General features: G+C 47.9%; 2 protein-coding genes and 1 pseudogene across 3 annotated transcripts; all 3 read left to right on the top strand.

Moving 5' to 3' along the window:
* Positions 1-34980: 34980 nt before the first annotated feature.
* LOC123070046 (protein MLN51 homolog) lies at positions 34981-42312 on the top strand. 2 transcript variants are annotated; one of them, XM_044493061.1, is made up of 12 exons: positions 34981-35672; positions 36962-37061; positions 37141-37376; positions 37480-38306; positions 39869-39983; positions 40505-40624; positions 40875-40918; positions 41018-41063; positions 41389-41429; positions 41538-41614; positions 41822-41908; positions 41994-42312. In XM_044493061.1, exons 1-9 carry the CDS (start codon positions 35104-35106, stop codon positions 41414-41416), a joined length of 2085 nt encoding a protein of 694 aa, XP_044348996.1. In that variant the 5' UTR covers positions 34981-35103; the 3' UTR covers positions 41417-41429; positions 41538-41614; positions 41822-41908; positions 41994-42312. The 2 variants fall into 2 exon arrangements, with proteins under 2 accessions (XP_044348996.1, XP_044348995.1); XM_044493060.1 differs by having other exon boundaries at positions 41389-41458.
* On the top strand, positions 38314-39860 carry LOC123070048 (uncharacterized; annotated as a pseudogene).
* Positions 42313-42422: 110 nt separating the features above from the next.
* Positions 42423-43600, top strand: LOC123070049 (protein SODIUM POTASSIUM ROOT DEFECTIVE 3). The gene is made up of 3 exons (XM_044493062.1): positions 42423-42987; positions 43094-43169; positions 43238-43600. The coding sequence occupies exons 1-3, from the start codon at positions 42790-42792 to the stop codon at positions 43363-43365; spliced, it is 402 nt and encodes a 133-aa protein (XP_044348997.1). The 5' UTR covers positions 42423-42789; the 3' UTR covers positions 43366-43600.
* The last annotated feature ends 27924 nt before the right edge of the window (positions 43601-71524 follow it).

The following is a 71524-nucleotide window of genomic DNA, read 5'->3' as shown; positions in this document are numbered from 1 at the left end:
AAAATCACACAATTTGGTATTATCTTGCGTCATCGCAACAAGTAATCCAACACACAAGCAAACAAAAGGCAAGCGAAAGAGAGAGGAGATTGGGAAAGAGAGGGCGAATAAAACGGCAAGGGTGAAGTGGGGGAGAGGAAAATGAGAGGCAAATGGCAAATAATGTAATGCAAGGGGGATGAGTTTGTGATGGGTCCTTGGTATGTCTTGACTTGAGCGAAAACCTCCCCAGCAACGGCGCCAGAAATCCTTCTTGCTACGTCTTGAGATTGCGTTGGTTTTCCTTGAAGAGGAAAGGGTGATGCAGCAAAGTAGCGCAAGTATTTCCCTCGGTTTTTGAGAACCAAGGTATCAATCCAGTAGGAGGCTCCTCAGAAGTCCCACGCACCTACACAAACAAACAAGAACCTCGCAACCAACGCAATGAAGGGGTTATCAATCCCTTCACGGCCACTTGCGAAAGTGAAATCTGATAGAGATAATATGATAAGATAAATATTTTTGGTATTTTTATGATATAGATAAGAAAAGTAAAGATGCAAATAAAACTAGATTGAAAGCTTATATGATAAAAGATAGACCCGGGGGCCATAGGTTTCACTAGTGGCTTCTCTCAACATAGCATAAGTATTACGGTGGGTGAACAAATTACTATCGAGCAATTGATAGAAAAGAGAATGATTATGAGATTATCTAGGCATGATCATGTATATAGGCATCACGTCCGTGACAAGTAGATCGACTCCTACCTGCATCTACTACTATTACTCCACACATCGACCGCTATCCAGCATGCATCTAGAGTATTAAGTTCATAAAGAACAGAGTAACGCATTAAGAAAGATGACATGATGTAGAGGGATAAACTCATGCAATATGATATAAACCCCATCTTTTTATCCTCGATGGCAACAATACAAATACGTGCCTTGCTGCCCCTGCTGTCACTGGGAAAGGACACCGCAAGATTGAACCCAAAGCAAAGCACTTCTCCCATTGCAAGAAAGATCAATCTAGTAGGCCAAGCCAAGCTGATAATTCGAAGAGACTTGCAAAGATAACTTAATCACACATAAAAGAATTTAGAGGAGATTCAAATATTTCTCATAGATAAACTTGATCATAAACCCACAATTCATCGGATCTGGACAAACACACCACAAAAAGAGTTACATGGAATAGACCTCCAAGAAGATCGAGGAGAACTTTGTATTGAGATTCAAAGAGAGAGAAGAAGCCATCTAGCTAATAACTATGGACCCGAAGGTCTGTGGTAAACTACTCACAACTCATCGGAAGGGCCTTTGAGATGATGTAGAGGCCCTCCATGGTCGATTCCCCCTCTAGCGGAGCACCGGCGAAGGCTCCAAGATGGGATTTCGCGGATACGGAAGGTTGCGGCAGTGGAATTAGGTTTTCGTGGTTTGTTCTGATGTTCTCGAGGTACGTGGGTATATATAGGAGGAAGAAGTAGGTCGGTGGACGCTCGAGGGGCCCATGAGGGTGGGGGGGCGGACACCTATAGGGGGCACGCCGGGCACCCTCGTGGTCGCCTCGCTTGTTGCTTGACTTCCACTCCAAGTCTCCAGGCTTGCATTTGTTCCAAAAAGATCGCTCCCGAAGGTTTCATCGCATTTGGACTCCGTTTGATATTCCTTTTCTTCGAAACACTGAAATAGGCAAAAAAAAGCAATTCGGGCTGGGCCTCCGGTTAGTAGGTTAGTCCCAAAAATGATATAAAAGTGTAAAGTAAAGCCCATAAACATCCAAAACGGGTAATATAATAGCATGGAACAATCAAAAATTATATATAGATACGTTGGAGGCATATCAAGGCACGTGTGCACGGGGTCCCGATGGCCCGTGTGCGCAGGGTCCTCGGCGAGCAGATGAACTTCTTTGGATCCGTGGGGATTTTCAAACTTGAGGCCGAATTCGATGTTTTGGAGGGTGGGGAAGATGGGAGGGGGTAGATCCCCTTGCCAAACACCAAATTCGTGGATCAAATCAACCAAATCTCACAAGATCAACAAATTGCAAGAAAACATTTTGGGGCTATTTTTGGTGGGGATTTTCGAATTAGGACTAAAAACAACAAAATCAAGCTAGAAAGTGGAGGGTGGGGACTCCAAGATGTGAATCAACCTTGCTCATGATACCAAGATGTTGTAGGGTGAAACCCTAATATGGATCTTTTCACACTTGGAGGGGAAAAGAGGAAGAACACCAAGAACACAAAGAGGAAATCACTCCCACAGTACCAAATGACACACCCACTAGAATAGAAACACAAGATCAACAAGTCACAAAAACAATCAAAGGAAAGATACAATGGTAGAGTTCTTCCCACTCCTAGGAGATGAGGTCTTGGTGATGGTAGTCTTCTCCAAGTTGGAGGTCTTGAAATCCACAAGTGGATCCTCTCCAAAGAGGCCTTGATCTCCAATGGAGGTGGTAGAAGGAGCAAAGCTCATGAATATCTCATCTAATACTTTGCTAACCCTAAACATGACCCTAGGTACGAATTATATTGGCTTGGGTAGGTAGGAGGTGAAGTGGATGCGAAGGGGAGGCCCAACAGCCCGCATCAGTCGGCCATCCTGTAGGGCCCATGTGCACGAGGTAAGTTCGGCCCATGCGCAAGGTACACGCCCGTGCGCATGGGGTGCTACAACCGTGGCTCCCTGTGTAGTCTGTGGGCACGGGGTCTTGGGGGCCCGTGTGCACGGGGTCGCCTGGGACTTCCTGTCCAGCTGCTGTAGTGCTCCGTCTTGCTCCATGTGGCCTTGGGGTGGTCCTCCTTCTCCTTGGTGGTGTTCCTCTTTGTACCTAATGAGGCATAGAGTATTTTGGTGAGGTAGCAACCAAGTTCCACTTGTATCCATATGCATGTCAACTAGGAAGGAGTTCACCTCGGTTTCCATTGCACTTGCTCTAGCTCTTGTCATGGGTCCACATGGTGCTTGATGTGTTGGTGTAGAGTCCATGGGGATGATGGAAGAATGCTCCGCATCAACATCTCTCGGCTTGTTTCAGGGTGATATGCCTATGGCATGCACAAGTCAGCTGAAGGCTGTGAGACAAACCCAACATATATTGCAGCAAAGAAGGCAAAACATCTTGAAGATAGCGAGATAACCCCAAAGTCTTGTCTTGATGCAGTGTTCAAGTTACTTGAGACTAGTAGTCAGACAAGCTCACGGAATTCACTGTCTGGATTAGTTCAACTTCTTCAGTCCCAAGTTCTAGCAAAAAGGCATTATGCAACTCAACTTCGACTTGAAGTCCTATCTCTAAGAAAGATTGCGGAGAACACCAATGAGAACCTCATTGCTAAACAGCTACACCTGGAAGCTATGACTGACATGCTAGGGTGGTCTCACAGCTTTGCTCAGCAGCTTGTGCAATAGTTCCCATGCAAGGCTAACCTTTATTGAATTGTTTGGAAGTGGTCTTGGTTCAGTATTATAATGTTACGCTGCAATGGCACCCAGTTTTTGTAATCTGCTTCTTCGTTGCGCTTTATGATCACTGGTGGCGAACTTCGATGCCCAGTGGATGTAATATACTATTGTATAGTGTAGGTTTATTCTAAGTTACTATGTAATTTCTTTATTGTATAGAGTAGGTTTGTTATTAATTCCTACTAGTTACTGCATATGCCATCATTCGCTATCTGAAAAAAACGGCAAAAATCTGATGTAGTTGACTGGGCCAAAACATTCGCCTCTAACGGGCCTGCATTTTAGCGGTCCACAATTGGGTCGGCCTGCAACTTTCTTGGGCCTGAAAGGCCATTGAGGCCTTCACACTTTGCCCCAGGCCCATAACTTACACGGGTCTATATTCGGCCTAAAGTTTAGTTGGGCCTGTAGTGGACACAACGGGGCCCATGTAGCTTTGGGCCATTAATAGGATGAATATTCTGCTGGCCTGTTATGGCCCAAAAGAAACCATGGCCTTTAGCAGACTGAAATGCATGTTGGGCCTCAATTTTCACTAGTCGTCGACGGGCCTTCAACATGCTAAAATGTAGACCGGGCCGTTACCAGGCCGAAACATATCTCGGGCCTGAGTTGGCGCGCTGATATCATGGGCCTTTAAGAGGCCGAAAGCTTAGTAGAGGCATCAACGAGCCGAATTATACGATAGGCCTTTAACAGGCACAAAGTCATGTTGGGCTAAACTATTGCCACCTTGATCACGGGCCGTTAGAGGGCGAATGTAGCGTCGGACCATATATGGCCCATGGGCAGCATGGGCCATTCCCAGGCTGAAAGACACACCAGGCTGAAATGGGCTCATGTCTACATTGGGCTTCTAATAGGCCAAAATGTCATTGGGCCGTAATTGGGCCCAAATATTTGGCGAACAATTAACGGGCCAGATCTGGCTTCAGCCGTAAATGGGCCATGTTTAAACAGGCCGTTAGTGGGTTGGCCCACTAGTACCTGAGTAAATACTACATGCCTTTGACTGGGCCGACCTTTTTAACCTATATGGGCCTCTATTGGGCCCTGCCACGTGTCAACGTATCATAGGCACATCTCCTCCATTGGACAGACGACACCTGGCCCACTGAGGAGCCGACACGTGTTTCCTGCAGCCAATGATTTTACACGTGGAGAATCCACAATTGTCCGGGCTGTTAACAGGTTACCGGATCCAAACCGGAACTTGATAGCTTAAGACGACCCGTTATGGTGGATGCCACGTGCCGGTTACCCTTGATGAAAGCGCTTCCATGACGCGCCATTTATCGTCATGGAAGTGGACACTTCCATGATGATAATTTTGTTATTGTCATGGAACACTTCTACGACAGCACAACTATGACTATCTTGATTCTGTCATAAAATCGTCATGGATGTACATGCATGACAAAAAATGTGACCTACTGTGACAAACACGTATCATCACGGAAGTGGTTTTTTTGTAGTGTAATAAGGTTCGGTAGGGTAACATGGATCATATCCTTGGGGATAAATGAGGTGTAGTCATTAAACACCCAAAGCTCTTGTCCGATTTCATTATCTTAATTATCAAGGCAACCCAGCGTGACGGATAGGACCTGCAGTAGGACAACTGCTTCTTGATGTAGGACTCGTGTCGTTCAATATGTTATTTGGACACATCCCCCACTTTGACCCATAACAAGCACATCTCGATGGGTGACTTGCAGCGCATGAATTAATATCCTATTTGATCCCCGCACAAATACAAGGTTGTAAGCATAAGACCTCATACCCGTACCTCTTTTTTATTATAGGTGTTTGAATCACTATTTGCTTGCTGGTCTGGTCAAAAGCTAGATTTGACACTTTGACAAAAGCTTGCTAGAGACCATCGCTTCAAGGGAATCTTCCTCTCGTGGGTTCGATAACCCAGGGGCGCCTATGGGGAAATAGGTGCGTGATACTCTTTTCTGTTCGAATACCAGATCAATAAAAGGAGTTATCAAGGGACAAGGAGGCTCCTCCGAAGAAAGGCTCCCTTGTTAACTTGTAGGACGATGAAGATAGTGATGACATACCAAAGGGAGGAAGGAGAAAGAGAAGGTGAAGAGCTCGACTGAGGCTATTTCTTCGAGCGAGTAAATTGGCGATATGGTCAAGTTCAAAGAAACTTTGTTGGCCAAGCATTTGGCTACCAAAGTTGAGTTGTTCGAGAATAAAGACAAACACAAAGAGGAAAAATGGGCGAGAAGGGATGCCTTCAAGGAGCGCAAGATCGCTCTAGAGGAGCAAAGGAGGAGGGATGAGAAGACCGACGAGGAGGACCGGTTCATGATGATGAATCTGGAGGGCATGGATGTGATGACACAAGAATTTTAGGAGATGAAACGAATGGAGATCATGCACCGAAGGAAGATGAAGCTTCAAAACCTTATGGCTGGTGGTGGCTTTGCTTTCGGCAATGTTGGTTTTGGAGGTGATGATAGTGGTGGCTTTGCTTTCGGCAATGTTGGTTTTGGAGGTGGTGATGGTGGTGGTTTTGGAGAAGGTTTTGCATTTGACAATGCTAGTGGAGGGCTTTGTAGGTGATGTTTGTTTTGGAGGTGATAGTGGCATTTTTTTGGAGGTGGTGGCGATGCTTTGACCAACAGTGGTGATCATGCTTCGGCCGCTGGTGTTAATGCTTCGGCCGGTGTTGATGCTTCAGCCAACGATGATGATGGTGTTGATGCTTCGACCATCCCATATGATGATGAAGATGGTCCGCGTGCTATGGGCGGTCGTGGGAAGCGACCTTGACAACAATGTTCATGCTTGATTTGACCATTTCCAGATTTGTTTTGATCATATTTTATTTTTTTTATTGTGTATTCGTATAGATAAACTTGCTACCTCTTGATAGTGCACATGATTTTGGACGTGAACCGTTGTGGCATGCTTATCTTTTTTATGAATTTGGGGTATCAATTTGATTTATAGATCATGTTAATATTTATGGTAAAAAGATTTGTGATACCGCGAGGGCTCTAGCGCGGAACATACTCGTACCACAAACCGCAAGGGCACTCGTGCGGAACAGATACTGTAAACCTATATCGCAGGCATTTTTTGGTCTAGATTATAGCAGCTCTGCTAAGCTTTTAAGCCTCGAGGTTTAAATCATATACCATTTAGGCCATGTACAATGCTAATGCTAAGTGCTTAAAGAGATGCTTAGAAAAATAAACCTGATTCTTTTTAGTGGCAATGCCTACTTTTACCAAAGAAATGCATAATTAATCATCGTCGCTTTACAAATAAGCACCTATACTTAAAGAAAAAATAATTTATGTTTTTCTAAACACCTTCCCTAAGAGCATCTCTAGCAGACCCCGTATAATGCCGACCCGCAAAATGCGTATACAGTTTGTGGAAAAACGGCTTTGCGGGGCCTGCTCCGCCGCCGCCCGCGCTGACCCATAAATCAGCAATTTGCATTTCGATTCCGGACATGAAAACACATTTCTTTACTTTGTTATTTTCTTCAAGGGCATTGGATACATAATAATTCACCAAATCTTTGCTTGAATAGCAAGACCAAAGAAAACAAGAACCACAATTAGGCATTTTAAAAGATATCCAACTTCCATAACTGCTCCCACTAGTTAGACCAACATCTTCTCCATGCATTCGTTGTTGATCTGCGGATTCTTGTTCTTGCATTCTTCATTCTTCTTCTTTGATTTTAAAGAAGTAGATGTCAGATTACGGGTTAAGCAAACCCTTGAGAGGTTCGAACTCTGGGGCGCGTGCGGAGATCTCAACCCACCCAACCTGCCTACTCACAATCCTCCTAAGCCTAGCGCGTCGGGATCAAAGAGACAAAGAGACACAACAGTTTATCCTGGTTCGGGCCACCTTGCGGTGTAATACCCTACTCCAGCATTTTGGTGGATTGCCTCGAAGGGCTGATGATGAACTAATACAGTGGACGAACTGGCCTCGGGAGGTGAGGTGTTCTTGAACTCCAGAGAGCTGGTGAGGTGGTCAGGTGAGAATGGATCCCTTTGGACCAGATGCCCCTCTACGATGGTGGCTAAGTCCTATTTATAGTGGCCTTGGTCCTCTTCCCAAATGTTGGCGGGGAGGGATCCCACAACAGCCAGATTTGAAAGGGGACAAGTAGTACATCATATCCTAACTAAAGTGGTCTTCGCCTGCGAAAAGCCTCTGGTCGTGACGCTGCGGTGGGCTCGGTGATGACCTCCGTCCTGACGTCCTGGCGGTCTTGGTCTTGTTGCACCGGAATGGAAACCTTTGGCTGATTCCTCGGGACTCCGTGCCTGCGGCCTGCCTCCCTTGCACCGAAGAAGAAACTGGCGCTCTGCGCCCGCTGGCGCCCGCCTGGCCTTGGTCATCATGGCTCACATCAGCTGAGCCTCGCGAGGTGCACCTTGCATAGGACTCTCCGCCCCTCGGGAGCCCGCCTGAGTAGGCTGATTCCCTCAGGGGTCTTGGTGTCATCCGCCTCATGAGGCTTGGCCTCTCGTGAGGGTCTTGAGTCGTTGATGCTGAAGCTGGGCCGTACCAAGCCATCGATGGAGCCACACAGTGGGCTACAGGCAGGCAAGTCTGGATACCCCCATATCCAGAACACCGACAGTAGCCCCCGGGCCCAAGGTGCGCTCAGACTTGGCTTCCAGGCGAAGCCAAAGGGCAAGTGCGGAGCGCCGCAGGCCCTAACCTCCTGCGGCCTTGATGACGTGTGGCGATTGATGGGACATGGGCGTCTCCGCTTCCCCATGCTGCCTCGGCAACTGTTTCCATCTAACAAAAGGGTTGCCATTTGTTGTTGTGCTTTCATTGCCTTCCCTTCGTATTGCTGCAGATCCCCTTCTCCCAACACCGAAAGAACTCACCGGATCTGCCGATTCTCTCCTCCAATGTTCCACCCAATGGCTGCGGAGAAGAGCATGGCTCCAGCCCCGGCTGCCGGCCCCGCCTGGTATGAGCCGGTGCTGACCGCGCCCTCTGTCACCGAGGAGAAGCTCCAGACCGCGTTTCTCCTGATGGCGAGCGAGGACAACAAGTGGGGGAAGACTGCGCTCCGGGTCGCTGCCGCCACGCCGGAACCCACGAACAGTACCTTCTATCCTTTCTTCATGCACAGCGTCTGCTTAGGGCTGGTGCCCCCATTCTCTCGCTTCTTCTACGCCATTCTCCACCATTACAGCCTCCATGCGCACCACATCCATCCCAATTCCATCCTCATCCTGTCCATCTTCGCCTTCTACTGCGAGGCATTCGTGGGGGTGATGCCCTCCGTCCCATGCTCCACCACTTCTTCCTCCGCATGACTAGTGGCCGGCCCGCAGGGTGCGTCGGCTTTGTTGTGGCTCAGGGCGGCAACGCGATCTCCTGCACCGGGAATAAGGTGGAAGACGCCCTGAAGAAGTGGTTCCTAATGGACGCCAAGTGCTCCCGTGACCTGCTGGAGCTTCCAACTGAGCTCCCCTCCTCCGAGAAGGGGTGGTTTTATGAGAAGATCACCGACCCTTCCCTGAAGCCGTTGATGAAGAAGATGGAGGATGACCTGAAGAATGAGAAGCTGACGTGGGCCATGATCGTTAAGGAGTTCCTGATGTAGCGCCTGGCGCCGAGGACGCTCCCGCCCCTTGTGGAAGCTTGGGGGCGCCGACGACAAGATCCGCCTACGCCAGGACACCCTTCCTGAGGAGGAGCTGAGCAAGGTGTCACTTTCCTTGACTAGAAAGGATCCAAGTGGTCCTCTAGAGGAATGGCTCCCGCTATACCACCGAGTCGATGGAGAGGAGATTGCCGCCACCATGCCAGTCTTCGACGAGTTCAGGCCCGTGCTGACGTGACCTCCCCTGCCGCCCGCCTCCTTGGTGAACCTATCCTCCGACAACCATTTCTCCAAGGCCACCAAGGATGAGGGCGAGGGGGAATACTCTGCCCAAGGCAGAGGGAGCTCCTCCATAACTTCCCTGATGATGACGATGAGGACGTGCCTCCGGGGTCACCACGAGATCCGGGGTGGCCTCCTCGAAGCAGCCCAAGCGGTCGGTCATGAAGAAGGCAGGATTGCGTTGATCCCTCTGGGCAGTACTCCGCCTTCACCAGTGGCATCCCGAGCAGCGCCGACCGCGTGCTCTCCTGCTCCCAAGAGCGCGGCTCCGACTGCCTCGGCGAAGCCCCCGCTGTTGGGCCTGAAGAGGAACTACATCTTCTTTGACCAGTGAGTGTTTACCCTTGGCCTTGTTCTTGATTCCTGATGCGATGCTCAGTGTCTTCATCCATCATTAGGCAACAGTTGTCGAAGAATAAGAGGGAGGGTGTTGGGGTCGCCGTGGTCGAGCGTGTCGAGGTGGCTGCCACAGCCCTAGCAAAGAAGAGCATTGTGGCCCCTCCTGCTCCAACGGTGACATCGTATTCTCAGGGCGTGGAAGCCCAACCTCAGGAGGTTGCCGGCATCCTCAGCAGGGCTGACCCTGTCGGCACCCATCCTTACTGCGGCTGCTGAGGTCACCAGGCCTCCGGAGCCCCCAGTCCTTCCTGCTGCTGCAGCTCCTCCTGCCAGTGCCGGGAACGTCTCCTCTCCCGCTCGACGCGCAGCTGGGCCAGGGCGCTCCTGCCACCTCTGGAGCCCTGGAGGAGGCTCGAGCGGTGCTGAACCTTCTCCAAGGTGAACTTTAGGGCCCGGACCGGTGCGCAGCGTTGGGGCACCTGGGGCTAATCTCTGGATGGCTCCAGGCCAGCGCGTCTATCCGAGCGGCCTGGAGCTCTATGGAGGAAGCACAAAAGGTGTTTGGGGTGGCTGCTGCCGAGCGTGACCTGGCGTGAAATGAGGCCAAGGAAGCCGAGGATCGGTGCCGCGTGGTGGAGGCTGAGCTAAAGGCTTTTCATGATCAGCAGGCCGCCCAGGCCAGCCAACTCTAGGAGCGGGAGGAGAAGCTGAAGGCCCAGGAGGCTGCCGTTGCCGATCGCAATGCTGAACTGGAGAAGGCAGCCCTAGAACAGGCTATGGAACGTGGCCGCCTGACGAAGCGTAAGGAGGAGGCGGAGGCGGCCCAGGCCTCCCTTGTCGAGGCCAAAGAAGTAGCCACCATGGAGCGCAGCACCCTCGTCTCCCTCGAGGCGAGGTTCCACAAAGCTCAGCGTCGCTCTTTGGGGGCGATCCCTCGGAGAAAGTGGTGGCCCCAAGGGAGAGCCCTGCTGCCCTGCTCCCTGAGGTCGTGGAAGTGCTCGAGGATGCCATCGACGGGTTTGGCTCTTTGGTGGAAGGTGAGGCTCGCTGCTTTCTTCCTCGGCCCTTATGTGCGTCTTTAGCCATATCTATCTCCGGGACGCCAGCTTTGACTTTGCTGCCTTCCTCGAGCTCGTGGATTCCAACTCCTGCAGTGTTGCTTCTGCCGCCGTGAAGAGCGCCGTGGACGCCCTGCTGAGCAAGTTCCTTGTCATCGGCCCTGCGGCTGGGGCCGAGGGGACGGGCGACGCGGCTGGTGACGAGGCTCCGCTGGCGGGCGATGGCGGCACCCAGGGCTAAAGAGGTGGCTTGGTGGCGATGCTCCTTCCCGTTCGTCCTGTATCATGTAGCATGCCTCGTGGAGGCATTTAAAACTGAATGATTGGAACAATATGTTTTGCAATAATTAGATTGTGGTTCCCCGACTTTTCCGTTTGCTTTGTTGTTCTGCGTCGGCAGAGCCCGACCCTACGCATACGTCAGCCGCCGTTGGGTCGTCCGGATCGCCAAGACGAGCCCAATGGGTGAGGGGCTACGTGGCCAATTAGGCTCCTGAGACATGATGCTCAGGAGTCCCCCTTGACGTGCGAACAACTTAGGAAAAAATGCAAAGGCAAGCCTTGGCGTTCTGCGTCGGCACGGCCCGGCCCCGCGCATACCTCAGCCACCGTTGGGTCGTCTAGATCACCAGGACAAGACCAAGGGGTGAGGGGCTACGTGACCAGTTAGGCTCCTGAGACGCGCTGCTCAGGAGTCCCCCTTGACGTACGAATGCTTGAAAAGGACAAGAGTCAGGCCTTGGCGTTCTACGTCGGCAGGGCCCGGCCCCGCGCATACCTCAGTCGTTATTGGGTCGTCCGGATCACCAGGACGAGACCAAGGGGTGGGGGGCTATGTGACCAGTTAGGCTCCTGAGACACGCTGCTCAGGAGTCCCCCTTGACGTACAAACCGACCATCATACCTTTCCTCGCTGGGCTCTCGCTAAGGAGGCGCACGTGAAGACCAGGTCCGTGGGACCTGGCGAGGTGGGGTACACCAGGCGTGACCTAAGCGTATCCCCCGTGCCCAGCCCCCTCGTGCTACCCTCCCAAGGGAGAGCAGTGCGGTGAGGCTGGACACTGAGCCTGGAAGCTCCCTAAGGTTAATGCAGCCATGAGGCCACCCCCAGTTGTTTATCACCAGCGGAGCATAGCACTTTCACTCTTGCACGGGCATAGCCGCTGCTTGGCAGTGTCGACGGCCAGCGTAGAGCATGGTGCTTTCACTGGTGCGTGGGAGGGGGCTCCCTCTGAGGAGAGCCCCGGGGGCGTGTACAACCCTGACCTGACACGTGGCTTGCACGGCAGGGCTGGAGGATGTGTGTATGGGCACCCGTGAGCCAGCGCGGGACTCACGAGGCCCTACTTCAAGGCGGGTTGCGCCTGAACTTGATTAGGAGCACTTGTGTCAGTCCTGCAAGATGGTTAGGCAGTCTGCGCCAAATGAGCCTCCTGAGGTTATTGCATGAGAAGGCCAAACACCAACGACCCCAGGAGGTGACGTGAATGGGGCCGGCCCGCCAGACAGAGCTCAGCCGTTGGGTTTATCGACGCTGCAGGGATGAACCCGAGCACAGACGCCATGCCAGTCTTCTCATGCAAAGATCCTGAGGAAAAACAGCCGGCGCGCGGTTCTCGTGGCCACGGGGGCACCAGGTCGCGTGCCCTCACTCACCCTCTCGTGATTAGCTCATGCGAGAACAAGGCACCAAGGGCCATGGAAGGTGACGTACACGGGGACTGGCCCGTGCGCCAGAGCTCAGCCTCTTGGATTTAGCGACGCTGCAGGGACGGACCCGAGCACATATGTCGTGCCAGTCCTTAATCATGAGGCGGTCGCGGGAGGGCTCGCAAGGGCGCGAGACGTTCTTGGCGATGAAACGCCAGTTAGGCAGTTGATAATCTCAAGGTAGCTTGGGAAGGAAGGTAAACTAGTTCTGACAGGCGCAAAAAAGATACATGCCGCAGGGACGGACCCACACGACTTGGGGATGATGCAGCCCGAGGGGCGCCCCCAACTGAACGAACTTAGAGAGATGTCACCTGGTACCGTTGCTGAAGAGATGTCGGGGTAGTAGAAGACGCGCGCTGCTGTAGTCGTTCCTCACGAGCCGCCTTGGCCCCGAGCCTCGGGAGGCCCAGGGGGTCCAGGAGGCTCCAGAAGATGCGCCTCCATCTCTGCCAGGGTCGCATGGTGCCTGTCCTCGCGAGCTGCTAGAGCGTCCCGCATGCAGCACTGGAACGCTGCAGCTGCGCTCGGCAGGCCGAAGGGCAAGCGAATGTAGCTGTGAGGCAGACCCTCGCATCAGCCGACACGAGATGGCCAGAAGAGTTGCCGAGATGTGGCCCGGTTGAGCCCTGAGATGTCGATGCAGACGCGGAACTCCTTACCCTCTCCAGGGCAATGAGCCGCGCCTCGCGGTAGGCGGCGACCGCCTTGCAGAACCCTTGCCTCCTGAATCTCCTCAGTTGCCTCGATGATGAACTCTTGGACGCCTGGCGCCTTCCGCTCGACGCCTTCTCCTGAGAAACGTGCACTGAAGCACACCTCCACATGGTGCCCGAGCGCCTCCCTCATGATGCTGGCTAGGTCCGAGGCCTTCTAGAGGAAAGACCCCGAGCCCAACCTGAGAGGGGCGCCGGGCGCGCCTTCCTATGCGATAGGTGAAGGCGCCCCATCCGGGGATGCAAGGCTCAGTGTAGAGTTGTCGAGTGATGCTTCCTCGCGAGATCCCTGGCACATCTGCAGCTTCTTCGTCTTGGGGGCGACCTTGGGAGGGGGGCACCGCCCTCATCTTCAGGGTCTCGACTACCGCAGCCTGGTAGGCGCGCTCGAGGGAGCACACCGCGTCCTTTTCCTGGCAAGCGACCGTGATGACGCCGCAGCTCCCTAGCATCTTGAGGACGTTGTAGCCGTGGTGCGTCGCTGCCATGAACTTGTCCAGTGCTGGGTACCCTAGGATGGTGTTGTACGGTAGGCGAATGTCGGTGATGTCGAAGTCGATGAGCTCGGTGTGGTATTTATTGCGTTTGTTGAAGGTGACAGGGAGGCGGACCTGCCCTGCCGGGTGTGTGGAACCGTCGGTCACTCCTGAGAATGGCTTGGTAGGCTGAAGCTGGCAGTACGACACTTGGAGCCTATCGAACGTTTGAACAGAGAGAACGTTGAGCCCTGCTCCACCATCGATGAGAGTCTTGGTGACAACCACATTGCTGATGACGGGCGAGTAGAGCATGGGGAGCGCACTGGTAGTGGCCGCCCACTTGAGCTGATTTGAGGAGCTGAAGGTGATGGCGCATTTTGACCACCTGAGCGTGCGAGTTGCTTCGGGCTTGGGGAGCACCGCGTTCACCTCGCGCGCGAACTGCTTGAAGGTGTGGTGAGAAGCTGGGGCCTGTGAGCCGCCCAGGATGCAGGCAATGGCTCGGGGCTCCTGGAAGCCTCCAACCTCCTTGTCTTGGTGATGATCTTCGTTCCTTCTTGGTGGTGGAGGCAGTGAAGGAAGACCGGCATTGCCCTGAGGCCGATCCTCATGAGGCTGCTCCCTCCAGGCGCCCTCACGAGGTTGGCCCTGCCAATGGTCCTCACGAGGATGGTCGCGCTACTCCTGGTGATGGTCGCGTCCGTCCCAGCGTCCTCCACCTCGTCCACCTCCGTGGCTGTAGCCTCGATCGTTGTGCTCGGGGCGGTGACCGAGGCGCCCATCACGGAGGGCCCTGAGCTCCTGGCAGTCGTTGGTGTTGTGGCTGTGGACATTGTGGAAGACGCAGAACGATCGGTTGCTCTTGGATGACATAGGGTGATCGCAGCCATGCTACATCTCTGGCTCGGCCGTGAGCACAGTCGGCCCCTTGCGCTTCACGTCCTTGGCCTTGGCCTTCTTGTCTTTTGGGTCAGCACCAGGGAGCTCGAGGAGGGAGAGGCGCCCCTCCTTAGCCCTTGCACACTTGTTCACCATATTTAACATCTCCAAGGCTGTGTAGAGGTCCTCGTGGATGGCGAGGTCCTCCTTCATCTTGACGTTGCGGACGCCATCAGTGAACACTGAAATGATGGCCTGGTTCGACACCTTGGGGATCTTGAGGCGAACGTTGTTGAAGCGCTGCATGTACTTCTACAGGGTCTCTCCTGGCTGCTGCTTGATGCGTCGCAGGTCACCCTGAAGGAAATATGCCCTAGAGGCAATAATAAAGTTATTATTTATTTCCTCATATCATGATAAATGTTTATTATTCATGCTAGAATTGTATTAACCGGAAACATGATACATGTGTGAATACATAGACAAACATATAGTCACTAGTATGCCTCTACTTGACTAGCTCATTAATCAAAGATGATTATGTTTCCTAACCATAGACATGTGTTGTCATTTGATTAATGGGATCACATCATTAGAAGAATGATGTGATTGACATGACCCATTCCGTTAGCCTAGCACTTGATCGTTTAGTATATTGCTATTGCTTTCTTCATGACTTATACATGTTCTTATAACTATGAGAAATATGCAACTCCCGTTTACCGGAGGAACACTTTGGGTACTACCAAACGTCACAACGTAACTGGGTGATTATAAAGGAGTACTACAGGTGTCTCCGAAGGTACATGTTGAGTTGGCGTATTTCGAGATTAGGTTTTGTCACTCCGATTGTCAGAGAGGTATCTCTGGGCCCTCTCGGTAATGCACATCTTTATAAGCCTTGCAAGCAATGTGACCAAATGAGTTGGTTACGGAATGATGCATTATGGAACGAGTAAAGAGACTTGCCGGTAACGAGATTTAACTAGGTATTGGATATCGACGATCAAATCTCGGGCAAGTAACATACCGATGACAAAGGGAACAACGTATGTTGTTATGCGGTTTAACCGATAAAGATCTTTGTAGAATATGTAGGAACCAATATGGGCATCCAGGTTCTGCTATTGGTTATTGACCGAGAATAGTTCTAGGTCATGTCTACATAGTTCTCGAACCCGTAGGGTCCGCACGCTTAACGTTACGATGACAGTTTTATTATGAGTTTATAAGTTTTGATGTACCGAAGTTTGTTCGGAGTCCCGGATGTGATCACAGATGTAACGAGGAGTCTCAAAATGGTCGAGACATAAAGATCGATATATTGGAAGCCTATATTTGGACATCGGAATCATTCCGGGTGAAATCGGCATTTTACCGGAGTACCGGGAGGTTACCGGAACCCCCCGGGGGGTTATTGGGCCTACATGGGCCTCGGGGGAGAAGAGGGAAGGAGGCAGGAGGGGGCCGCGTGCCCCTCCCCTTCCTAGTCCGAATAGGAGAAGGGAAGGGGGGCGGCGCCCCCCCTTTCCTTCCCCTCTTCCTCCTCTTTCCCCCCTTCTCCTATTCCAACTAGGAAAGAAGGGAGTCCTACTCCCGGTGGGAGTAGGACTCCCCCCTTGGCGCGCCCTCCTTGGCCGGCCGCCTCCTCCCCCTGGCTCCTTTATATACGGGGGCGGGGGGCACCCCATAGACACACAAGTTGATCTACGGATCGTTCCTTAGCCGTGTGCGGTGCCCCCCTCCACCATATTCCACCTCGGTCATACCGTCGCGGAGTTTAGGCGAAGCCCTGCGCCGATAGAGCATCATCATTGTCACCATGCCGTCATCGAGCTTTGCTGGATCGAAGCCTTGAAGCTTTGCTGGATCGAAGCCCGGGGATCGTCATCGAGCTGAACGTGTGCTAAACTCGGAGGTGCCGTACGTTCGGTACTTGGATCGGTCGGATCGTGAAGACGTACGACTACATCAACCGTGTTGTCATACCGCTTCCGCTTACGGTCTACGACGGTACGTGGACAACACTCTCTCCTCTTGTTGCTATGCCATCACCATGATCTTGCGTGTACATAGGAATTTTTTTGAAATTACTACGTTCCCCAACAGTGGTATCAGAGCCTAGGTTTTATGCGTTGATGTTATATGCACGGGTAGAACACAAGTGAGTTGTGGGCGATACAAGTCATACTGCTTACCAGCATGTCATACTTTGGTTCGACGGTATTGTGAGATGAAGCGGCCCGGACCGACATTACGCGTACGCTTACGTGAGACTGGTTTCACCGTTGCGAGCACTCGTGCTTAAAGGTGGCTGGCGGGTGTCTGTCTCTCTCACTTTAGCTGAATTGAGTGTGGCTACGCCCGGTCCTTGCGAAGGTTAAAATAGCACCAACTTGACGAACTATCGTTGTGGTTTTTATGCGTAGGTAAGAACGGTTCTTGCTAAAGCCCGTAGCAGCCACGTAAAATTTGCAACAACAAAGTAGAGGACGTCTAACTTGTTTTTGCAGGGCATGTTGTGATGTGATATGGTCAAGACGTGATGCTATATTTTATTGTATGAGATGATCATGTTTTGTAACCGAAGTTATCGGCAACTGGCAGGAGCCATATGTTTGTCGCTTTATTGTATGAAATGCAAACGCCCTGTAATTGCTTTACTTTATCTCTAAGCGGTAGCGATAGTCGTAGAAGCAATAGATGGCGTAACGACAACGATGCTACGATGGAGATCAAGGTGTCGCACCAGTGACGATGGTGATCACGACGGTGCTTCAAAGATGGAGATCACAAGCACAAGATGATGATGGCCATATCATATCACTTATATTGATTGCATGTGATGTTTATCCTTTATGCATCTTATCTTGCTTTGATTGACAGTAGCATTTTAAGATGATCTCTCACTAATAATCAAGAAGTGTTCTCCCTGAGTATGCACCACTGCGAAAGTTCTTCGTGCTGAGACACCACGTGATGATCGGGTGTGATAGGCTCTACGTTCAAATACAACGAGTGCAAAACAGTTGCACACGCGGAATACTCAGGTCATACTTGACGAGCCTAGCATATACAGATATGGCCTCGGAACACGGAGACCGAAAGGTCGAACGTGAATCATATAGTAGATATGATCAACATAGTCATGTTCACCATTGAAACTACTCCATCTCACGTGATGATCGGACATGGTTTAGTTGATTTGGATCACGTGATCACTTAGATGACTAGAGAGATGTCTGTCTAAGTGGGAGTTCTTAAGTAATATGATTAATTGAACTTAAATTTATCATGAACTTAGTACCTGATAGTATTTTGCTTGTCTGTGTTTGTTTGTAGATAGATGGCTCGTGCTGTTGTTCCGTTGAATTTTAATGCGTTCCTTGAGAAAGCAAAGTTGAAAGATGATGGTAGCAATTACAGGGACTGGGTCCGTAACCTGAGGATTATCCTCATTGCAGCACAGAAAAGTTACGTCCTGGAAGCACCGCTGGGTGCCAGGCCTGCTGCTGATGCAACTGACGACGTTAAGAACGTCTGGCAGAGCAAAGCTGATGACTACTTGATAGTTCAATTTGCCATGCTTTATGGCTTAGAACCGGGTCTTCAACGATGTTTTGAACGCCATGGAGCATATGAGATGTTCCAGGAGTTGAAGTTAATATTTCAAGCAAATGCCCGGATTGAGAGATATGAAGTCTCCAATAAGTTCTATAGCTGCAAGATGGAGGAGAATAGTTCTGTCAGTGAACATATACTCAAAATGTCTGGGTATAATAATCACTTGATTCAACTGGGAGTTAATCTTCCTGATGATAGTGTCATTGACAGAATTCTTCAATCACTACCACCAAGCTACAAGAGCTTCGTGATGAACTATAATATGCAAGGGATGAACAAGACTATTCCCGAGCTCTTCACGATGCTAAAAGCCGCGGAGGTAGAAATCAAGAAGGAGCATCAAGTGTTGATGGTTAACAAGACCACCAGTTTCAAGAAAAAGGGCAAAGGGAAGAAGAAGGGGAACTTCAAAAAGAACAGCAAGCAAGTTGCTGCTCAAGAGAAGAAACCCAAGTCTGGACCTAAGCCTAAAACTGAGTGCTTCTACTGCAAGCAGACTGGACACTGGAAGCGGAACTGCCCCAAGTATTTGGCGGATAAGAAGGATGGCAAAGTGAACAAAGGTATATGTGATATACATGTTATTGGTGTGTACCTTACTAATGCTCGCAGTAGCACCTGGGTATTTGATACTGGTTCTGTTGCTAATATTTGCAACTCGAATCAGGGACTATGCATTAAGCGAAGATTGGCTAAGGACGAGGTGACGATGCGCGTGGGAAATGGTTCCAAAGTCGATGTGATCGCGGTCGGCACGCTACCTCTACATCTACCATCGGGATTAGTTTTAGACCTAAATAATTGTTATTTGGTGCCAGCGTTGAGCATGAACATTATATCTGGATCTTGTTTGATGCGAGACGGTTATTCATTTAAATCAGAGAATAATGGTTGTTCTATTTATATGAGTAATATCTTTTATGGTCATGCACCCTTGAAAAGTGGTCTATTTTTATTGAGTCTCGATAGTAGTGATACACATATTCATAGTGTTGAAACCAAAAGATGCAGAGTTGATAACGATAGTGCAACTTATTTGTGGCACTGCCGTTTAGGTCATATCGGTGTAAAGCGCATGAAGAAACTCCATACTGATGGGCTTTTGGAATCACTTGATTATGAATCACTTGGTACTTGCGAACCGTGCCTCATGGGCAAGATGACTAAAATGCCGTTCTCCGGAACTATGGAGCGAGTAACTGATTTGTTGGAAATCATACATACTGATGTTTGTGGTCCAATGAATGTTGAGGCTCGCGGCGGTATCGTTATTTCCTCACCTTCACAGATGATTTGAGCAGATATGGGTATATCTACTTGATGAAACACAAGTCTGAAACATTTGAAAAGTTCAAAGAATTTCAGAGTGAAGTGGAAAATCATCGTAACAAGAAAATAAAATTTCTACGATCTGATCGTGGAGGAGAATATTTGAGTTACGAGTTTGGTCTACACTTGAAACAATGCAGAATAGTTTTGCAACTCACGCCACCCGGAACACCACAACGAAATGGTGTGTCCGAACGTCGTAATCGTACTTTACTAGATATGGTGCGATCTATGATGTCTCTTACTGATTTACCGCTATCGTTTTGGGGTTATGCTTTAGAGACGGCCGCATTCACGTTAAATAGGGCACCATCAAAATCCGTTGAGACGACGCCTTATGAACTGTGGTTTGGCAAGAAACCAAAGTTGTCGTTTCTTAAAGTTTGGGGCTGCAATGCTTATGTGAAGAAACTTCAACCAGATAAGCTCGAACCCAAATCGGATACATGTGTCTTCATAGGATACCCAAAAGAGACTATTGGGTACACCTTCTATCACAGATCTGAGGGCAAGATTTTCGTTGCTAAAATCGGATCCTTTCTAGAGAAGGAGTTTCTCTCGAAAGAAGTGAGTGGGAGGAAAGTAGAACTTGATGAGATAACTGTATCTACTCCCTTATTGGAAAGTAGTTCATCACAAGAACCGGTTCCTGTGACAACTACACCAATTAGTGAGGAAGCTAATGATATTGATCATGAAACTTCAGATCAAGTTTCTACTGAACCTCGTAGGTCTACCAGAGCAAGATCCGCACCAGAGTGGTACGGTAATCCAATTCTGGAAGTCATGTTGCTTGACCATGATGAACCTACGAACTATGAGGAAGCGATGATGAGCCCAGATTCCGCAAAATGGCTAGAGGCCATGAAATCTGAGATGGGATCCATGTATGAAAACAAAGTATGGACTTTGGTTGACTTGCCCGATGATCGGCAAGCAATTGAGAATAAATGGATCTTTAAGAAGAAGACTGACGCTGATGGTAATGTAACTGTCTATAAAGCTCGACTTGTTGCGAAAGGTTTTTGACAAGTTCAAGGAGTTGACTATGATGAGACTTTCTCACCCGTAGCGATGCTTAAGTCTGTACGAATCATGTTAGCTATTGCTGCATTTCATAATTATGAAATTTGGCAAATGGATGTAAAAACTGCATTCTTGAATGGATTTCTGGAAGAAGAGTTGTATATGATGCAGCCAGAAGGTTTTGTAGATCCAAAAGGTGCTAACAAAGTGTGCAAGCTCCAGCGTTCCATTTATGGACTGGTGCAAGCATCTCGGAGTTGGAATAAACGCTTTGATAGTGTGATCAAAGCATATGGTTTTATACAGACTTTTGGAGAAGCCTGTATTTACAAGAAAGTGAGTGGGAGCTCTGTAGCATTTCTGATATTATATGTAGATGACATATTATTAATTGGAAATGATATAGAATTTCTGGATAGCATAAAGGAATACTTGAATAAAAGTTTTTCAATAAAAGACCTCGGTGAAGTTGCTTACATATTGGGCATCAAGATCTATAGAGATAGATCAAGACGCTTAATAGGACTTTCACAAAGCACATACCTTGATAAAATTTTGAAAAAGTTCAAAATGGATCAGGCAAAGAAAGGGTTCTTGCCCGTACTACAAGGTGTGAAGTTGAGTCAAACTCAATGCCCGACCATAGCAGAAGATAGAAAGAAAATGAAAGATGTTCCCTATGCTTCAGCCATAGGCTCTATCATGTATGCAATGCTGTGTACCAGACCTGACGTATGCTTAGCAATAAGCTTGGCAGGAAGGTACCAAAGTAATCTAGGAGTGGATCACTGGACAGCGGTCAAGAACATCCTGAAATACCTGAAAAGGACTAAGGATATGTTTCTCGTATATGGAGGTGACAAAGAGCTAGTCGTATATGGTTACGTCGATGCAAGCTTTGACACTGATCCGGACGATTCTAAATCGCAAACCGGATACGTGTTTTTATTAAACGGTGGAGCTGTAAGTTGGTGCAGTTCTAAACAAAGCGTCGTGGCGGGATCTACATGTGAAGCGGAGTACAGAGCTGCTTCGGAAGCAGCAAATGAAGGAGTCTGGATGAAGGAGTTCATTTCCGATCTAGGTGTCATACCTAGTGCATCGAGACCAATGAAAATCTTCTGTGACAATACTGGTGCAATTGCCTTGGCAAAGGAATCCAAATTTCACAAGAGGACCAAGCACATCAAGAGGCGCTTAAATTCCATTCGGGACCAAGTCCAAGTGGGAGACATAGAGATTTGCAAGATACATACGGATCTAAATGTTGCAGACCCGTTGACTAAGCCACTCTCACGAGCAAAACATGATCAGCACCAAGACTCCATGGGTGTTAGAATCATTACTATGTAATCTAGATTATTGACTGTAGTGCAAGTGGGAGACTGAAGGAAATATGCCCTAGAGGCAATAATAAAGTTATTATTTATTTCCTCATATCATGATAAATGTTTATTATTCATGCTAGAATTGTATTAACCGGAAACATGATACATGTGTGAATACATAGACAAACATATAGTCACTAGTATGCCTCTACTTGACTAGCTCATTAATCAAAGATGGTTATGTTTCCTAACCATAGACATGTGTTGTCATTTGATTAATGGGATCACATCATTAGAAGAATGATGTGATTGACATGACCCATTCCGTTAGGCTAGCACTTGATCGTTTAGTATATTGCTATTGCTTTCTTCATGACTTATACATGTTCTTATAACTATGAGAAATATGCAACTCCCGTTTACCGGAGGAACACTTTGGGTACTACCAAACGTCACAACGTAACTGGGTGATTATAAAGGAGTACTACAGGTGTCTCCGAAGGTACATGTTGAGTTGGCGTATTTCGAGATTAGGTTTTGTCACTCCGATTGTCGGAGAGGTATCTCTGGGCCCTCTCGGTAATGCACATCTTTATAAGCCTTGCAAGCAATGTGACCAAATGAGTTGGTTACGGAATGATGCATTACGAAACGAGTAAAGAGACTTGCCGGTAACGATATTGAACTAGGTATTGGATACCGACGATCAAATCTCGGGCAAGTAACATACCAATGACAAAGGGAACAACGTATGTTGTTATGCGGTTTGACCGATAAAGATCTTCGTAGAATATGTAGGAACCAATATGGGCATCCAGGTTCCGCTATTGGTTATTGACCGAGAATAGTTCTAGGTCATGTCTACATAGTTCTCGAACCCGTAGGGTCCGCACGTTTAGCGTTACGATGACAGTTTTATTATGAGTTTATAAGTTTTGATGTACCGAAGTTTGTTCGGAGTCCCGGATGTGATCACGGACGTAACGAGGAGTCTCGAAATGGTCGAGACATAAAGATCGATATATTGGAAGCCTATATTTGGACATCGGAATCGTTCCGGGTGAAATCGGCATTTTACCGGAGTACCGGGAGGTTACCGAAACCTCCCGGGGGGTTATTGGGCCTACATGGGCCTCGAGGGAGAAGAGGGAAGGAGGCAGGAGGGGGCCACGCGCCCCTCCCCTTCCTAGTCCGAATAGGACAAGGGAAGGGGGGCGGCGCCCCCCCTTTCCTTCCCCTCTTCCTCCTCTTTCCCCCTTCTCCTATTCCAACTAGGAAAGAAGGGAGTCCTACTCCCGGTGGGAGTAGGACTCCCCCCTTGGCGGGCCCTCCTTGGCCGGCCGCCTCCACCCCCTGGCTCCTTTATATACGGGGGCGGGGGGCACCCCATAGACACACAAGTTGATCTACGGATCGTTCCTTAGCCGTGTGCGGTGCCCCCCTCCACCATATTCCACCTCGGTCATATCGCCGCGGAGTTTAGGTGAAGCCCTGCGCCGATAGAGCATCATCATCGTCACCACACCGTCGTGCTGACGAAACTCATCCCCGAAGCTTTGCTGGATTGGAGCCCGGGGATCGTCATCGAGCTGAACGTGTGCTGAACTCGGAGGTGCCGTACGTTCGGTACTTGGATCGGTCGGATCGTGAAGACGTACGACTACATCAACCACGTTGTCATAACGCTTCCGCTTACGGTCTACGAGGGTACGTGGACAACACTCTCTCCTCTCGTTGCTATGCCATCACCATGATCTTGCGTGTACGTAGGAATTTTTTGAAATTACTACGTTCCCCAACACACCCGCAGCCGGCGGGCGGTCGCGAGTGCCCTGGAAGTTGGCAATGAAGCGGCTGCGCATCTCCTCCCAGGAAGAGACCGACCCTACGGGGAGATTCAGAAGCCAGGAGCGCATGCCATCCTTGAGGGCCATGGGGAACCAGTTCGCCATGATCTTCTCGTCGCCGCTGGCCGCCTTGATGCTCAGCTCATAGAGCCGCAGGAACTCAGCGGGGTCGGCGGTGTTGTCGTAGCGCGGAGGCAGGTCAGGTTTGAACTTGCTTGGCCAGATGACGTTGCAAAGCTCCGAGGTGAGCGCGCGACATCCTGCTGTGACCACGGGGGCCCGTCGAGGAGGTGGAGCTTGGTCCTGGTGCTCGCCCGCCGCCACCTCCCGTGGCGGCACGCGGGCTTGACGTGGGGGCGCTGGAAGCACATGTGCTTCTCCTTGAGGCTGTTGCACCACCTCACAGCTCACCTCTTCCCGCGCAGGTGCCTGGCACGACGGGTGGCGCCGTGGTGCCACACACCTCGACTCAATGATGACGCCCTGGGCTGGAGGTGGTGGAGGCGCCCCATGAGCCACGTCGCCCGCGGCAGGCGGTTGCTGAGGCAGGGAGCGGGCTGGTGTAGCAGATCCCCCAGCCGCGCAGACGAGCTCAGCAATCCACTCGAGCCACTCCTCGTAGAAGTCATGGACTGGGCAGTAGCGGAGGAGCTCCCGCGCCATGAGCAGAGCAGCCTACGCGTTCGCCGGGCCGTGACATGCATGGGAGGATGAAGCTGCCGGGGTCAGTGACAGAGTGGCGGTGCGCCCGTCATGGTGCACCGATGGGTGCAGCGAAGAAGCTCGCTGCTCGTGGCTGGCAAGGCCCATGGTGGCATTGTCCACCGGAGACGGAGCACGACGAGCACAATCATCGCCCGCCGGAGCCGTCTGAGCAACGCGAGCGGCAACCGCGGCCCGGCGCTCGGCGCGAGCCCGGCGTGCATCAGCCATGAGGGTGTCGGAGTGGCGGTGGATTGATCGACGGAAGAGAGGATCCGACGCGCCCCTACCTGGCACGCCAAATGTCGGAATACGGGTTCCGCAAACCCTTGAGAGGTTCGAACTCTGGGGTGCGTGCGGAGATCTCAACCTACCCAGCCTAGCGCGTCGGGCTCAAAGAGACAAACAGACACAACAGTTTATCCTGGTTCGGGCCACCTTGCGGTGTAATACCCTACTCTAGAATTTTGGTGGATTGCCTCGAAGGGCCGAGGATGAACTAATACAGTGGACGGACTGGCCTCAGGAGGTGAGGTGTTCTTGAGCTCCAGAGAGCTGGTGAGGTGGTCGGGTGAGAATGGATCCCTTTGGACCAGATGCCCCTCTATGGTGGTGGCTAAGTCCTATTTATAGTGGCCTTGGTCCTCTTCCCAAATGTTGGCGGGAAGGGATCCCACAACGGTCATATTTGAAAGGGGACAAGTAGTACATCATATCCTGACTAAAGTGGTCTTCGCCTGCGAAAAGCCTCTGGTCGTGATGCTGCGGTGGGCTCGGTGATGACCTCCGTCCTGCCGTCCTGGCGGTCTTGGTCTTGTTGCACCGGAATGGAAACCTTTGGCTGATTCCTCGGGACTCCGCACCCGCGGCCTGCCTCCTTGCACCAAAGAGGAAACTGGCGCTCTGCACCCGCTGGCGCCCGCCTGGCCTTGGTCGTCATGGCTCACGTCAGCTGAGCCTCATGAGGTGCACCTTGCATAGAACTCTCCGCCCCTCGAGAGCCAGGCTGAGAAGGCCGATTCCCTCTGGGGTCTTGGTGTCGTCCGCTTCGCGAGGCTTGGCCCCTCACGAGGGTCTTGAGTCGTTGATGCTGAAGCTGGGTCGTACCAGGCCATCAATGGAGCCACGTAGTGGGCCGCAGGCAGACAAGTCTGGATACCCCATATCCAGAACGCCGATAGTAGACGTTGCTTCCCCTCTAGTTTCTTCTTTAATTGCACATGCAGCCGCATCATCAGCCTCAATTCTACCAAGGAGTGCACAAACATCTATTAAGTTTATTTCTATCAATAAATCAATGTATTCTCCTTCCCAAAACCAAAATGAGCATCCATCTTCCTACACACATGACCATCTCAATGAACTATCGAAATTGAACCGAATAGGTTAACAAAGCAGAATGAAAACAACAACATACCCCGTCATTTTCACATTTGACGAATACCCATCCGGGATGGTTCGGCGTGCTCCCCGACCAATCCATGGCTTGGCGCAACCACCGGTGGCCAGAAACGCTAAATTCGGCGGCCGCGACAAACAACCGCCGATCTGCAACTTTCTGACCGACCGAGATAGGAGGAAGTGACGGAGGACAATCTCGGGCGCGTGGCGGCCCGACGGCGTGATCACGACGGCTGGTATGGCCGGAATCGTAGGAGCCGGCCCGGCGACGATGGGTGGGGAAAAGCGCGGGCTGAAATGTCCCCCTGCCAATCGCTACCGCTATATACAGGGCACCGATGGGATGAGAGGGAGAACCAGTGTTTTCACGGGTTGGGGTGGGAATTTTATCGCGTGTCATGGAATTATCACATCAGATGTCCTGGTGTGAGGACTTAGTCGTGGAGCCATCGCAACGAGATTAGCTTAAAGGGGTTAAACCGGACAAAGGACACAGGGAGTTTATACTGGTTCGGCCCCTTGCGGTGAAGGTAAAAGCCTACGATCCAGTTGTGGTTGAATTGATGGGGTCTCGATGATCAGGGAGCGAACCCGCTTTACCTGGCTCTCGAGTTGTTGTTTCTTGTCCTTGAACCACCGTCGGGTCGTCCCTTTATATACACAGGTTGATGCCCGGCGGTTTACATAATCCCGACGCCGGCTCATACACGTGTCTGGCTCGGTTTCTACCCTTTCCTATCTTACAACACAAGTTACATAGTACATGGCGGTTTATGTCTACGTGCCCTAATCCGCCTTTGGGCCCGGGGCCTTTAAATCTATTGTAGTAAAGCGTCATACTCCTTGTCTTCATGGGCTTCAATACAAATGACTCCTTCTGAGTATAACCCGGCCCTTCCTGGGCGGTTTATACTCAATAGTTATATCTCCAACATTAGGCCCCAGATTGATTTGAACCTGTTCATGTCAATCTTCCAGACTTAAGAAAATTTCTTCTTGAATATCCTCATGTGAACCCTGTAAACCACCATGGCGTCATCTTCCAGATTGTAATAAACCGCCATGACGTCACCTGCTTATTAAAACCGCATATACGTCCCTTTTATTAATGAACCTCTGAAAGTTGAGGCAACAACTCTGTCACATACCCATTTTTTGGGCTCCTCGATTCCCGTGCCTGTCTCTTATCCCTTCGTATTATAAATAGGGCCAAGGGTCCCTTTCCTTTGCTCCCCTTGCCTCTTCGTCTTTCTTCCACCTCGTGCCGCCTTAGTGCCCGAGCACAGCCGCCGCCGTCGACCTTCGTCTCTGCCCCAACAACGGCCACTGCATCAACCTGATTCGATCAGAAAAACGCGGCGCCTCTCCGCTGCTCCCTCAACCTCAGTAAGTCTTCTTTCTTTTCACCTCAGATCTAGCACTAGGGTTGTGGTGTTCTTCGGTGTTCTTCGGCGTTCGTCAGTGTTCATTGCTGCACTTTGCTGCCACATGAGCACTTGATAAAATCTTGACATTTTCCCTGTGCGGCCGTAGCCATAATCCATTTTTCCTCATCACAACATCTCTTTTTCAATGAAAAGATCCCCTCTGGTTCTTAATTGTTCCGCTGTCACCATTTAGGGTTTTGGAATGTTCCCCTTTTTTAGAACTGCAGTAGATCCAAAATTATAATACCAACCTGTAAAACCTGTTTGTACAATACTTAGCAATTTTTCAGATCTGTAACTTCCATACCATTGTAGGCGGTTTAACCTTTAAAGAAATTATAACCCGCCAGGTACCATTAGCCCTCTCTTAAACCGTCGAATCGCCTTTAACGTCAGAATCCGGTTTAACATGTACATACATTTCAATGTCTTCTCCCTCCGTCCTTGCGCCAGTTTATACGTGTCAGTCATGAATCTTAAACCGACATTGATCTTCTTTTCCAGCTTTTCATTGAAATGGCCAAACAGTTCTATGCTTGCAATTGGGTCCCTTCCCGAGTTACTGAAGAGCAATTAAATGGGTTCGTTGCCACTGGCGTTTTGGCAAAGAAGGAAGTCATACACTAGAGAGTTCCCGGTCCAGAAAATCCTCCTGAGCCCAAGGATGGAGAGGTGATTGTGTTTGCTGATCATCTGAGCCGAGGGTTTAGCCCTCCCGGATCAAAATTCTTCCGTGATGTTCTTGCTAGCTTCCAGATCCGCCCTCAAGATATTGGACCGAACTCCGTGTCCAATATTTGCAATTTCCAAGTGTTTTGTGAGGCTTATCTGCAAGAAGAACCTATTGTTGAGTTTTTTCGGGACTTCTTTTACTTAAACTGCCGTACTGAATTTACGGACGGGCCCAACATTGAACTTGGCGGCGTTTCGATTCAGAAGAGAAAGGACGTAAACTTCCCTCACGCCAAACATCACAGCCACCCCAAAGACTGGAATCAGACTTGATTTTACTGCCGAAATACAACTCCGGACGGTGAAAATCCTCTGTCGGGTTATCGTGCTCACCGGCTTACCAATAAGCATCCAGTTCATCGATGACTAACTGCCAAGGAACGATCACAATACACCCCTCAGCTATCAAAACTCAGAGCTTTTGTTGCAAATGGATTAACAGGCGTTGACTTTGTTCGATGCTGGGTTTCTTGGAGCATTATGCCTTTAAGCCGGTGCCCCGGTTTAATGTGTGAGTACACAGGGGATCTAAAAGACCCTCAGCGTCATATTGACATCCGGCTCACTAATGATGAAGTCACCGAATCTGTCAAGAAAATGCTTGATGAACCGGTGGCTGTATGCAACAAAGTAGGGCTTAGTCCCTTCTGTACTTCCAACAAACCGCCAGCTGTAAGAATTGACTCATTTTAGTCTTAATCCATCCCCTCTTAAACATTCCTTTATAACTTGTTGTCCATTTGTGCAGGGTGATGATCCGTTCTGGAAGAGGAAATCGCAGGATAAATCGACGAAGCCGCAGGATAAACCAGTGAGAGCGCCTCGCATCAAGACCAAAGTTACAAATAAACCCGTGAAGAAGAGAACCGTCGAGTCCCCTAACCTGCCAAGTGAGGAAGAACTTGATAATCTGGAATCATAGGTAGACCTTGACTCTCTTGGTTCCTTTTTCATACACCTCATTGACAATGATCATTATCAGGATGACGCGGAAGCTAGCCGCGCTGGTGATGTAGAGGTAATTATTCTTTCTTCCGACTCAGAGCCTGTGCCAACACAAAAAATCCGTCGAGCAGTCCAGAAAGTAAAATTTTCACGCCCTCTTGCTTATTCGGATCCGCACTTTCGTTTGAAGACACAGCAGCATGAAGCTCGCCGCACAACTCGGCATAGCGGCCAAGGAGTGACCTCCTTTGGTTTACCGAACTCTCCAGTTCGTAAACGCCGCCAAGAGGTTTCTTATAATCCTGACACACTTTGTCCTAAAGCAGGTTACTTCTGATATCCTCTTAATCCGTCTGACTCAAATTATCAGGGAACCTCCCATTCATCATCCGGCGAGTCATCGGCCACACAACTCCCTCCCCTCAAAACTGTTCCTGGGTAAACATATTACACTTAACCGTTTACGCCTTGAATTTGTTGATTATACTAACTTTTGTGTCTGTTCTTTTCAGTGCCAAAGCCAGACTTAGCAAGAAGGCCAAGTTGAATAAACCGACCGATGATAATCCGGCTATTGAACCGGAGAGGACCCCAGAGACCTTTGATCCGAATGCTGATACCATCCTGGATGATCTGGTACCTCAGGTTCAAGACACTTTTGTTGAACCGGTAGAGATAAATCCGACGAGCCAGTCTGCTGATCCGCCAAGCCCAGTAAAAACAACTGATAAACCGCCAAGCCCAACCAAGACTACTGATGGCACCTCAGATGATATTATGATTACCGGTGTTAGTCATATTGCTCCTGGCAACCCTGTCGCTTTATCAAAGCATAGTGCCAAAGAAGAGTTTTCTACTATGGACAAGGGCAAGTGGAAAACAGACTTATCAAGCTATGCTCACCTCAATGCTCAGGACATTCATTCTGGATATTTAAACCGCCTATACACAAGCCGCGACTATGAAGCCGGTTTAGTAGGTCTGATGAAGGAGCGATATGAGGTAAATATCAATTACTTTGCACAAGTTCTTTGTCATTAGAACCATCTTAAATTATCAACTCCAGTAGCCCCCAAGTGTCGGTTCATAATATTGATGTGAACCGGGACTTGTAGTAGAATCAATATTTAATTTTGCTGGCATAGCCCCCATGGACCGGTTTATACCTTTAGGATGAACCGGTACATCTTCTGTCATGCAACTTCCAAAATTTATGATAATTATCAATGTAATCCATTTGAATAGAAAAAATCCATATCCTGAACTGGAGCAAATATGCATTAGCCCCCAAGTGCCAAGTGGATAACTTGTTATGTGCGTGGGACTTCGAAAACGACAGTTGATAAAAAGCAATATGCATTAGCCCCTAAGTGCCAAGTGTATAACTTGTTATGTGCTTGGGACTTCAATTATGTACTATCAGCTCAGTAAATGTCTCTTGTAGGATGATCTGAATAAGAAGGAATCTCAAATCGCCGACCTTCAAGAAAATATCAAGTCCTAGCAAACAGAAACTTCCAAGGCTAAAGAAGAGCTGACCGGCGCTTTAACAACCATGGAACAACTGAAGGACATCTTTAAAAGCGAACGGGCAGGATGGAATGCTGAAAAGACAACTCCGATAAAGCGGGCGGCGGATGCTGAAGCAGCCCTTAATCCGGTGACAGAAGAGCTGACTAGCCTGAAGCGACAAATCAACGCTATGACCTCTGCTGTCTTCGGTAAATACCCTCTTCATAAGCTGTAAATAATCAACATCCTTGAAACTGCCGGTTTAATAATAATTCTTTCACCATTGTAGGTAGCCGTGCTACTCATCTTGGCTCGGATATGCGCAAGAAATTGAAGGCTGCCTACACCTTGATAGAGCAATTATATACCGGTGTTCAACGGGTCATCTGCACAGCTTCCCATAATAAACCGCCCCCAACATTGATCAAGGACACATTGGAAAAGTTATCCATGATGCCTGCCCAACTTGAAGATTTGAAGAAATCAGCTGCAAGGGTTGGTGCTCTGGCTGCATTGACTCGGGCCAAGACCTGGATATCTGATCTTAATCCGGAGGATATTGGAAACGGCTATCCCAGCCAAAAAGAGGACGGGTCGGATTTTGACAATGACGATCTCAGGGCTTTGACAAAGGAAATGTGTCCACTTGCAAGTAAACTGGCTGAAGAGACTGATTTGTCTTTTTACCAGTCGATTTATGACGCAGACAACAAACGGGTTGATGCACCTTTATATGATGTGCAAAATCTTACCCCGCCAATCCGTAAGCATACCTACGCCCCTGACGTTGAACCGTCTGATCTTATAAGCAATGAAGCTGTCTTTCGAGCTTTAAATGGGATTGACTGGGCACCCATTGACTTCCAGCCACTGGGTGGAGAGGCGGAGGTTGAACGGCGCAGGATGATCCATAACCGTCAGGCCAGCCTGAGGAAGAATCATGATCCGAAGGCCGGATTAACTTCTGCATACTGAAATATCGGTGATAAACAATTATTCTTTTGGGCGTCTGCTGCCTTATAATAGGCTAGTTTTAAACACTTGGTCTGCTATGCCGTCGTGCATATTGACTTTGCATAATACTGTTATTCCACCATGATTATGATTATGTCTGCTTATGATCCTTAGCAGCTTTATGCAATCCTGTTTCTGTGATATTGAATCACATCGTTGATTTACCAACTTCATTGTAGTAAGGGTGATAACCCAAATCTTGAGTGCTGATAACTCCCACCATGCTTTGCTGGTTTATGATGAAGCCATGCCGGGTTATAATAAACACCGGATGATCATTCTGGCGACTTATAGTCAAAGCCAGACCGGGTTAACAAACACCGGATTATAATTGGTCGTGTACTGATAACTTATAGTTGAAAGCCAAACCGGGTCAATTAACACCAGTCATCTTGTAAGTTTGTACTTGGCAACTCAAAAACCAGACCGGGTTAGAAAGCACCGGATTATAATATAAACCTCATCGAAACAAACATCAAAAAGAAAAGACTTACAAAGAAAGACATGTAAAAAAGGCGAGGCTTTTTATGGGCTGTCAGGCCACTGAGTTAAACCATTTCACAAAGCCTTATAAGATGGACCTCACATTAACCAATCGTCAATTTAACTATGACAGTTCAGGGTCTTTATAAGATTGACTGTCAAACGTTCGATGGGTCATACCAGGATTACCTGGACGGAGTGACTTACTTAAAAAGGCAGGATAACCCGGGGTTTTAGGTGAATACACCTGGCTTCCAAGCCTGGCTTTTATAGCCTACTACAAGGTTATATACTCTATGTTCTTGTAGAAGCAAAGAGCCCCCAAGCAATATTTTGAGTTGTGCTCAGTGGACGCCTATGTTTGAGTTGTGCTTTGCAATACAGATGACTCCTTCTGAGTATAACCCGGCCCCTCCTGGGCGGTTTATACTCAATAGTTATATCCCCAACACCGCGCCCCACAATTTTTTTACGGGTTCGACGCATTTGCGGGGTCTGATCGGGCATCATTTTCCGCGCGGACCCGTATTTTAGTAGTTATTTTGCGGGTCAGGGTATGGGGTACGGTAGAGATGCTCTAAGGCCTTGTACAATACAAGGTGCTTAGGTGAGGTGCTTAGAGAAATAAACCAGACTTCACTTAAGCATCGGTGCTTATTTGTACAGGGTAGATGCTTAATTAGGCATCTCTCCTATAAAAATAAGCACTGTCGCTTCAGAAAAACCCGGTTTATTTTTTTAAGCATCTACTCCCTCCATTCCAAAATAGATGACTCAACTTTGTACGAAGTCCGTTCCAAAATAGATGACTCAACTTTGTATTAAAGTTAGTACAAAGTTGAGTAAACGGATGGAGTAGCACTGTATAAGGCTCAAATGTCTTGCATCATAGAAGGCCGCCTTGCTCCGGCTCGGCACCGATGCTGGGAACTGCTCCGGCTCGATCGACCGACCGACCGACCGACCGATGCTGGGAACTGCTCCGGCCTCTGCATCAGAAAGATGCATATGGCCATATTATTAATAAGCAAAAGATCCAACAAATATCTCGTAGTCTCAAACAAAAAAGGCTGTGCTCAACACAGAGCATGAAAGCAACAAACCGGACAGCCACAACCGACATGTAGATAAAACAGGTAGGAAACTAAACACCTATCCTATTACATGACCGCCATCCAAACCGGTTAAATATAGCCCGAGCTACCGTCTCTCATGGGATAGATCCAGTAATCAAATGCTCCCTGGCCTCCGATGAAGTGAGTAGCGACCACATACGGATGAGTGCAGTGGCCCTGGAGATAACCTGCAAGAAATGAATATTTGTTATTCTATTAAAAACCAAATCGTTTCTGCAGTTCCAAATTGCCCATAGTAAAGCACATACTCCTACACAGATATGTCTCGTTGTTATCTAACCATGTCCCAAATAACGTGTTGATGGAATTCGAAGGAGATATATTAAAGGCTATGTGGACCGACCTCCACAAAATCTTTGCCAGAGGGCAATCGAGAAAGAGGTGTCTCATTGATTCATCACTATCACAAAAACCGCATCTTTTAGAACCCAACTAATTGCGTTTCGCCAAATTGTCTTTAGTTAAGATGACCTGTTTGTGGACATACCACATAACCACTTTGATTTTTAAAAGGCACTTTGACTTTCCAAACATGTTTTGAACTAGGAATAACGCTAGCGTTGATAATATCCAAATACATGGATTTAACCAAAAACTCCCCATTCTTAGCTAGTTTCCAGCGTAACTGATTTGGCTGTTGAGAGAGTTGGACCTCCATCAATCTTCTCACAAGATGGAGCCAAGCTTCCAACGGTGTCCCACTAGCGTCCTCCTGAATTGAATATTAAGAGGATTTGACTGTAGTACTGTTGCAACGTAAGTGTCTCTTCGCTGAACAATACTATAGAGAGAAGGATATTGGATTGCTAGGGGCGTCTCCCCTAGCCATATATCCTCCCAGAATCTTGTGAAAGTACCATTGCCAACTACAAATTTTGTCCTATTGAAAAATGTAGCTTTTACTCGCATGAGTCCCTTTCAAAAAGGCGAATCAGTCGGTCTTACCATCACATGGGACAAAGTTTTGGACTGGAGGTACTTATTACGAAGAATCTGTGCCCAAGTGGCATCCGTCTCTACAGAGAACTTATACATCCACTTGCTGGGAAGACATCTATTCTTCACCTCTAAATTTTCAATGCCTAGACCTCCTTGGTCTTTCGGCCTACAAATGATATCCCACTTAGCAAGTTTGTATTTTCTTTTTAATTCGTCGCTCTGCCAGAAGAAGCGCGATTGATAGAAATCAACTGAGCTGCTCGAAGAAGCTCGAAGGGCTTTTTCATACCCCAACTGGTACTTCAAAAAAGGACACTAAAAATATAGGCATACTTGTGAGAACCGAATTAATCAAAATCAACCATCCCCCATATGACATAAGCTTGCCCTTCGAGCAGCTCAGTTTTTTCTCAAATCAATCTTCAATGCTCTTTCACTCTTTGTTAGAAAGCTTGCGATGATGAATTGGTATACTCAAATATGTGAAGGGTAAAGATTTTAATTCGTACACGAACAATTCTTTGTAAGCTTGTTCTTCTTTTTTAGCTCTTCCAAAGCAGAATAATTCACTTTTGTGGAAGTTAATCTTCAACCCCGATAATTGTTCAAACAAGCATAAAACTAGTTTCATGTTTCTAGCTTTAGCTAGATCATACTCCATAAAGATAAAACTTCATATTTCGAACAAGCATAAAACTAACTCCCTCCTTCTATCTGTATAGGGACTAATGCGTTTTTAGGACCGCCTTTGACTATTGACAAGATTAATAGTACATGACATGTATAATATGAAAATTATGTCATTGTAAGTTCATTTCACATACGAATTTAATGATATGCTTTGTTTAAGTTGCATGTCATATATTATTGCTCTACCATTTGGTGAAAGTTAAACTTGAAAAAACGCAGTATTCAAAACCCGTGACGAGCGCGATTCAAACGTCATCACGTCCCGTCCGTTCCCGAAATACCCGTAATCCATCCCGTTTCCGTTCCACGAGTCCACCCCTGTCCCCTGCTCCCGTCTTCCCTTCGATTCGAACTCCCCTCTGACCTCTCCCCACACCGCGACTCAAATCTAGGGTTGCTTCGCTCGCTCTCCTCCGCTCCGCCCATGGCCGACCCGCCGCCCCCGGACGCGCACCCGGAGCAATCCCCCGCCACCGAGAAGCCCCCCGCGGCGCCTCTGACGCCCGAACCCGAGGATGCGGCGGAGCAGGATGTCGAGTCGGAGGTGGATGAGGAGTACGTGAGCGACCCCGACGACGCTCTCCCGGAGATGCGTCGCCGGGAGGCCAGCGACGACGAGGGGTCCGAGGAAGGTAGGCGGCCTCCCAGGGCGCGGATCGACCCCGACCACGACGACGACGGCCAAGGTGCCCCGGAGGATTACGAGGGCGAAGTGGAGGAGGAGGAGGACGAGGACGAGGAATACTACGATGATTTGTTGGATGATGAGGAGGTGGGCGAGGGGCTCGAGGAGGAGTATGATGGCCACGCTGTGCCGCCCAAGGAGGTCGCCGCCGGCCAGGGGGAGGCGGACGAGAAGCCTGGGGAGGAGGGAGCTGAGGCTGAGGCTGACGGCGAAGAGAAGAAGGAGCAGGAGCCATTCGCGGTGCCCACCTCCGGCGCGTTTTACATGCATGACGACCGGTTTCAGGAGGACGGCCGGGGCCGACGCAGGTGTGCCTTTCTATAAACTATAAACCTTCCCACTGCAGCTCATAGTTTCTGGACAACTTGCAAATTATTCGAGGCAAACTAAATTTTACAGAAGAAGGCTTAGGTGAGAACGTTAGGTGAAGCAGGGCTGGGTTCGTATTTTCTGTAGTTTGTTTAAAACAAAGTACTTCCATTAGCGTGAACTAGGAAGCTCCAGTATCGATAGATCAAGGATATAGATTATCATCTGCATCCATCTCGTGACTTTTTTAGTTAATTGAAATTGTTTGTGTTTTAATTTGGTTTCTTAAGATGCTGTTATGGTAGTAAAGACTATGGCTGGCAAATGTAGTGTTATTTAGTCCCAACCTTTACTAATTACTACTACTCCCTCCGTTTGGAATTACATGTCTCGAAAATGGATGTATCTAGAACTAAAATAAGTCTAGATACATCCATTTTTGCGACAAGTAATTCCGAACGGAGGGAGTAGTTCAATGATGGCAGTGTTTTTTTTACTTCAAATCGTGCCTCAAGAGGTTGTTATTAAGATTGCCTTAGGCATTACAATATGTCGGTTATAGGTTTTAATAAAATTATATTTCCAGTACAATCATGTTTGGAGGTATGCAATGTTGGAAAACCTTGTAGCTGTCAGATTCGTTATGTTTCCTCGACAGGGTTAGGCACATACATGTTCCAGCTCTTTCTGCCAAAATTATTCCTACATTGTTGGTCTGCAAATAGCTTGCAGTGTAATGGTAACTGGATATGGTCAGTTATTCTGTCACCACATGCATCCAGCTTCCTGGGAAATGTTGTGTTGCATTTGCGGCTGCAAGCTGGTATCTTGGTAAGAAGGGTCGACGTACTGTGGTGGCTGGGTTATTCAACATATGAACTTGTTGGCCATTGTCATAGTTTTGGCTGGGTTTTTGCAGTTTATGTTTAGTCAATTTACTTTTATTTACAGGTCTTGTTAGCATGCCACTGTTTGGAATATTGGATAATGTTGGCTGTAATTGTTGCTTAGGGGCTGTTTGGTTTACAGCCCTGAGGTGCTCGACCAAAAAATTGGTCGTTGACCAGCTGTAGGGTGCGCGTTTGGATGGGATCCAAATAATTGGCACGCCAGCCCGCCTCCCCTGTCCTCTCCTTTTACGCCAATTTGTTGGTAAGGGCGAGGGCGGTGGAATCATTGGCCAATTTTTTGGCTTGCCAACAGCGCCAAGGATTTGGTGGGGCTAACCTTGGCTGAAACCAAACAGCCCCTTAGTGGGAGGAATGCTGATATTTTTGTTATAAACTAGGCGAATGCTTGGTGGGAGGAAGTTATGGGATGCTAAAGACGATCAAGCATGGGTGCATGACAGATTCGAGGAGATGAACGTGCATGAGGAGCGCTATGAAGTAAGTACTCATTACCTTTGAATTTGACGTGCAAAAACATTTTTTTTTTCAATATTGAGGTTAATTCTCTGCATTGTAGGATAAGCGAATGTCAAGAGGCCGTTTTAGAGGTCGTGGTAGTGGAGGTAGGACTAGAGGCACTGCCCATGGATTTTCAAGAGGAGGGAGGTACCACAGTTATCACGAAGATAGCGACAACCAAAATCATAGTGAAAACCAGAACCGGCCCCAAAAGATTGTCCGCGGGAGAGGACCCAGACGTTATGACACAATTGCAAAGAACAACCGAGATGTTGTCGGGTTCCAACGTAAACAGTAAGTAACAAATATCTTGGGACAATTGGATTCATGTAATACTACTTTGTTCAGTACAAAGTAATGTTTCTCTCACACACTTTTCTTGTCATCACTTGTTCAGACCAACAAGATCTCGCGAACTGGTCGCTCATTCTGCAGCGGCCAGAGAGCCTGGCCAAATTTCAAATGCACATTCGGAAGCAGTTCCTGCTAAAAAGAATGTTGTCAATTCAAGCTTAAATTCTGCGTCACCACCATTTTATCCCTCTGGTGCCTCAAACCAACTGGGAGCTCAAAGAAGGGACATACAACCAGGAGGTTCAAATAAGGTTCATCCATCTTCCATGAAGATGGATGACAACATGAAGCTACAATCTGGTCCAGTAGTTAGAGGGAAAGGAACCACGGACTATGGTGGACGCGATAGGTTTCATGCCGAGGGTCCTGTTAGACCATCTCCTGCAAGAAGTGTAGGAGGATCATCATACTCATCAGGGTTTGCATCATCATCAATTAATTCTGGTCAATCCCCTAATAACAGGGCTCAAGGGGGAAATGCAAGCATTGGTGTTCCTTCACATAATCGGCCCACACCATCATTTCAGCAAACTTCTAGAGTTTCTACGCAACAGCAAAATCATACCTCAATTATGCACCAGAAGTCAGGCCAAGCACCTAGTCAAGCTGCAATGAGAATCCCAACTCAGCAGGTGAGCCATCGGACGGGCAATGCTTCACCAAGTGCTCAGCACCTACCTGCTGGATCAACTGAAAGTGACGAGAATGGTTCATATCCTAGTTCAAATCAATCCAAGACATCTGAGGTGGAAAAAACCAACAAAGAAACTGGACGGGGCTCCTTCATGTATGGTGGAGCCCAGGTTATTGGGGCTGCTGGTCTTGCCCAGGGCGAGCAAAATTTTCCTGGCACCCCAGCTCTCCTGCCAGGTTTGCTTTCTTAACCATCCAACGTTCTTGTTTTCTGGTGATGGTTTAATGAGTAAAATGTACCCAAGGTCCTGAAATTATTTGAGGTGTGCCAGCCGGGTCTTATAACTATGAAAATGCACGTCTGGGTATGGTTCATCGCAGGTCCTATCTAGGATTCTAGGCTTGACTTACCCGTGTGGTACATTGACTGGTGCCATCTCAGCTCTATTTTGCAAAAAATACCCTAGAAAACTATATCTTCTAGTTTTATTGTCCCCAACATCCCCGTCCCTCTTCAAGTTAAAAGCAAACACCTATGCCGGTGGGAGTCGGCAGGGTTGTTCAATGGGAAGTTCTCCAATGGGCCATTCCCATGGCCGGGCCATCACGCCTGACGCCATGCAGAGTCAAGTAAGAAACAGTGCAGAGCTCACAGCCACTTATCTTCTCTCTGCTCAATTTGGTGGCTTCTGCTCGCCAGTTTCTTCTCACAGTACAAAACCCCATTCCTTCCATCCTCCTCCATACATAGGCGCACACAACCGACACACAATAGCCAACAGCTTCTGCAAGAAACAATGAGAAACATCATGGAGAGAAGCCCCTGTGAGTCCTCGTTGTCATTCTCCCCGAGGCACTTCAAGTAGCTGGTTCTCAGCAAGATCAGCAGACATGGTGCCACTAGTATTGCTGTTTAGGTGGAAGGCTTTGTCAAGATTGTCTCGGATAAGCAGGCTGAGGACGAGAATGAGTCGCCCATGGCTTTCTCCTCCACCTGCCCGTTCTTCCACTCGGAGGACTTCATGTTTCCTGCTCAAGCATCACTGCCATGTCACTCCTGCATACGGCACTGGCCGCGGCTATCTCTGTCCAGCACCTGCAGGGCGGCCTCCGCAAGCGACCCACCGGCAACCTGTATGGACGCTGACGCCCCCATGTCCACCTTGCCTTCCAGGTCAACAACCCGCACGCGCGCTTGGCGCTGCTGCTGCGTAAATGGCCACGGGTTACGTATGCATCGCGCTCGTGTGCCAGCGCTCCAAGGGCGCCTCCCCATGCCCCCGCAGTGGGCAGAAAACTGTTGGAGGAGATGGTGTGGCGCACGTACTGTAATGCCACGAGCTGCTGGTATGTGGTGTGATGTGAGTGCGGGGCTGCACACACGGGAGCCCATGTCCATGTGGGTGGAATCATACCAACATCGTGCGGCGGTGGCAAAGGTGCATGCGTGCGCAAAGCGGTCTGTCAGAGAACTTCCAGCTAAATAACCCCGCCAACACAGTTGGCTTATGTGTTGGGGGGGGGGGGAGGTTAGGCACAAGGAAATGAAAAGATATACTAGCTTTCTAGGTCTTCTTTACAAAATAGAGCTTACATGGCATCAGTCAACGCGTCACGCTGACAGGTCAGACCTGCATAGGACCTATGGTGAACCTCAGCTGACGTGCATTTTTATAGTTATTAATAGGACCCAGCTGACACACCTCAAATACTTTTAGGACCTCCGATACATTTCTAATTTAGTTTTTCTTCTAATCTAGTCACTTGGGTCATTCATTTCCTATTTATCCTTCACGCAGTGATGCAATTTGGCGGCCAGCATCCAGGTGGGCTTGGAGTTCCTACTGTTGGTATGGCCCTCCCTGGCTATGTGGCTCAGCAGCAGCTGGGAAGGGGAAATAACGAAATGGCGTGGTATATTTCATTAGTCTTACTATGTTTATTGTTCTGTCTGTTAGATTTTCATCACCGTCTATGAAATGATGTTTGTTGCGGTGGTACTCGATGTAGTCATGCAAGGGGTTTACAAGACAGTAAATGGATCAAGCCAAAACATAATTTGCACTGAATCATTCGAATGCATGTATCTTGTTGTCTCTCACTTTTGACTACATCTGGCTTATCTTACTTTACTATGTCCGTAAACTATGACTTCAAGAGTTGCTTTGTTGCTGAAAGTGAGTTTTTTAGTTTCTCATATTTGAAAATGACAAGGGGATACTTGATAGCTGAAATTGTTTCACAATGTTTGTACATTGAGCTTATATGTAATTCCTTTTTTGTATTGTTCAAGCTCTTATTGATCTCTTCTCTTTTTTTGTGTTCCCCCCTGGACTTGAGACTAATTCTGCTATTTTAGCAGAGAGCCACCTGTTATAATATTTGTACGTGTTTTTTGCTCTCTATCTTACAACACTTTTAAATGATGGCAATAGGTTACCACTATTGGCTGGTGCAGCTGGGGCTTTTGGAGGATCATATCCACCTTACATTACCCTTGATCCAAGCTTTTACTCTAGGTCTTCAGGACAGACGTCGTCGTCAGTTCCATCCAGGTAATATTAGTGTTGACTAATTAATATGTTGTTCACCTTTTGAATCAGCCACCGTCAAAATGAGCTGATATTACTTCTTGTTAGCTGTGTAAACATGTAATTTGCTTTACTTGGGGTGCTCATACTATTTTCTCTGCCCCTGTTCCGACCTGATAATATATCATATTTCACTATTTATCTGTTGCTTCATTCATGAAGGTTCCTTCTAAGCATAAAGGGCATTAACATATATTTATTTATATTAATACAGGGAAGGTAATGTTAACCATGGGGCTAAATCTCCTCCCCAAAACGGTAAGTTGTGAGATCCCCTGTTACACCGTACTGCTTAAAAACTCTTAGCATGTGCTACAATTTGTAAGTTGTTTCATTTATCTATAATTTGTGATGCAGATATTGTGACTGAAGAGCTTGATCAGCGCCAGAACAAGCATAGGAGGTAAGATATTTTTACTCCGAAAATATTATTTTTGTAGAGTACTACGCACGTTTCAAAATAATTGTAGTTCTAGGATTGTGACCAAGTATATATAGAAATGTTTCAACATCTACAAAACCAAATTTATTTCATTAGATTCATTATGAAATATATATTTATAGTATATATATTTGATATTTTAGATCTTTGTGGATTTTTCTATAAAATTGGTCAAACTAAAAAAGGTTTTGACTTAGGAAAATCCTAGAACTTCATTTATTTTGAAATGGAGGGAGTATTTTTTGGACAAGAGCTGTGAGCTTATTTATGTCCTCTTGTACTGCAGATACTCAGAGATGAACTTCAGTCAGTGAAGCACCCTGTAAGGTGAATTTCATCTGAATAAGCTGCTTATGGTCAGTTGCACACTATTATTTTTCTGATATTTCTTCTCTGCTCTGCAAACTCATTGTGACATGCGCTCAACTTATGCAGGCCCTGTTGTAGGCCCTTTGTGATCTCTGGTTATGATCTGAGCATTTTGGGTGGCTTGGTGTCCTAAATTATATTAGGTACTGTTCTGTTCTGGCATTTTTGGTTGTTAACTTTCCAAGATAAATGCATTTTAAGTGAGCAAGGCACCGTTCCTCCGAGATGTTCCCCCTTTTCTCTGGTTCTCTCCTTTACCCTTCTATCCCCCGCATGCATTATCTCCCAATCATGTAAATCCTGATTTGGAGGTTGGATACCTGGGTTAACTATGATTTATGTTGTGGCAGGTCTTATAGATGCCTGCTCGTGCTGTAGTTATCTGATGGGGGTCGCTTCACAGCAGAGCAGGGGGTGCATTTGTTGCTTGAGTTGTGGTAAGCCTGTTTTTCAGGAGCAGCGAAGAAATGCACTTTAGAGTTTTGGTGAGAATGCAACTAATTGCACATCATGAAATTTTAGGTGTTGCTTGGTCGAAATGGCTAATTTGTTGGTGGCATCTGAAGACGTGAGCGGTTGTTGAAGAGAGGTTTGAATAATGATCTGTGTTGATTGATAAAGAAAGGCAAGAATGGCTTTTAGTACATTTTGTTAGTGACTCGAGTTTATGTCGGTCTGAGTTCTGATGTACCTATGTATCTATCCTCCAATAGTGGTATTGGCAAGAGCAAGTGGCTTTGTTGCTGCAGTTTGTATCTTTTGGAGTATGTGGGAATGTGGGTGAGATTTGTCAATTTTGTGCCTGATGAGTGCCCAATCGATTGTGTTCAATTGTGTGCTACTCCCTCCGTCCGAAAATACTTCCAGATTCCAAATGAAGAAATGGAAACTCGAAAAGGATCCTTCTGATTCTTAAAGAATGAGTCATCAAAATGGACAAAAAGGATGTATCTAGAACTAAAATACATCTAGATACATCTCCTTTTATTCATTCTGATGACAAGTATTTTCTTTATTCATTCTGATGACAAGTATTTTCGGACGGAGTATTTCCGGACGGAGGGAGTACTTCGGTTCGATATTATCACATTACTAAATTGACGGCAGTTTGTCTTAGTCACAACCAAATCATTCAACTGCTCGCCTAACCGTTTAGTTGGACGGATGGATCTACCAGCGACTTGCTGAGGATCTTTTCTTCTAGGTTGGTGGTTGATCTAAGTATCCCTGATAATATTGGTTGCCTGATGCATGTAGATTAGCACATGACGCGCCTGCAGTACCTCTATATGTGAGTGACATTCATATCCCAGTAGACATGGCTTCAACGATGGGTTTGAACAAAGCTCTGCGTTGGCTGCCACGTTCCTCTGCCAGTCCCCGTCTGGAGGAAGACGAAGACAACAACGAGAGGAACGGGCTGCTGAGGAGCCACCGGGATCAGAACCGGGTGGTGCCCGTGACGGGTCTCCATGTTGACGAGCAACCCGAGGCAGGTGCGCATGTGGAGCCCAAGGTAAGCTAGCGCTTGATTCCGGAAATGCAAGCGGAAATTTACCTCAAGACGTGGCCGTAACTTGTGGCACCTAATGTTTCCCTTGCATTGGCATGGCATGGCGCAGACCGTGGCCCTGAAGGTGTCGATGCACTGCCATGGCTGTGCGAGGAAGGTCGAGAAGCAGATCTCCAAGCTCCACGGTAGGCGATCAAGTGTACTACTACAAGTGTACATACTATGAGAGTATGAGTTGCCTCTTGTTGTGCAGGAGTTGTGTCCATCAGAATAGAGCTGGGGATGAAGACGGTGACCGTGGTTGGCAACGTGACTCCCATGCAAGTCCTGGAGACCGTCTCCAAGGTGATCAAGTACGCGCACATTCTGCCGCTGCCCTAGCGATGCTGTTTCCCGGTCCACCGTGTGGTGATAGCACTTCTCTTTGATGAAAACGATGAGCGCTATCCCTCTTTTTTCTCCTTCTTTTAGCGCTCAATCTGTATCCTGAAAACAGAAAATCATATGTAGATTGTCATTTCAGGAGCCACCCGTGTCCTGGGCTCCTGGCAACTCGATCGTCTCATCAATCTGAAATATGTTGTTTGTGGTGGAATCAGCCCACCATCAGGGTCTACTTGTGCTTGCATTTTTTCTGAATTTTTTTCAGACTTCCGGTGATGTTTGTTCAGTGGGAGAGAGGAGACATTTCTGTCGACTATGGAGAGGCGTGCGATGACTTCGTCAATCTCAAGATGACGTGTCGGCTTTATCTCTCAAAGGTGCTCATAGGGGCAGCGCGTATGTTCGTGCGCATAGGATGAATGTATGTTCGTATATATGAGCGCCTATGTTGGTGCCGTGTTAAAAATAATCTCAAAAATGTTTTCCGTCTTAGGGCATCTCCAATGCTGATCCTCGTGTTAAAAATAATCTAAAAAATGTATTCGTCTTAGGGCATCTCCAATGCCGATCCTCGAATCACGCGCATCCGTCTGGATCGAGTGGTCCGAACGCATTTTGACATCCAACACGGTACCTCATCGATCCGTGGACCGGTCCGGACGTCCGTTTTCCCGCAAACCAAAGGCAAAGCAGGGAGCTTTACGGGCGTCTGGACAGCTGCCATGCACACGCCAAAAACTCGGACGGGACGTCCATCCCAGTCATGATAGCAATCAGGATAACTCCTCGGGCCGCACACCTCATCGATCATCACATAGTGGAACCACATGCCGTTCCCGGGGGCTGCATAGACAACCCAATACGACGCGTCGAAGTACTCCGTGGAGATACCGACGACTTCCTTGGACTTTACGCCATTATATGCATTGATGTCCACTTGTGTCTTTGGACAATAGCTGGGTTGTCTGGCTCCTATATTTACTCCCTACGTTTCCGCTTGTTTGGCTAAGGGCATACCGGGAGCACCTCTGTGATTGTTATTTCTGGTTGAACAGTTAAGTACCTTAGGTGGGTGAAGCCGAAAACTGACTATGACAATGCGAACAAATCAGTCGGCATGTCAAGAGTAGTAAAATTACATTCGTCAGGGGTTGTTTGCGAAGGCATAGACTTTTCCTAGAAAAAGCCGAATTCATGCCTGTCTTGTTGGAAATATGCCGTAGAGGCAATAATATTGTATTTTTTCATGTTCATAATTAAGAGTTCATAGCCTATGCTATAACTGCTATGATCTTGAAATATGCGATTCAGTGGAAAACTCATATGCACGTGTGAAATGATAAATGGTAAAATAAGGTTCCTAATCTTGCCTCTAAGACTGGTTCAAATGTTGTTGGTGCTCATGTTTTCTGGATCTTAGGATATTGTTAAGTGTAACGATAGTCCTAAAACAATATTGAGAGTATGATGTTAGAAGAAGGATCATACTGAATCAACCCAAACTTGTTTGCTATACTGATTATATCATCAGAAGTCAATTGTTATAACATGGAGTGTTAACATGTGATTTAGTTCCTTAGACCATGAGAGTATCGTAGTCCCTTCTTACCACACGATGAACTTTGGGGTTACTCAAATGTCATCTGTAACACGATGATCATAACGACAACTTACATGTTCATTGGAAAGTTTGACAAGGGATTAGATAGTCCGAGAGTGGAATTTGCTCCTCCGACGATGGAGAGATATTCTTAGGGCCCTCTCTTGTGACGGTACCCATCATCGTCTAGCCAGACACAGGTGACTATGTCACGTGGATGCTAGAACATGTCTACGAGAAAGAAGAACAAAACCGTGGATACCGGTATAGTGAGCATGTGTATGACTCAAGAGGATACCGATATATCTCACCTCAGATTTTGTAAAGTATCGCGAAGCAAAGGTAATAGCACATGATAACTATTGGTTCACTTGAATGTCATTCGTGTACTCATAGGGATCGATATGGAACAAAGGGGTTTTGTTCATGTGTATGTTTTATCAAACCTACAGGGTAACAAGGTTAAGGTAATCACGATCTGCTGAGTATTAGTAGGACAGGAGTAACAAGAATATATTTGTGAAACTATCCGACTAATATTCGAAATATTTTCGAGATGAATCGAAAGCGTTTCGGGGTCACCGAAAGGGTTTTAGAGTTTATCGGGCAATACCGGGTATTACCGATAAATTATATATAGGCAGAAATAGTTTCGGTAATGTTAAATTAATATTAAAAGGATCTAAATATGATTAGGAGACTTTATATTTAAATATCAATGGGCCTAAAAATGCCAAGTAGCGGAAAGCTACTTGGGCCACTTGGGCCCAATAAGGAGGCTCCCCCCTTCCACTTGGGGAAGGAAGGGCCGGAGGCCGAATTGGAGGGGGTTTCTCCCTCCTTGGCCGGCGAAGGGGGAAGGGAAACCTTCCCCCCTTGTGCGCCCCTCCCCTCTCGTCCAACATATATATACTAGAGGATTTTTGTCTTTAGAGACACAAGCTTTGGAGCCTCCTCTAGTTCTAGATGATCCTAGTTGATCAATTAGAGCTTGAACTAGATTCTATAATCCTCATAATTAGAAGCCCATTGTGGTTCTAATTTCCTCCCTCTAATTCTCCGGCGACGATTAACTCTGGATGGTGAAGCGCTGCCGGATCGTGAAGACCGTTGTAGGATCGAAAGTATGTCTAGAGGGGGTGGTGATTAGACTACTTGACCAAATAAAAATCTATCCTTTTCCCAATTTTAGTTGTTGGCAGATTTTAGCAATTAGCACAAGTCAAGCAATCAACCTACACATGCAATTCTAAGAGTATAGTAGCGGAAAGTAAAACATTGCATATGAAGGTAAAGGGAAGGGTTTGGAGAAGGCAAACGCAATGGAGACACGGAGATTTTTGGCGTGGTTCCGATAGGTGGTGCTATCATACGTCCATGTTGATGGAGACTTCAACCGACGATGGGTAACGGCTGCGTGAGTCCATGGAGGGCTCCACCCATGAAGGATCCACGAAGAAGCAACCTTGTCTATCTCACAATGGCCATCACCCATGAAGGACTTGCCTCACTCAAGTAGATCTTCACGAAGTAGGCGATTTCCTTGTCCTTACAAACTTCTTGGTTCAAATCCACATCACAACGGAGGCTCCCAAGCGACACCTAACCAATCTAGGAGACACCACTCTCCAAAAGGTAATAGATGGTGTTTAGATGACGAACTCCTTGCTATTGTGCTTCAAATGATAGTCTCCCCAACACTCAACTCTCTCTCACAGATTTGGCTATGGTGGAAGAGGGATTTGAGTGGAAAGCAACTTGGGGAAGACTAGAAATCAAGGTTCAAAAGGTTGAAATGGAATCTCTTGATCTCAATACATCAGTAGGTGGCTCTCTCTTAGAAAATGGATGGTGGAAGTGTAGGCACGTTCTGATGGCTCTCTCACTAATGGAGAAGGGGGTGGAGGGGTATATATAGCCTCCACACAAAATCCAACCGTTACACACTTTTGACCCATCTCGGTGGCACCGATCAGAAAACTCGGTGGGACCGATCTGTTCAAAAATATGAACGTAAGGAATCTCGGTGGGACCGATGTGCTAGGGCTTAGGAAAAACATCATCACGGTGGCACCGATTGCATCAACTCAGTGGGATCGAAGTGAAGCAATAAGCAAGAGAGAATCTATCAAGCCAACCCGGTGAGACCGATTACATGAACTCGGTGAGACTGAAGCGAATGCAATAGATCACAGAGCACTGGCAAGGCCATCTCGGTGAGACCGATATCTGTATCGGTGTGACCAAATCGTTAGGGTTTCTGGTAGTGGCTATGTCAAGTAAACTCGATGGCTCCAGGTAGGAAGAATCGGTGGGGCCGAGTTTGGATTTATGTTTTGGACATACTTGGATGGAGAAAGTGGCTGAGGGTTTTGGAGTAATATCACTAAGTACTTGAGCAAGTAGACCATTAAGCAACACTTCATCCCCTTTTAATGGTATTGCCTTTCATATGGACTCAATGTGATCTTGGATCACTTAAATAGAAATGAAGAGTGTTGAGCTTTTGCCAATCTTTGTCCCTATCATTTTGAGGGGTCAACATCTCTAGTCCATGCCATGCCAATCATTGAACATCCTGAAATATTTATTTTGAATGTATATTAGTTCAATGAGTTATATGTTGTTATGAATTACCAAAACCACCCCGGGATTAGTTGCACTTTCAGTCTCCCTCTTTTTGGTAATTGATGACAACATATAGATCAAAGTTTCGACAAATGATAAAATGAATGAAATAAATTGTCGCTTTGAGAAGTATGTGATAAGCAAGAGCTCCCCCTAAATTTGTGCATTATTTAAGATTTGCGTTTGAATGCAAATACACAATCGATTAGCATCATGGGTCACTCTTCCATGTCACATACATCTTAGTGGAGCGCACAAAATGATATGAGTGAAATAACATGCACGCATCACCAAATACACAAGTGAATGATCATACACAAATAATCATAGAGATAAGCATAAATCACACATTAGGCATAGTATGATCAACCACACAACCAAATATAGTATCTCATGAGCATAAAACAACCAAGTAGCACGAAACAAACGAACATTGTAGCAACGGGCAATAAAAACCAACAAGCAAAAGAACGAGACACTCTCTCCCGAAGCCTATGATCTATACATTTTCTCCCTCTTTGGCAACAAGTTACCAAAAATCTCGAAAAAGTATAGTGCTATACGTCTCTCTAGGCACGATCCTCTGGAGCTCCCGAAGGGGTCTTCTGGCTCGTTGCTCTACTGTGTGTAGATGGCGTTGAGATAACTGCCTCGGCGAATGCTTCTACTGAAGTCTGCTGAGCTGGTGGTGTAGATACTAGAGGTGGCACAATAGTAGTGGCGGCAGGTGCAGAAAGAGTAGGTCTCGTGTCTGCAACTCGCACAACTGAAGACCTGGGTGCCCTTGACACAGTCTAAAATCTGTTAGTTGTTGGTATGTCATCTCCATCCTCAGCATCATCTCTCATCTTCTCCAGAATAGACTGTATCTCTGTGACCTTGACATTTAAATTGTACATCTTGTCCTCCACAATCCGCTCTAGTCTCTCCTGGTTCTTGGCTAAGTTGACCAGACTTTGCTCAATCCTCAGTGTTGCTTCCAGTAGATATGTCATTTGGTCTTGCTTGGACTTGATATTTGCTACTGGGGCATTTGGTGCATTGGCTTCCTTTTCTGCCCTTGCTGCTACTGCTGCCTGAGCCTTCTCTTGAGCCTCAACTGAAGTAGGGTGTGAAGGATCCATCACCACTACATTGTCCTTGAACTCTAGCTGAAGAGGAAGGTACTCAGGATCAAGTAGATATGTATCTGTACCACCCTTGGAGTTGATAAGCATCTGAATGTGAGGGGCATATCCACAAGACCTTTTCTGGTCAGTAACAGTCCTCTTGACTGTTTCAACAATTAAGCTCATAACTTGGAATTTCTGAGGTGGGGAGTCAAACAAGTGCGGAGTGGCTACAGATCATCCTCTCATCTCCAGACTTGGGCAGAAGAGTGAATCTCAGAATGGTGTTTGTGGTGGCCAACCCTGCTAGCAAATGCTTGACTGACCCAATCTTGTGGGTTTCCAAATCATCATCAGGAATGGTGTTATACATGTTAGACATTGAGTTGTGATCCATCCTGGGCTTCCCACAGACATCAACATCGTCTTCATCTTCATTAGGGGCATTCAGAAGAGCAGCCCACTCAGAGATCGACGACTGGTACCTTTGACCCTCAGTCATCCATGTGATCCTCCCATCTGGATAGATGTGGAGTAAAACTGCATGACCATCTCATCATTCCATTTTGTAAGTTTCTGACCAACAAATGCATCTACTCCAGCAAGTCTGAAGCTCTCATGAACGTGGGGGAAGTAGTCTTCATTTGCACCGATGTACTTCCATCCCACCCACTTCATGTCACTGACAATGGGCTTCTTATCAAGGAGCACAGTCTCATAGAAGTCTTGTTGTTCCCTAGTGTGGAAACGATATTCACAAGCTGTCCTCCTCCTCACTGAATATGGATCCACTTTCCTCCATTCCCTCAGACCTTTTTCCTTCCTGAGCATCATGTTCTCAGCAACTAGATGAGCATCATCATGATCTGGAATCTTGGGCTTCAATTTTCTGAGCACTAGTGGCTCATCATCATCCTGAACTTTTGGCACTGGGATCGTGTTCTTCTCAACAACTGGGATGTTTCTAGTTGACCTCTTGGGTGCAACAGCTTTGGGTTTTGGTTTGGGCTTGGAGGGAGCAGCAGCTGACTTCATGGCATCAGTCATGAGCTTCTGAGTTTTGGAGGGAGGTGCAACTGGTTCCTCCTCCTCCTCCTCCTCCTCCCCATCTTCTTCTTCATCCTCCCTCATGGAAGGCTTGCCAAGCACTGTGGCAGTGGTCTTCCTAGCCCTCTTCTTTTTCTTACCAGCAACAACTTCTTCATCATCTGATTGCTCAAGAGTGAATGTCATTGTTTCTTGTGGAACCGTAGTTTTCCTAGGTTTTGACATTGGAACTCTTTTAGCAGGAGCTTTCTTCTTAAGACCAGGCTTGGTGGTGGCTGCAGAGCCATATACCTTCCTAAGAACTGCTTCCTTCTTGGAAGTGACCTCTTCTTCTGTAACAAAGTCCTCATCCTCACTCTCTGAGGTTCTCTTCTTCCTTGTTCTGTTGGCAGCCTTTGGCAGGTTACTAGGAGTGCTTCTCCTACCATCATCATAGCTGTAACTAGGGCTCGTACCCTCACTAAGATTGATATTGTGCTCTGGCTATCACTGGCATCTGACATCTTGCAAAGCTGAGCCTGTGAATAGATGGATATGGGCAAAGTAGATGAGTATCACAAGAAGCTGATAGTTTTTCAAAAAAATTGAGTACAAACATTAGTTTTAGTTTTCCACAGAAGGCATTTCGAAGCTACCGATTTGATCATCTGGGTGACACCGAAGCACTCTCAGAACCTAAACGCACAATATCGGTCATACCGAGTTGTGGTTCGGTGGCTCCGAGGTGCTAGGGTTTCACTGAGATTTTACTTTCGGTCTCACCGATCAGTACGTTTCGGTGGCGCCGAGTTGTACTTTGTGCAATGGCCCAAGCCAATCGGTGGGACCGAAAATTTCATTTCGGTCGGTCCAAGATGAGTTCGACGAAAACCTAACCCTAAAGTTTTTCTTCAAATCTATTCTAATGTAACTTTCTGGCGGATAGAAGTATTTCAGTCGTGGCAAGATACTAGGCATTGTCCTTGTGCATTGAATCGGAAAGGGATAGCACGAGGAGATCGAATCCTACTCTAACTTGGTGACGATCCTCTATGGTGGCAACAATAGAGTTGAATTCAGTGACGGTGGCGGAGTCCTGCGGCAGAGACGCATAGGAGACGAAGGCAACGATCCGTAGACCAAGGGGGCAACAGCAATGGAGCGTGGGCGCGTGATGTTTGAAGATTTTTTCAACCATACGGGTCCGCTGGAATATATACCCATGTGCTGTCGGTGGCACCGAGTGGAACAAATAGATGGCACCGAGATGCAAAACTATGTGCAGTTACAGCAACTCTGTGGGACCGAGTCGGTCTAATCCGTAACACCGAGATGAAAACCTAGATCAGTCTAATGCTTTCGGTGTGACTGAGTTTGAGTGAATTGGTCTGACCGAAATGCAATAGAAGGTTTTGGAAGGCAGCCCTTGACGGATCGGTGGCTCCGAGTGCTCCTCACTCGGAGGGTATGAAAAAGACTTGTTCAATTTTTGTGATATAGCATGAATAGAGTTTGATACAAGAAGAGCATAGATATCTAGAGAAAGTTCTTATGCATTATTGTCCATCCATTTGGTCAAGAAAAACCAAGACAATCTAAACAACAAATGGATGTCCTCGAATGGAGAAAATCTGCAACCAACATGCTCAAACAATAAGATAGCAAATGAAACATGTGTCAAAGCATGCACAAACAATTCTAGCATCTATCAAGCAATTGGCGATGACTAAGTCATCTATATATGAGTATATTGACTTAGGAGTCAAATGAGAACATTTGATATGAGTATATTGACTTAGGAGTCAAATGAGAACATTTGATCGTAGGTCATACTCATCGTTTAAGCACAAGTGGGGTTGCCACTTTTACATAAAGCATTAATGTGTTCACACCATTAGAGTTTCTTTAGCTCAATTTGTAGAGCAAAGCTCCACCTAGATGTGATGTCCCCCCTAAGAGGGATGAACCAACCTCGGGTTTTGTTGATGATGACTTCATGTAGATAGTGAAGATGTGGATGCTCAAAGTTGATGTAGATCATTTGGAGCAATTATTTGGAATGTTGCACTTTCAATACCTACACGGGTTAGTCCCACAAGGAGCATACAAGGATATCCATAGACATAGAGTGAATAACACAAATGATGATGTCCATGAAAGCATTAGGTTACCTTGTCCCTTGTCTTACCAACAAGAGGGTTGTGACTCGATAAACTAGTGCAAGATATGAAAGTTGATTGCACAAGTCCTTGAAAAAATAATATGAGTGAAGTATGTTGGTGGAGTCACCCTCAAGAACACTCCAGTTCTTCTTCTTTGGGACCCACTATCGGTGTCAAAACCGGCGGATCTCGGGTAGGGGGTCCTGAACTGTGCGTCTAGGCGGATGGTAACAGGAGACAAGGGACACGATGTTTTTACCTAGGTTCGGGCCCTCTTGATGGAGGTAAAACCCTACGTCCTGCTTGATTAATATTGATGATGTGGGTTACAAGAGTAGATCTACCACGAGATCAAGGAGGCTAAACCCTAGAAGCTAGCCTATGGTATGATTGTTGTTCGTCCTATGGACTAAAGCCATCCGGTTTATATAGACACCGGAGAGGGCTAGGGTTACACAGAGTCGGTTACAATGGTAGGAGATCTACATATCCGTATCGCCAAGCTTGCCTTCCACGCCAAGGAAAGTCCCATCCGGACACGGGACGAAGTCTTCAATCTTGTATCTTCATAGTCTTGGAGTCCGACCGATGATGGTAGTTCGGCTATCCGGACACCCCCCTAGTCCGGGACTCCCTCAGTAGCCCCTGAACCAGGCTTCAATGACGACGAGTCCGGCGCGCATGTTGTCTTCGGCATTGCAAGGCGGGTTCCTCCTCCGAATAATTTATAGAAGATCGTGAACACCAGGAGAGTGTCCGGCTCTGCAAAAATAAATTCCACATACCACCGTAGAGAGAATAATATTACACCAGATCAATCTGCTGACGTATTCTGCGGCGTGACGTCACACCACTTCCAAGCCTTTACTCGAATTGTTTTTATTGTTCCACCTCAGCGCGTCTAGCGAGGCGGTTTCCTTGGCACGTCTTGTCGAAGCAGAGATAGTGTTCCCCTTATTCCGGGATTCCCATCAATACGGACGTGGGTAACCCAACCGCGCCCGTCGCCACGCCCCCTCCATCGAAGGCGGGTTCCAAACGGTCACGGGGACGACCCTTGGTATTCTTCCTCTTTATAATGAGACCAAGGCCCGTTCTTTTTATTTAATCCTCTATCGAATCTGCCCCTTTCCCTGAGTTCCAACACCCAGGGCTCCGAATTCAGGTACCTTCGATCCTCGACAATGTCCGATCCTGATCTACGAGGCCGGTGGATGTCCTCCTCCGTCACGGAGGAGGACGTGCTAAAGCTGACAGATGCCAGGTACTTAACCTACGAGATTTCGCATAGGCTACCTGCCCGAGAGCAAGTTATCCCAACTCCCGAGCCTGGCGAGATCGTCGTGTTCATGTCTCACTTCCACCGGGGTTTAGGCTTCCCGACGGATCCCTTCATGAGGGGGCTCATGTTTTACTATGGGCTGGAATTCCACGACCTGGCTCCGGAGTCCATCCTCCATATCTCATCATTCATTGTCGTCTGTGAAACCTTCCTCAGCACTACCCCTCACTTCGGCTTATGGCTCAAAACCTTCAACGTGGAGCCGAAGATGATTGAGGGGCGTCAGGCAGAGTGCGGCGGGGCGGTTATAAGCAAGAGGGCCGAAGCTCCATGGCCCAAGGGCTCTTTCCAAGAGGAGCTCGGCTTGTGGCAACAGGAGTGGTTTTATATCACCGCTCCCCGGGGCAGCAGGCAGAAGCCGCTGCCCGTCATTCGCTCGGGCCCTCCACAGCAGCTGACGTCATGGGTCAACAAGGAGCGTGACTGGGGGCCGCCCAAAGATGTCCCCCTGTTGCAGGACCGGATTCGAGTTCTCCAAGAAAGGGAGATCAATCTGGTCGCAGTGGTGCAGGTTATGTTGATCCGGCGCCTACTGCCCTGCAAACGTCGCCCCCTCTGTCCGTGGGAATTTAATCCGGAGGGGCCGCGAGCTCTTCAACACTTCATGGGTTTGACTCCCATGGAGATGTATAAACTGTTCTTCGGATCGCAAGAGACGCATCCAGAATTGACCGAGGACGCTGGCCTAAGCTGCAATCGCCCGGATACTCAAGTAAGCAGCCCTGTGTCCGGACACACCATCCATTTATTTATCGTGAGCTTGCCTTTTAACCAGCTATCCCTGGACAGAGTGGATAGCGCAAGCACAATTGATACGGTGTCCGGCCCCCCTCCCTGAGACCACGCAGGATCCCGTGTTAATCAAAATGTTGGAGGTTGCACCTTCGAATGAGGGCGAAGGGGGGCACGGGGAAACTGTCACCTCTGTCAAGGAGGCGTTTAGTAAGGGAGGAACCGAGAGTCCCTCCTTCCGGGGGAGAAGAGGAATGCTTCCGAAGACCCGGAGGCAAGGCCTCAAAGCGGGGAAAGAAATCTGTACCGGAAGGTCCTGCGCCAGAAAGTGCCCCGGCCGTACTGTCTCCTCGGAGGAATCAACCCTCTAACGAGCCGTAAGTGAAAAGGGGGATTTTAATATTATCAGACACCCCTGCTTAATGTATAAAGGTAACGAAGTTTTTACCTTGTAGTTCGGATCCCAGCCCATCTCAGCACAGCTCATCTTCGGGAGACCTTCGTCCGGAGTTGATGGAAAGCGAAACGCCTCCATCTGCCACCCCATCGCACGGGGCGGACGACCCTGAGGTGTCATCGCGGAGGGTCTCCCCGAGTCCGGCGGGGCCGGAGAGTTCGGCACCCATTGGAGTACGGCCGGTGGAGCTGCAGGATGTGCTTAAGAGGGCGTCCATCTCAGAAGATCACCGCACATTAATGGGTAATGTGATTGAGAGGATCTCGTCTGCCGAAAGCGGGTTGTACGAGGCCGTCGGAAGTTTACTGACGGGATTTGAGGTACGCAAAAAATGACATACCTGTTGACAGTTTTGCACATGAAGTGCGCCCTGTATAGTAGCCCCTGAGACTTGGTATGCTGTCAAAAACGGCAACGTGCCTAGGATCCTAATCTCAGTTATTAACTGTCGCCTTCCCTACGCAGGTGGCGGAACGTTCGGTGGCCAGCTGGACGGATGGATTCGCCGAGCTGAAGAAGCAACTCGACGCTGCAGATGCGGACATCTCGCTGGTCAATAAACGACTTGATGAGTCACAATGTATGTGATTGCGTCGCGGTCGCTTAGTAAGGGAGCTGATTCCCATTCCTTACAAGTTGTATGCTTGATGCAGATGGTGCTGCTGCTGTGGAAGACCTTCGAGCAGAACTTGCTCGGGCCAAGGAGCAAGCCAGAAAAAGCGAGGCGGCTGCCTTGAAGGCAGCGGAAGAGCTAGAAGCCGAGAAGGCTGCTCACTGCCGAGGAAGGGAGGAGATGGCCGGAATGGCCATGAAATTAAAAGTTGCTACCGACCGCCTGGAGGTTCTTGAAGGAGAACGCCGAGCGGAGCAAGAGGACCTGAAGAGGGACGATGCCGAAGCCAAGGATGCCCGTAGTGCGATGCGGGCTATGAAGGAGGAACTACGTCAGGTCAGAGACATTGTGGCTGGAAAGCCCTTTATGCTGCGTAGGAAGTTCACGGATCCGAAGTATGCTCAGCTGGGCCGATTGTACGGTGCGGAGGATCCTTATCTGGACTTGGCGGCGAGTGCGGCTGACGCAGTCATGCACTTTCGAAGCCAGGAGGATCATGAAATGGAAGAGCTTTTCTGGTCTCAATTCCATAGTCCGGAGCGTCCACTTCCGTTGAGTGATCGGTTGGTTGAGTGGGCTGAGCTGAATAGATTGTCCGGACTGGCCATGATGGATGTGGTCACTCATCTGTGGCCGAAAAGGCCCAAGCTGAAGAGTTATTTTGGCTTGTTGCAGCAATTCCTTGGGGCAGTGCCGCATATTAAGGCGATGAAGCGGTCGGCATGCGTAGAAGGTGCATGGATGGCTCTCGCCCATGGTAAAACATACTGGGCGGAGATGGATGCCACCGCTATTGCATCCCGGGGTTCGGACAAAAGCCGATTCCCCACCGAGCATTACTTTGAGGAAGTCCTGCAGGGCGCTCGTATAATAGAGTCGCAGTGCTCGAAAGATGTTATGTTTGAATGACATGTATGATTTCTAAGATCATGTTTATAATGCAATGACTTTTTATACTTGTGTGTTCAAGTATTGAACTATCTCCTGTGTGGCCGTATATATATATGTATAATCTGAAAGATGGCAGTCTTTGGCTTCAGCCCCCATGCACATGGTGCGGGGGTGTTTGCAAAAAAAAATCGCTTCTTCACACTTAATCCAATGTCTTGGTCCTTTTAAGGAGGTGATAGCATAGCAAACTAGGCAATCGGACTATAATGCTTTATCACTTTCACTTAGCCATAGGAGCTCGAATGTGGGGCTACTATATAGCCCCTGATGGCACCGCGCTTCTCCGAACTCAGGGCGCGTATGTGCCTGACCGGGAAGCGGTCCTTCGTCAAAGCGGAGGAATTCTAAACATTCCAATGGTCGATCGAGTGGTTGACCAGTCTCTCGCTATATCATGACAGTCAGTTTTCGGCTTTCTCTACTGAGGTGCTCTCCCGGCCGAACCGGGGCACAATCGCAGTAGTTCTCCTGGTGCCGCGTTAGCCGATGATACGGAACGTAAGGCAGCAAAACACAAGAGCCGGGTAAACCCAACATTTGACCAAAGACATGATTCGGAGCTGATGCATAGAAGGCCTAACTCGAGACGCCGAACACTCCCTGAGGTGTTCGGTCCTTATGATATTGGGCCGAACAAAGCCCTAAGCCCCTAGTGTCCAGGTGCAGGCGGGAACTTCTGACGCGGCCGATGCCAAAATGCCAGCCTCCTCCTCGGCTCTGGTAGGAAACCGGGGGATGTGTATCAACAAGAGACAGTAAGAAAGGTTTACGCAGGGTCTTAATCTGAAAAGAATCCTTGCAACGGGTCCCTACTGCACGTCTGCGCCTGTGTCTCCGTTGTGCTGTATCCTGGACGGGTGTAGCACGTGCTTCATCTGTAAAAGAGAAGGACTTAGTTTCTAAGAAAGCAAAAATTGTATTAAAATAAAGTATAATTTGGAAGATGAAGAAAGTTGAGCTTTATTGGCTTTCATCATTTATGCGCGCGGCCCCCTAAAAAAAGGGGTATGCGGCTGGGAAGCCCCTTGTTAGCTTACGCCGGACTTGTGTAACCATGTCCGAGGTCTAAATGACCTGTTTTTCAGGGACTTTGACCTACAAGGTCTGATTAATGTGTGGCTGTCAAAGCAGTCGCACATTCTCTGTGGTCGAGGGACACTCAGAGTTGTGAGATTATGCCACGTGGACCGGGAATTTCTAAGCGTAAGAGACGCGTAATGTTGTATTGCATTAAAGCAGGCGAAAGCTTCGCGCCCCAGTAGCGCTTAAGGGCTACTGTTAAATGGGGCGATGGAGAGTGAGCTTTTCGCGACGGAGGTTGTCGGATGAACCGAACACGACCTCTAGTGGTACAGAGCCTGTAAAATTGGCTTAAAAGGCCTGGCGTCACTCCTTTGAAGGAAGTGCTGCTATAGCGAATTTTGGTGGGTTCTATCCCCAGTCTACGGACGGTGTCCTGGTATAGCAGGTGCCGCGCTGCATGTTATCACGTGAAGTGAGTTCACTGTTTTGACTTCTAGTGGGAAAGTCTTTTGGTTTTCGGAGCGCTGCTTTTGGGTTTAGTCACTTTCACCTGGTGTGTCGAGCCCCTTGTGTTCGGTGTTAAGTTGGCCGGACTGCTTGAAGACCCAACAATCTCTGTGGGTATGGTTTGCAGGCTTCCCGTAGGTACCATGTATTTGGCACAGTCTGTCCAGAATCTTGTTTAGGTTGGATAGCTCGTCACTGTTGTCCTTGAGGGGCAGTGTTTTGTTGTTCTGCCGAGAGCTTTTGAATCCGGCGTTGACCGCCGTACTATTTGGGCCATTTTCCTTATTCCGGCGCTGATCTTTTCTGCGTCGTGATTTCCCATTTCCATCCCTGATTTCGGATGTACTCGGGTCATTGGTGCTGCATCTAGTCAGCCAGCTGTCTTCCCCTGCGCAAAAGCGTGTCATGAGGCTTGTTAGTGCGGCCATTGTTCTTGGTTTTTCCTGGCCGAGGTGTCTGGCGAGCCATTCGTCTCGGACGTTGTGTTTAAAGGCTGCTAAGGCTTCAGCGTCCGGACAATCGACTATTTGGTTCTTTTTAGTGAGGAACCTATTCTAGAATTTGCGTGCTGATTCTCTGGGCTGTTGAGTTATGTGACTTAAATCGTCTGCATCCGGAGGCCGGACATAAGTCCCTTGAAAATTTGCTCGAAACACATCCTCAAGCTCTTCCCAACTTCCAATCGTATTTTCTGGGAGGCTTTTAAGCCAATGTCGAGCCGGCCCTTTGAGCTTGAGGGGTAGGTATTTTATGGCATGGAGATCGTCTCCTCTTGCCATATGTATGTGTAGGATATAATCCTCAATCCAGACTCCGGGGTCTGTTGTTCCGTCGTATGCCTCTATGTTTACGGGTTTGAATCCCGCTGGAAAACCATGATCCAGTACCTCGTCGGTAAAACATAGTGGGTGTACGGCGCCCCTGTATTTGGGTGTGCCGTTGTCTTCAAATGCTCGGTTGGTTGTGTTACTTCCTGGGGTCTTCTTTTTTGGCCCATAAATAGACCTGGCCGGGTTATCCTTTTTCCGAGGATCTTTATGCTGATCGTGTGCCGGCTTGAGTGCGGCGCCCCTTGTTGCTCTTGGCCTGTCATCTGGTCGTCTATCCGGCCAGGCGGCTTCTTTCTTTTTTGATTGCGGGGGCTCTAAGGCCTCCTCGTCAAATTCGGGCAACAACTTGCGCTTCGGGTAGCTCTTTGTCTGGTGACTAGTGCCATATTTATCTGCGGTGTTGAGTACTTTGCTCCATCTCATTCTGAGTGCGTCCTCCGTTGTTTTGAGCTTTCGCTTTTGCTTCTTCAAACTTCTTGCCGTGGCGACGAGCCTTTTATGAAGATTCATATGCTCTGGTGATGTGAGATGATCATCGCCGGGGATGGGTTGCTTGTCCAGTTCATGTCCGGCTGGCTGCTTGTTGACGTGTGCGTCGTCCACTGCTTCGCCCTGCTCTAGGGCTGGGTCCATATGGGTGCCGTTTTTGTCGATGCCGGTCTTCGGGTGGCACTTGCGTTGTTGCTTTGTTTGTTTGTTGGGGGAGTTGTCCTTCGCCACGTCCCATTTTTCCTCATTGTCGCTTCCTTTTGGTGTGTCCACCATGTATATGTTGTGAGCTGGGGTGGCTTTCCCGTGCCCGTTAGGCGCTGGTTCTTGGTCGTCTCCGGCATCGTCGTCCATACCATCGATGTCTTCGAAGTCGTAGTCTAGCATGTCGATTAGATCGTCGATAGCGGCTACCAAGTGGGTGGTGGGTGGGCTTTGAATTTCTTTGTCGTCCGCATCCCAACCTTCTTGACCGCAGTCCGGCCAGGGCTCTCCTGATAACGAGAGATACTTTAGCAAACTCAAGATGTCGCTAAAAGGTGTGTGTTGAAAGATGTCCGCTGCGGTGAATTCCATGATCGGCGCCCAATCGGATTTGATCGGGGAGGGCGCGGGGGGTTCGGAGTCCGGCGAGGAGTCCGGCACCTCGGAGTCACGAGCTTCATGGGGGACAAGATAGGTGTTCGGCTCTATCGCCATAGAGGTTGCAGCCCCTGAGGTGGTGTCTAGCCATCCATCCTTGGTCTACGCAACCGGCCCCGAGTCGAAGATTGGAGCGGGTTCGAGTGCGGCCTCCAGGGTACTATCCGGCTGCAGAGCTAAATCATGCCCATCGTGACAGTACGGCATGCTCGGCTGTGACTCGAATCCGTCGAGGATCAAGTCCCCGCGGATGTCAGCCGTGAAGTGCAAACTTCCAAATCTGACCTCGATCTGCTCCAGCTGGCCAAGCGAATTGGCCCGCAGTGCGAAGCCGCCGAATACGAAGATCTGTCCGGGGAGGAAGGTCTCACCCTGGACTGCATCATCGTTGATGATCGAAGAAGCCATCGAGCCTATCGGTGACGACACAGAGGAACTCTCAATGAAAGCACCAATGTCGGTGTCAAAACCGGCGGATCTCGGGTAGGGGGTCCCGAACTGTGTGTCTAGGCGGATGGTAACAGAAGACAAGGGACACGATGTTTTTACCCAGGTTCAGGCCCTCTTGATGGAGGTAAAACCCTACGTCCTGCTTGATTAATATTGATGATGTGGGTTATAAGAGTAGATCTACCATGAGATCAAGGAGGCTAAACCCTAGAAGCTAGCCTATGGTATGATTGTTGTTCGTCCTATGGACTAAAGCCATCCGGTTTATATAGACACCGGAGAGGGCTAGGGTTACACAGAGTCGGTTACAATGGTAGGAGATCTACATATCCGTATCACCAAGCTTGCCTTCCACACCAAGGAAAGTCCCATCCGGACACGGGACGAAGTCTTCAATCTTGTATCTTCATAGTCTTGGAGTCCGGCCGATGATGGTAGTTCGGCTATCCGGACACCCCCTAGTCCGGGACTCCCTCACCCACATTAACTTGATGTGAATCCTTGGAGTTGTAGTTGTTTTGATGAAGTATAGCTTGATGTAGTCTTGGGAACCCACTTGACATGGCCTTAGGAGCTTCTTCAAATAAGTAAATATCTTCTTGAAGCTTGTACTCGCCTTTTAGCTTGTGGTCTTGTGGTGGAAGATCATCTTGAGGTTGTGTTCCCTCAAAAGAAGTGGGGTCATACTTCTCTTGTTGAGGAACAAACCTCGTCTTGGGGTATTGATCCTCCTCCCATTCAACTCCATTCGCATTGAACTTCCGTTCAAAACCAATACCTTGATTCTTCCGGTATCTTCCTTGCTTGCGTACAATTTCCTCAAATTGCTTACTCCCGACAAGGCTCTTGCAAACACCTTTCTCTATAATTCCATTCAATAAGCTATTTTCTTGATAAAGTGTAACTTGACTAAGAGAATCATTAGTGGAATCAAGAGAACTACTAGAAGCAACAACATTGGATTTAGCATGGTTATTATTACTACTAGAAGAAGAATCATTCTTGCCCTTGTTTCTAGATTTTACTTGTGGCATGTAAGTGGACAAGAGGAGACATTTGGCAATGTAATAAGAACTCTTCTTTCGAAGATCATCATTGATGGCTTTTAGGAACTCATGCTCTTGCTCTAAATTTAGCTTCTCGAAGCGTAGCTTCTCATGAGTCCTTAGAAGCTCTCTATGATCCTCTTGAGTTGTTTCATGAGCTAACTTAAGAGTGTTTAGTTCTTTAGTAAGGCGCTCAATCTCCTTCTTATCATTGTCATTCGCTTCATCTTGATTAGCATGATTACTAGCAAGTTCTTCAAGATTTCATCACTAGTTTTATCAACAAGTAAATCATCATCACCTAGCAAATCATCTATCAAAATCAAGATACTCGGGGTGTGATACCTTGGGGCCTTTAGCCATGAAGTGACTTCCAATTCCTTCATCTGGTGAGTCAAATATGCCATAGGAGTTGGATGACACTAGTGCAAGACCGACATCACCTTCATCTTGAGTATAGTCGGAGTCGGAGTGATGGCTTCTCTTGGAGTAGTTGTCAGAGTTGGAACAGGATACCCTTTCACCAACGTGAGCTTGATGTCTTCGTCTAGTGTAGCTCTTTGATGACTTGTCCTTCCTTTCGGAATCCTTGCTTCTTAAAGAGGGTCTTCGTTCATAACGATCATGTCTACTCCTTCTCTCTCTTGGAGGTGATTCATCTCTTCTACTTCTCCTTTTTGGCGAGTCTTCTCTTTTCTTGTAGGGAGTCATACACTCATTGGAGTAGTGTCCGGGTCTTCCACAATTGTAGCAATTACGATCACGACTAGAAGATCTTTTGTCATTCTAGGACCTCGACTTGGAGCTTCACTCTTTGCTTCTATTCTTGTAGAATTTGTTGAAGTCCTTCACATCAAGCTTAATTATTCATTGGAGACTAGCTTGTCACTTGATGTTGTAGAAGCATCACTTGAAGCTTTCTAAGAACCACTTGACTTGTTGTGGAGCTCATCCTTATCCTTGAGTGACATCTCATGAGCAACAATTCTACCAATGACTTATGTTGGCTTAAGATCTTTGTAGTTGGGCATCATTTGGATCAATGTGCACATGGTATCATATTTCCCATCCAAGACTCTAAGGATCTTCTTGATGATGAATTTTTCGGTCATCTCTTAACTTCCTAAGCCGACAATCTCATTTGTGATGAGAGCAAGCCTATAGTACATTTCGACGACTCCTTCACCATCCTTCATCTTGAACTTGTCAAACTGACTTTGAAGCACATCCAATTTGGATTCCTTGACGGACTCGGCACCTTCGTGCATATAAACCAAAGTATCCCAAATTTCCTTTGCATTCTCAAGGTGGCTGATTTTGTTGAATTCTTCAGGGCACAATCCATTGAAGAGAATATCACAAGCTTGAGCATTGTATTGCAATATCTTCAATTCTTCTGCGGACGCTTCTCGATCTGCTTCTTTAGCATCTTCAAAGTATTCACCTTGCAAGCCAATACGAACAACAACCCAAACGGCTGGGTTATGACCAATAATATGCATTTTCATCTTATTCTTCGAACTAGCAAAATTTGTACCATCGAAGTAAGGACCTCTACGATGATAGTTAGCCTCGCTAGACGCCATACTCTCCTAGGTTGTGAAACCAAGGCTATGATTACCAAAGCTATGGAAATCAAGGCTAATGGAGACCAAAGCTCTGATACCACTTGTGGGATCGAAAGTATGTCTAGAGAGGGGGGGGCTAATTAGACTACTTGACCAAATAAAAATCTATCATTTTCGCAATTTTAGTTGTTGGCAGATTTTAGCAATTAGCACAAGTCAAGCAATTAACCTACACATGCAATTCTAAGAGTATAGCAACGAAAAGTAATACCATTACATATGAAGCTAAAGGGAAGGGTTTGGAGAAGGCAAACACAATGGAGACACGGAGATTTTTGGCGTGGTTCCGATAGGTGGTGCTATCGTACGTCCATGTTGATGGAGACTTCAACCCACGAAGGGTAATGGCTGCACAAGTTCACAGAGGGCTCCACTCATGAAAGGTCCAAGAAGAAGCAACCTTGTCTATCCCACCATGGCCATCGCCCACAAAGGACTTGCCTCACTTGGGTAGATCTTCACGAAGTAGGCGATCTCCTTGCTCTTACAAACTTCTTGGTTCAACTCCACATCACAACGGAGGCTCCCAAGCGACACCTAGCCAATCTAGGAGACACCAATCTCCAAAAGGTAATAGATGTTGTGTAGATGATGAAATTCTTGCTCTTGTGCTTCAAATGATAGTCTCCCCAACACTTAACTCTCTCTCATAGATTTGGCTATGGTGGAAGAGGAATTTGAGTGGAAGGCAACTTGGGCAAAGCTAGAAATCAAGGTTCAAAAGGTTGGAATGGAATCTCTTGATCTCAACACATGAGTAGGGTGGCTTGATACGTCCATTTTGCATAATGTTTACCTACTGTTATTTTTGTTGTTTTATTGTATAATAATACTTTTTGGAGTAATTATAATGCCTTTACTCTCATAATATGCAAGGTATACACAAAGGGGGAGAATTCCGGCAGTTGGAAATCTCGACCTGAAAAAGCTACCTCAGGCTACCTATTCTGCACAACTTCAAATGAGCTGAAACTTTACAAGGATTTTTATGGAATATTTGAGGAATATTGGAGCAAATAAGTACCAAAGGGGGCCCACTAGGTGGGCACAACCCACCTGGGCGCGCCAGGGAGCCCAAGCGCGCCCTGGTGGGTTGTGCTCACTTAGGCCCACCTCCGGTGCCCCTCTTATGGTATATAAGTCATTTTGACAAAGAAAAAAAATAAGGAGAGGACTTTCGGGACGAAGCGCCCGCTGTCTCGAGGCGGAACCTGGGCAGGAGCACTTTTGCCCTCCGGTGGAGCGATTCGGCCGGGGGAACTTCCCTCCGGAGGGGGAAATCATCATCATCATCATCACCAACAACTCTCCCATCTTGGGGAGGGCTATCTTCATCAACATCTTCAATAACACCAACTCCTCTCAAACCCTAGTTAATCTCTTGTGTTCAATCTTTGTACCGGAACTATAGATTGGTGCTTGTGGGTGACTAGTAGTGTTGATTACATCTTGTAGTTGATTACTATATGGTTTATTTTGTGGAAGATAATATGTTTAGATCCATTATGCTATTTAATACCCCTCTGATATTGAGCATTATTATCATTTGTGAGTAGTTACTTTTGTTCTTGAGGTCACGAGAGAAATCATGTTACAATTAATCATGTGAACTTGATATGTGTTCGATATTTTGATGATATGTATGTTGTGATTCCCTTAGTGGTGTCATGTGAACGTCGACTACATGACACTTGACCATACTTGGGCCTAAGGGAATGCATCGTGGAGTAGTTATTAGATGATGGGTTGCGAGAGTGACAGAAGCTTAAACCCTAGTTTATTTGCTATTCCGTGAGGGACCGATTGGATCCAAAATTTTAATGCTATGGTTAGAGTTTATTCTTAATACTTTTCTTGTAGTTACAGATGCTTGCGAGTGGGTTAATCATAAGTAGGAGGTTTGTTCAAGTAAGAACAGCACCTAAGCACCGGTCCACCCACATACCAAAGTATCAAAGTAGGGAACACGAATTAAGCCAACATGATGAAAGTGAATAGATGAAATTCCCGTGTACCCTCAAGAACACTTTGCTTATCACAAGAGACCGTTTTGGCCTGTCCTTTGCCTCAAAAGGATTGGGCTACCTTGATCCACTTTTTCTACTACTATCGTTACTTGCTCGTTACAAATTATCTTGCTAGCAAACTACTCTGCTACTTACAATTTAAGTACTTGCAGATATTACCTTGCTGAAAACCACTTGTCATTCCCTTCTGCTCCTCATTGGGTTCGACACTCTTACTTATCAGAAAGGCTACAATTGACCCCATATACTTGTGGGTCATCAAGGCTGTTTTCTGGCACCGTTGCCGGGGAGTGAAGCAATTTTGGTAAGTAGAAATTGGTAAGGAAACATCATTACTACATGCTGAAATTTATTGCCACTGGCTACTTTGGAAAACAATACTTTGAGGGGTTTGTTCGGGGTATCTCCACCTCGATCGGAACCAAAATTAGTTGCCCCTCAACCTACTGCACCTACTAAAAATATTGAATATGAAATTCCTTCGGGTATGGTTGAACAGAACATCCTGATATGCACTTGATATATGTGGATGAAATTTGTGGATTATTTAAGCTTGCAGGTTTACCCAGAGATGAAGCTAAGAATAAGGTTTTCCCTTTATCATTGAATGGAAAGCATTGACATGGTATAGGCTATGCGATGATATTGGATCTTGGAACTGGAATCGGTTGAAATTGGAATTCCATCAAAAAATTTATCCTATGCATCTTGTTCATCGTGATCGGAGTTATATATATAATTTTTGGCCTTGCGATGAAGAAAGTATCGGCTTTCTCATAATGATCAATCCATGCTCGATACTTCTTGTACTAGTTCTTTTATGAAGAAGACTATTGAATTCTGGTGGGATCTTTTAGAAAGAATTAAATGCAACTCTGAAGATTGGGAACTCGAGGAAGGTAAAGAGTCAGGTATTGAACCTAAGTTTGATTGTGTTAAATATTTTATGAATACCGATGATTTTCAAAAGTTTAGCACTAAATATGGACTTGACTCTGAGATAGTAGCTTCCTTTTGTGAATCTTTTTCTACTCATGTTGATCTCCCTAAGGAGAAGTGGTTCAAATATCACCCACCTATTAAAGAAGAAACTAAAGAACCGGTAAAAGCTAAAGAAGAAACTATCATTTACAATGTTGATCCAGTTGTTCCCACTGCTTATATTGGAAAACCACCTTTCCTTGTTAGGATGAAGGAACATGCTAAAATTTCAACTGTGGTTAACAAAAGTTATATTAGAACACCCAAACCAGCTGGACAAATCAGAGTTGAACCTAGTGTTGCTATGGTTAAAGATCTCTTGGTTGATAATATTGATGGGCATGCTATTTACTTTTATGATGAAGCCTCTAGAATTGCCAAACTTGATGAAAAAGATAAACATAAACTAGTTGTTGGCATGCCTATTGTCTCAGTTAAGATAGGAGATCACTGTTATCATGGTTTATGTGATATTGGTGCTAGCATGAGTGCTATTCCTTTTTCCTTATATGAATAAACTAAGAATGAAATAGCACCTGCTTAAATAGAAGGCATATATGTTACTATTAAACTTGCCAATAGAGATACTATATCACCAATGGGATCCTTAGAGATGTCGAAGTCTTGTGTGGGAAAGTAAAATACCTATTGATTTTCTTGTTCTTGGCTCCCCACAAGATGACTTTTGTCCCATTATCTTTGGTAGACCTTTCTTGAACACTGTCAATTCTAGAGTAGACTATGAGAAACAAACTGTCAGTGTTAGCTTTGGTGATGAATCTCATGAATTTAATTTTTCCAAGTTTAGTAGAAAACCTCATGAGAAAGATTCGCCTAGTAAGGATGAAATGATTGGTCTTGCTTCTATTGCTATACCTCTTACTGATCCCTTAGAACAATATTTGCTAGACCATGAAAATGATTTGCATATGCGTGAAAGAAAGGAAATAGATAGAATCTTTTTCAAACAACAACCTTTGCTTAAACACAATCTACCTATTGAAACTCTAGGAGGTCCTCCTCCACCTAAAGGTGATCCTGTGTTTGAATTAAAACAATTGCCAGAACTTTGAAATATTCTTATCTTGAAGAGAAAAATATATATCCTGTTATTATTAGTGCTAATCTTTCAGAACATGAGGAAGAAAGACTATTGAAAGTTCTAAGGAAGCATCGAGCTGCTATTGGATATACTCTTGATGATCTTAAGGGAATTAGTCCCACTCTATGTCAGCACAAGATTAATATGGAACCTGATGCTAAACACTTTGTTGATCACCAACATCGGTAAAATCCGAAGATGAAAGAAGTGGTAAGAGCAGAAATATTGAAACTTCTAGAAGCAGGTATAATCTATCCTATAGCTGATAGTAGATGGGTAAGTCCTATTCATTGTGTCCCTAAGAAGGGAGGTATTACTGTTGTTGCTAATGATAAGAATGAGCTTATTCCACAAAGAATTGTCGCATGCTATATGATGGTAATTGATTATAGAAAGTTAAACAAAGCAACGAGAAAAGATCATTACCCTCTGCCTTTTATTGATCAAATGTTAGAAAGATTATCTAAGCACACACATTTTTTCTTCCTTGATGGATATTCTGGTTTTTACGAATACCTGTTTCACAACCTGATCAAGAAAAGACCTCGTTTACTTGCCCTTTTGGAACTTATGCTTATAGACGTATGCCTTTTGGTTTATGCAATGATGTAACATCCCAATTTTCAATTTAGATGTTATACATAGATCATCATATGCATATCATATTTTATTTGCATTTTGTTGTGATCCAAGAAATCTTAAGCAACTCAAGGACCCAAGGAGAGAGTTGGAGGTTTCACAAAATTCATATTTGAATTTATTTCAAATTTGAAGAGAGGATCAATTTGATTTTCAATATTTTCTTTTCAATTATTTCCAATAATAAAATAAATGAGAGAAGATAATATGACTTCTTCAACAGAAGAGAAATATTGGAGAGGAAATGTCGGTGTACCAAAGTAGGGGCGCTCTTTTGTACCCCTTATTTGTGCACGGGCAGTCAGAGCCACGCAGACGGCCACACTTAAGCAGGGCAGCGACAGGAAATCAGAGCCACAACACAGAATCAAAGCAACGCCAAGACAGAAGCATAAAGTGCCAGAAGGCGAAGTGGTTTCCCCCGGCAAGGTCCTTGCCGGGGTAGCCCCCACGGCCCCGGCAAGGCCCTTGCCGGGGCAGCCTACCTGACGCCAGCGGGGCGCGCCACCCTTGAGCCTTGGTTCCTCCAGCGCCACCAACCGCATTGGGACCAAGGCTCAGGAGGCGCCTCCATGATGGCATGCAGATCTTTGTGAAGACAAGGATAATACTTCAAATCAGAAGAGTAGAAGACGACGAACCTCGGCGAGATCCTTGCTAAGGAAACCCACAAGACCCCCGGCAAGACCCTTGCCGGGGACGACCGCTACGCCGCGGCAAGACCCTTGCCGGGGCCGCGGCAGGGCCCTTGCCGAGGACATCCGCAAGGCCACGGCCAGGCCCACCCCCGCCAAGTTCATGCAGCCGCTCCCGTGTAGCTGCCAGCCCACCAGCTAGCCAGGCACCCGCGTGTGAGCATAAGGCTTCTCAACCAACTCAGCGCATGCCTACATGGTGGCATGCAAATCTTCGTGAAGGCCCTACCACCACGCCACGTCAGCAGCCAGCCAGCCTACATAGCACTGACCGCCTCGCTGGCCCAGGCGTGTGTCGAGGCAGGGCGAAGCGGTGGTAAAGTAAGGGGGACACGTCAGGGGCGCATTAAATGCACCTTGTCCCGTAATGGCAAGGGATAGGCTTAATCACAGTGCCCCGATGCCACCTCCTATGTGCCACTGTGGTGATCCCCTTGCCTATAAAAGGAGTCCCGAGGCATCCATGAGGAGGATTCAGACTTTTGGACAAGTTACGCTCGTTGTAGCTAGTTCAAGAACCTCAAGAACACAAATACACACATCCAAGCAGGACTAGGGTATTATGCATCTCTGTGGCCCGAACCTGGGTAAATGACTCGCGTGCTTGTACTGACTGCTGATCCCGCTCTCCTCACCACCCAGCGCCCCGCAACCGTAGTAGGGATTCTTGTGATCCCATAGGTGTCGTTTCCCACCGACATCTTTGGCGCGCCAGGTAGGGGGCGCAGTAGTGAGCATCTGGTTTTGCAGCCAGTGGCACAACTCTTCATCGCCATGGCTCCCAAGAAGAAGACGACCACGGCGATCGGTTCATCCGGGACCAGACTGCCTGTAGCGGTGCTGACAAGTAGCGGGCCAATCACGGAGACAACCCGTGGTGCAGCCCGCGAACATCCACATCACCCTGGCAGTCCGGGCCTGGTGAGCGGCGTCGTTCGTGCGCCAGGCGACGAGCCACACATCGCGAACTCCAGAGACGGAGTTGCCCCCCCCGCAGGCGGCGCAGGGCCCTCCAGGGGCGTCGTCGTGCCGCCAGACGGCGGCGCGACGACCTCCAAGACACCAACACCGGCGCCCACGGCACGCTCTTCTCAGGTCGTGCGCGATGAGCAGCGCCGCCCCGCTGGTGACCCTGGGCGCCGCCCTGGGAATAGTCCCGTGCGCCCTTCGCGTGACGAGGAGGGCCAGCATGCGCGCCGACCAAGCGGAGTTGGCGGAGGTGGCGGACGGCCGCATGGCTGTGATGGAGCTCCTTCTAACGTAGTTAGAAGTCGAAGCGCATCACGGTCCATGCAGCTTTCGCCGCCGCCCACACCAGCAGAAGCCCTAGCACGCGCGTAGCTGCTCCTCGACTTTCCTCCCGCTATGGAGAAGCTCGACGAATGGAGGGCCACCGTTTGGAGCCTCGTCGGCATCACCAACAAAGATGAGTTGTGACCGGCAGGGCCCATAGGCTGTCGCTCCGTCGAGCCACCGCATGCCAGCGGTGGACGGGCTGGAGGCGATGCGGCCACGGTGCACTCCCCTCCTCCACGCCAGCCACCGCGGGTGTCGATCTGTCGCAACGACGCTTGTGATGATATCTCCATAGCATTGTCCGACCCACGAACCCACCGCGACCAACGTCAAGTTCTTCGGGAGCGAGCTCATGAAGACGCTCGAACCACCATCGAGCGCCGACGTGATGCGCGCCACCAGTTGGACAGGCAGGCAGGGCCCACCATGGACCACCCAGCACCAGGAGGCTACGGCGGCCTACCCTATGAGGTGGGCTGTCCGGCCTTCACCCATGAGCTGCGGCAGTTCCAGTGGCCCTCCCACCGCACGTTCAAGCCCGATGTTGGCGAGAAGTACAATGACAAGACTCACCCGTCGGAGTTCCTCATCATCTACACCATCGCGATGCAAGCTGCTGGGGCTCGCGACAATAAGGTGCTTGCCAATTACTTCCCATTGGCACTCAAGCCCAATGTTATGTCATGGTTGATGCACTTGCAGGCGGACTCCATTTCTTCTTGGGCGGATCTGTGTCATGAGTTTGTTGGCGCCTTCATTGGAGGCCACCAAGCTCAGGGCTAGGCGAGCGACTTGCATATCATTCCCCAGAAGGAAGGAGAAAACTTGCGCAAGTACATCCAAAGGTTCAGCCGAGTGCAGTACAACATTCTAGATGTTCACCCTGCCGTCGTGATTAGTGCATTCCATCAGAATGTGCGCAACCACAAGATGCGTGAGGAGCTGGCGATGAACAAGGTCAAGGATGTGGCCGAGCTTTATGTTCTGGCCGATCGGTGCGCTCGAGCTGAAGAGGGGAGGAAGTACCCCGGCAAGGACGCCGGTGTGGAAACCGACTCCACGGATGACACTACCACCCCGGCAAAGAAGGGCCGGCGTCACAATAGGAAGCGCAAGGGCAAGACTGTGCTTGCCGTCGAGGGGTTCGACGACACCGGCACTGCCAAGAAGGCCAAGGCAAGCGACCCCGGCAAGGAGGTTGCCGGGTGTGCCGCTTGCCGGGCCTTGGCGATTGCCGACAAGCCAGGAGGCTCCAACAAGCAGTATTGCAAGATCCACCGCACCAAGGGCCACGACCTCCAGAACTGTCGGCAAGTTGAGCTGCTCGCTGAGAAGCAGAAAGCCGAGTATGAGCGGCGGGACAAGGAGAAGGGCCAAGAGGGTGCGAGGGATCTGGCAAGAAACATGGCAGCCAAGGAGGCCGCCGCGGCAAAGATAATCAGCAGGAGAGGCCCGCCCGAGGCCGCGACAAGAAGCAGGAAGACGATGATCATGACGAGGACGATGAGTCCGGCGACCACAAGTTCTAGAAAGCTACAGAGGCCATGTGCGTCGATGGTGGCACCTCGCTGCATACATCCCACCGCCAGCTCAAGCAGTGGGCGCGTGAGATCATAGCGGTGGAGCCGTCGTTCGATGCATGGAAGCCGCTGAAGTGGTCCAGCACACCTATCATCTTCAACACCGAGGACCACCCTGACCGCACCACTGCGGTCGGATGCTTGCTGTTGTTGGTCATACCAACAATCCGCAACCTCAAGGTGACAAAGATGCTAGTTGATGGCGGGGCCGGTCTGACTTGATCTTGCCTGTTGTGATCAAGAGGCTACAGATCCCTGATGGAGACCTCGAGGAGAAGGGAACGTTCCAAGGGGTCAATCTGGGGAGGAGCCAGCCGAAGGGAAAGGTCACGCTGCCCGTGACGTTCGGGGGCGAGATGAACTACAGGACGGAGAGGATTGTCTTTGATGTAGCTGAGATCCCCTTGCCCTACAACGGGATCCTCGGCCGCACGGCACTAGCCAAGTTCATGGCGGCTTCTCACTACGCCTACAACACGCTGAAGATGCCCGGGCTGATGAACATCATCACCATCCCCTCCGACAAGAAAGACGCGTTGATTTGCGCCGACCAACTCTATCGGGAAGCAGTTGCAGCAGCTGCTGCCAAGGCACCCTCTCC

The sequence above is a fragment of the Triticum aestivum genome, chromosome 3B (assembly GCF_018294505.1).
Source record: "Triticum aestivum cultivar Chinese Spring chromosome 3B, IWGSC CS RefSeq v2.1, whole genome shotgun sequence".
Lineage (NCBI taxonomy): Eukaryota > Viridiplantae > Streptophyta > Magnoliopsida > Poales > Poaceae > Triticum > Triticum aestivum.
This window is presented reverse-complemented; position numbering and strand designations above follow the sequence as displayed.

What these genes read in the sequence shown, in the direction of transcription:
- LOC123070046 (XM_044493061.1), top strand. Translation starts at nt 35,104, where the DNA reads ATGGCCGACCCGCCGCCCCCGGACGCGCACCCGGAGCAATCCCCCGCC. An exon ending in GGAAATAACGAAATGGCGTG is followed by an intron (nt 39,984 to 40,504) that starts GTATATTTCATT and finishes TGATGGCAATAG; the next exon opens with GTTACCACTATTGGCTGGTG. An exon ending in TAAATCTCCTCCCCAAAACG is followed by an intron (nt 40,919 to 41,017) that starts GTAAGTTGTGAG and finishes TTTGTGATGCAG; the next exon opens with ATATTGTGACTGAAGAGCTT.
- LOC123070049 (XM_044493062.1), top strand. Translation starts at nt 42,790, where the DNA reads ATGGCTTCAACGATGGGTTTGAACAAAGCTCTGCGTTGGCTGCCACGT. An exon ending in GTGCGCATGTGGAGCCCAAG is followed by an intron (nt 42,988 to 43,093) that starts GTAAGCTAGCGC and finishes GGCATGGCGCAG; the next exon opens with ACCGTGGCCCTGAAGGTGTC. An exon ending in GCAGATCTCCAAGCTCCACG is followed by an intron (nt 43,170 to 43,237) that starts GTAGGCGATCAA and finishes CTTGTTGTGCAG; the next exon opens with GAGTTGTGTCCATCAGAATA.